Here is a 72,089-nt window from a genome sequence, read left to right as displayed (position 1 = left end):
TGATGCCACAAACAGCTTCACCATCCCGGTTCTCTATCTACCAATGAGTAGAGATTGGGGAGACACACACCAGATGCAGCACAGGCAGGGTAACACAATCAAAGGTCTGGGAAAGTTTTCCCTGACCCTCCCATCTCCCACTGCCTGATGTACGGGGTACTCTGACAAGGAGGGAAGCGTTTTAGAAGATGCTGAAGTACCTTGCTGACCGTACCAGCGTCCTCGATGATTCATTTGTCACTAGGATTTTGTCAGAGCAGATTTTTAGTGACGTCGGGGGTATTATAAGTGATAATCGCATTCTACTGTCAACTGAATATGCTGGCAGGCTGGCTCTCATCAAAATGAAAAAGAACTCGATTGGCCCAGACTTCTCAACACCACCAGATGATGAATAGAGGAACATAAACTCAAATCCATGCATGCATATTATCTATGATGCCCACTCCTTAATAATGGGAAAAAAGTTTTCTGAGGCTCTCCACTACATCTCATCAAAGGGATATTAGAGTGCCTCCTTCAAATTTTTGGTATTCCTTGCACCTAGTGCATATGCTTTGCCTGTGTAGGAGACCCACTCATTAGTAATAGATAAAAATTATTTTCTGAGGCTCCACCTTCTAGTTGAGGGAACATTTTTGGATAGCAAAAGTGATGGTAGATTCTATTAGTATATTATCAAGTGCCTTGTTGTGGAATGTCAGGACGTTCTCCTACTGCATACATGATTTTTCAGTTGGGACAGGGGACTTTGTACAGTAAGTGCAGAAGTTCCTGGTCTCCTCCATATTAGGCTGAGTAGATGCAAAACATTTCACTTTATGAAATAACAGTCCTTGATACTGCTATGTTAAACTTTTTCAGTGCTAATTAAAATAGATTCTATTCTCTGATAACTCCTCCCTTACCAGCAATTTGCGTAGGGTGTGCTGTTGCAGTAGAAATGGTGTATTACAGCAATCAAGTCAGGGATTATTGCCTTATAAATTATAATCCTTGCTGCAGCTTTTTTGCATACATTCATTGACAGGTTCATTTTTTTATGATCTTTATTCAGAAATTCGACAAATTCTTCAGAGTTTGCGGCTGCCACTTACAAGAAAATATCTTTTCAGAGCCAGTTCAAATCCCTTCTATATTGCACAATAATACTGCTCTTATCTACTATTCATCCATGGTGAAGTAAGTATAAAGTAAGGATAAAAAAATCTTTTCAGGGCTGTTTCAAATCACCTTGATATTTTACAATAATAAGCTTATATGCAATTTGACTAGAGTGAAGTGTGGCAGTATGGATAGCATATTAAAGGCATCTAGTAAGGGATTAATGCCTTATAAATTATAATCCCTGCTGCTGCTTTTTTCCATACAATCATTGACAGATTCATGTTTTTTACAGTAATCTGTAGTCAGAAATTCGTCAACGCTAGCAGTGTTGCTTGCGTTCCTCCAGAGTTTGAAGCTGCCATGTATAAGGCTGATTAAAATCCCCTCTATATTCTGTAATAATACCGCTCTTATCTGCAGTTCGTCTGGGGTGAGGTGTGGCAGTAGGGATAGCATATTACATCTAGTCAGGGATTACTGCCTTATAAATAATAATCTTTTTTCCATACACTCATTGACAGATTCATGTTTTTATGGTGATCTGTACTCAGAAATTCATCAAAGCTGGCAGTGTTGCATATATTCCATCAGAGTTTTTTGTTGCCACATACAATAAAACATGTTTTCATGGCCAGTTAAAATCCCTTCCATATTGTATACTATTAACGTTCTTTTTGCAATTCATGCAGGGTATGCTGTGGCAGTAGGGATAGCGTACTATAGGCATCTAGTCAGTGATTATTGCCAAATAAGCTATAATGCTTGCTGCTGCTTTTTTCCTTACACTCATTGACAGATTCATGTTTTTATGGTTATTTGTACTAAAAAATGTATCAAAGAATTCAAAATTAACTGATTTAATATGTCTATTCTCTGTAGCAGCTACATGTAATTGGTAATGGTGGGAGAATTTATGCTACTGTAGCTGAAATTACCATTAACCTCTTCAGTGCTTTTGTTTCCATCCATTTCTGGGGACTTCTTGAAATATGTTTGGGGTCATTGTCTTGCTTGAAGACCCATGACCTAGGATGCAAAACCAGCTTTCTGACACTGGACACTACATTACAACCCTAAATCCTATGGGATGTCAAAGCACCCAGTGCCAGAGGCAGCAAAACAACTCCAATATATCTTTGAACCTCTACCATATTTGACAGTAACTACTTTGTTCTTTGATTTATAGGCTTAATTCCATTTACAGTAAACAATAGAATGATGTGCTTTACCAAAAAGCTCTATTTTGGTCTCATCTGTCCACAAGATGCCACCTGACCTTCTAAAAATAGTGGGGGCCACCTTCTCTCCAACTATAAATTGTGAGGGCTGCCTGCTGGCCCTCCAAGTTTCAAACTTTACAGTATTAATACGAAAAAGAAAATGTTCCCACCTCAGATGTATAAATTATATTGCAGCAGCAATATACGGCTTTGCAAAGCATAGCCTGCTCCTGGCCCTCCAGAAATGCTTAGTGAGGGCTGGCTGCTGGCTCTCATATTTGAGTGAGTGCCGTCTGCTGGCATTATGATTTGCTCGAGTAATGAGTACCGGAGCATTTTAGTGCTTGCTCATCACTAGTGGTAACCCATGCAAACATGAACATGCAATGTCAATGAAGATTCATGAAAAATTATTAATTGAGCTTGCATAGTTTTGTTAGAAAAGATTTGGCATAATATCTAGTAATTTAAAGAGGATCGCCAGATTAGTAAATACTGATTAGCAAATCTGATTAGCAAATACTTATACTCACCCCTAAAATTTTAAGTCTGGATTATATTTTTTTAGACATTTGAATTATAGCATTCCTCGGTTATTTCTCTTGGAAATTACGGTAGATATAAATAAGTACCTGTCCAGGATGGACTTTATTATATATACTCTTTCAGTGATTTTGTTCATAGCTGACAGACTTTTCTTACTAGAATATTCCTAAATATTCCAAACATATTCTAAAAAGCTCATTTTAATCTCTTTTAAGACACGACAGAACTAAATTATCCATAATTAGCTCAACTTTTAATTGTGCACAACATTACTTAACAGTTTTCCATTTAGAAGCCGCCGTAAGCTAAAATGTAAATGTTTTGACATGCAGACTGCTATTATTCTATAATAAAGCTTTTGGAAAATAGAAGCAAAGTAAACACATAAGTGCAGAGAGTGTTAGAAAGAAATTCAGGATTCTGTATTATATATTATATAAGAGACAACCAGTCAATTTATAGGTAATATTGGTTTCTTTCCAATAGATTGATTTTTTTTGCTTGAATTTTGTTGCTGTTTTAAAATGATTGGAGCAGTGGATCAAGCATGTGACCTTTACATTGGTGTGATTTGCTCTGCTTTTCAACATTGAAATTGAAATGCTAAGAAGGAAAAATTGTGGAACTATGGAGATCGCAGGATGGATAGACATATTACTGATATGCAAATGATGAAAAAACTGAGCATCCAGCTAAAAAATCCCCACATTTACTTAGCTGCTATTATTGAGGTTGTTATTGATTGCATGCACCTGGTCGTTCAAATCATCAAGAACTGCTGCTGGCAGTTCCCTTTGCAATTGCTGACCAATGATTTCCCAGATGTGCTCAGTGGGAGACAAGGAATGCTGCAGGCCATTGTAACACATTTATGCTATGCAGGCTAGTCACAGTAGCACAACCAACATGTGTCCTGGTGCTGTCATGCTGAAAAACATGTGTAGAAAGGAGCAGCACAGAAAAACGGTGCACACCCAAGCAAAATGGAGGAATAAAAAATGGATTTATTGAAAATACAAGGCAAATTAAAACAATAAAAAAACATAGACACCATGACAATAAACAAGGGGTGATATAGCAGTCCCAGAAAATGAACATATAAGATACACAAATGTATACCCTACCACTTAGGTATACAATGATGATTCAATAATTCACATACAGTATATCACAAAAGGGAGTACATTACCTTTTGGGACAATAGTCATGCAAATTTGATGCAGTGTGCCAAAGTTCCCCGTAAGAAATTTTACAGCGAGGGAGCCGCAGCGCTCTGACTGGCAGTAATATTCTTACCACCGATCAGTGGCAGTGTTTTTGCCGCGCTGTCATGCACATGTCACGGGGGTACTGGGTAGACTACAGCTGATTACCCAGGCCCCTGCGATATCCCTCAGACTAGGGAAAACCCTGTCTGTCCCTCGCCCAGAATTTACACTGATGGTGTGCTTGTCTGGGCCGCCAGGCCTGACCCTGACTCCTGTTTCAGCCCTAAGACCACACACCAACCTCCACAGAAAGCACAGACAGGGAAAACTAAAAAACGCACCTCGCCGCAGACACACAGGAAAACACTATAATGTGCACAGGGCAAAACAAATATAGGAAGAAGAAATATGACAAAGGATAATACACCACCAGATACAATATTTCTTCTCCTAGACCACCACTCCAGACCGAGATCACCAGGCACAAGACACAAGCTATAATCGGCGACACCCAAAGTCCAGAATGACTATTTAAAGGCCACGGGCGTGACCCAGCCTCCAACCAGATTACCAGCTAGATTAACCCCGGACAACCTGGATAAAATCTAGCCGGCGCCACTGAGCGTATAGTGGACGAATGTGGAATTACCGCTGTCTGTCGGACGCCCTAGTGTGAATAGCGTCCGACATGACAGCACATAACAGAGTGGCAAACACTGGATGTTCAGGCCCCCAATGTACATGAATGAGGTCCAGGTTCGGGTTCAGATACTGTCCTGGTATCTGAACAGAATTTTTTAATTGTTTGGCCAGACCAGTGGTTCGCCCATCACTAGTACTCACTTTTGTTGACAGCAGTTAAGACTTTAATGGCTGTGTGTTGAGTTATTATTTAGAGGGCACACCATATTTAAACTGCTAAACAACCTGTACACTTACTACTTTACATTGTGTTACAAGCGCTGTCGCCCGTGATACTCACCTTACTCACTTGCTCACCTTCCTCCTCACTCTTTCCAGTGTGTAGCTGAGCGGGGCTCCCTTCGCATCTCTCCGGCACTTCCTGATGTGTAGCCTCTCCAGGGATTGCCAATACATGCAGCCAGGAGGTCCTGACCCTGAAGCATCCTCCCGGCTTGGCGGTATGTGCCGGGTATATCAGGCTGCTTCCCGCTAGAGGAGGTACCTGATTATTGCATTAGTGCCTGCTCTGTTGCCTGTCATGGTACTAGGTTAGGTGCTTCCTTGTAACTCTGGTCCCAGTGTGCTTCCCAGTGTGCACTCTGCTCAGTCCTGATCCCTGTGTGCCTCCAGTGCACTCTCTGCTTAGTCCTGATCCCAGTGTGCTTCCCATTGTGCTCTCTGCCCAGTCCTTACCCAGCTCCGCTTTTACTCTCTTTTTAGTGCCTGCCATCAACCTAGGCCCCTAGAGGTTCTTGGATCCGGTCCTGTCTCCTGGGTCACTGCTGTTCGGTACATGTTCCTTCATCCCAGCTTCCCGTCTCTGGTTCCTGCATTCCAGTTTGTTACTGGTTCTTTCCTTGCTCCTCAGTGTCCTCTGTACTTCATTTCTTCCTCCGTCTCCTATGAGCCGTCCTCTTGGTGCCAGCCATTGTGGAATTTTGACCCACCTGGGCCTGCCCCTGATGATCCCTGTATAGGGGTCGGTTTCACTAGGTCAGCTCACTCAGGGGAGGTTTTGTATCATGACCTAAAGGGTCCATTCTAGGAAGCATGACACATTGTATCAAAGTGCCATCTCTTTAGTGTTGTCCAATGAAAATATATATTAAAATATTTACATAAATTTGATGCGTGTACTCAATTTTTGGATGTACTATATGAGCAGTAAAACTAATAACATGTGGAGATCAGAGAAAAGTGGTTTGATAGCAATACATAAGTTATTATAACTCAACAAATTATTATTACCGGTATATAAGTTATTATTTACCTGAGTGGTGGAGTGAACATATGTATATATTTGTATGTATTTTAATTTCTCTATTTGGCTTGGGTGTGCACCATTATTCTGTGCAGCTGTTTCTACAAACTGAATGCTTGCTTTTTTGCACATCAGATGTAGCTACCTGAGCTCATGTTTAGTGTTCATGATTTGTTGTGCCCGCTAAATCCTCTTTGCGAAAAACAGCTCTGGGACACTGTGAATTAAGGGACGTCCGTACCGCTAGTTCTACTACCAAATTAATGTAAAATGGAATGAAGAAAAGAGAGGTTTGACTATCATACATTATATCAATCCACACTAAAATCCTGAGAGTAGAATGTTCACTCATGAAGTCCTCTTCATGGTGTTGCCCACATGATCTCTGGAACTGAAGTAATAGTACATACGTTCTGGTATATTGAGTGAACACAACCTCTAGGGTCTGATTAAAATTGGAGCATGCGCCTACAGGGGTATATGTATAGGGGAGTCTAATTTATATCAATGGGCCAAACACCAAGTGGGTGTATGAAATTGGTTAATAAGTCAATTTGGAGACATAGTTAAAGCAGACTATCATGAACTTGCAGCTATTATCCATAACATCGATACATCAAACCTCCTGATGAACCAAATGGATGGTGAAATGCGTTAAGGCAGTTTCTACAATCAATGATAACTAAGTCTTTAGTTTAATACTTCATTTGTTAGAAATATTTATATATTAGAATTGTTACCTGCTCTCTGTTTTAGCTCACGATATCACGTTATAAAAGTGAGAGCGAGGAACAGTTGCCAATGAACGGGGGCGCCAATCTGCCTATACTAGTTTGCCAACCTACAAGATTTGCAGTATCAGTTCAGGCAAAGAATAGGGAACCATAAAAAAATTGTGGTTTAGCAGTATTAATGAAGGTGAAGGACTCCTGCCAGTTTCTGAAATTATAAAAATACGGTGATCCTTCCACCATAATATCATTTTCATGTCATATCATGTGCACACTAGGCAGGTTTTGGTGTTTTTAATGAATGTTAATAAAATATACTGTTTTAGAGGGTTATATGTTCACACACTTTATCTGCAGACCGATCTATTCTATCCAGACAAAATTGTGACTCTTTATTGATGAGAATAAACCTTCATTCCAGTGTACATTAATGTCTGTCTCTGCATCATGATAGCCTATGAGAGTGGTGGTGTGAGGTCAATGGAACACCGGTAAGCTAGACGTCAGGCTCATAGCCCAAAGTTATGCATATGACCTCTGATGTATAGAAACTGATTAAATCCTTAGGCTTGGTATGTGACATCCAATTTTACCTGCAGTACAGAATGGATTAGTCGTGGAACCAGTGTTACAAAAAAAATGCAACACAGAGCTTTGACAAAGAACGGTGGGTAGCATTCGAAACGCGTTGTTTTGTTTCTTCCTGCAATGCTACTTTTAGCTTTGACAAAGAACGCTGGCTAGCATTTGAAGCGCGTTGATTTTTTTTTCTTCCTGCCATGCTACTTTCATAATGAATTTTGAAATGTTACAATAAAGTGGAATTTTATCCAAAAGCTAGAACATTCATTTTCTTTTTACATTTACTCCACGTTTGGTCAATTTGTGGTTCTGGGCATACTGAACTTAACATTCATAATTGGTGGGCTGGCATTTTGCTTCCTTTTTCTTTGTATATTTTTTGTTGTGCCTGAGGAAACCAGATACATGATAGGTTCCCTTTATTGTTGAACCTTTGCTAATCAACTCCATAAACAACATCACATAGTTATAGATTTTGCATCTTATAATTCTCTATTAGTCTTGGAATTAAGGGTTGTCTGCAGTAGATATGGCTTGTATGTGTTCCTAGATTTACAGCTTTTTACAGCATCTGGATTATGATATGAAGTTCTACATTAGCATTTTTAATGGAGTTTGTTTCTCCGAGATCATTTTACAGCAGATGCAAAAAAGAACATTGCTGAGCTTTTGTTATTATGGGATGTCTGGATATCAATAGAAGGCAACATTTTCTGCTTTTGTCTCATAACAACATAGGCTATAACACCTTAAATTAGAAAATATAAAATACTTCAAGCAAATGAAATTTACAATGTATAGTAATTTTGATGTGTGATCCCCACATCCTTCATAAGCTTCCATTTCTGACTTTCCTATCTAACAGCATCTGATCATCTTATGTTCTCATTTTATGTACATAATTCATTATTACCGTCATATTGCTAGAATTATTAAAATTGCAATGTGAATTTAAACCAGTTAGTCTAGGGTCAAACCACCGTATTGTCTCTCATATGAGAAAATCAGGTCGATTATGGTGATCACGCTCTGATCAGAGTTTGATCAGAGTGTGATTACAGTATGAACCAATTTTCTCGGATGTGGAGAAGATGTATGAAAAATGTCTTCATCTTCTCCATTCTCAGTCCTTGAAAATTGCACCACTCTCTGATGTCAACCATGTGCAGTCCAATGTTTTACACTGACCCGTTGACTTGAATGACCAACTGCAATCCAATAATCAGATGCAAATTGTGCTTGCTGCGACTTTTTCTTTGGACAGTCTTAGTCCAAGTAAAAAATCAGACACATGCACGGCCCCATAGAATAGCATTGGTACGAGAATGATCCGATGTTTTGTCAGATCACACTCGGACCAAAAATACAGTCATCTGCATGAGTTCTTAGATGTGAAAATCATTCAAGCATTGCCTATCCTTTAAGTCTTTCTGTTTCGATATGTAACCCCTTGGAGGCTTAGCAATTTATCAATTTTTAGTTTTTGTTTTTTTCTCCCTGCCTTCTAACGCCATAACTTTTTTAAATGTTTCCCTCAGCATACTGTAATTGTTATGGCTTTTTTTATCCACTTAAAGTACCAACCTGGTGTTTTGTTTTTTTTATTTCAGCACTGGAGAGGTGCCATTAATCTAAGTTCCCATGACTTAGACCAGGGTCAGACAAGCGTATGACATTTGATGCGAGATGCTAATAACCCTTGGTTTCTGCTCTGCTGCGAGCATGACCCGAGTGTCATGCGTCTGTGCTCCGAGCCTCTCGCGCAGAGAGGATTGGAGTACAGCTGCGGAGGAGGCAGAGAAATGAATTTCTCCATCTCCTCCATTGCCGGGGTCAGTGTATATCGCACAGCACTCGGATGATATCCGAGTGATGGGCGTTGTCTCACTTGCACCCATAGGCTTATATGGGTGCAAGTGAGCCGAGACTCGGCCGAGTGTCGGTGACAATCGCAGCATACTGTGATTTCACTAGCATGTTGAAAATGGCTGAGAAAAAAACTGCTGATGTGAGCTTTCCCATAGATGAATACTGGTCTGAGTGCTATGCAATGTTTTATCGCATGGCACTCGCCCGTATTCATCGCTAGTGTGACCCCGGTCTTAATCTTATACTCACCAGCCACAGCTCCTCCCAGCGTCGCTCTGGTCCCTCTCAGCCATCTTTTGACCACAACCTTTGACTGACTGGAAGTCAGAGTTCACAGTCACAAGCGTGAGACCTCCTTCACACGTCTGTATAAAACATGTATGTGCATAGTCAGTACCCGTGTCATTAGTGACGTCTGTATAAAACATGTACGTGCATAGTCAGTACCGGTGTCATTAGTGCTTTGGATCAGTGTGTCATCAGTGTGTAATCGATGTGTCCGTTTTTTCCATCTGCGTTTTTCCTGTATGAATAAAGAAAGAAATTACAAAGCTTCTCTATACTTTGCAAAGTAAAACATGGATAATACATGGACACCGCATGGATGGTACACGGATCTGTTGTAAAGGGTATGTGTGGCATCCTTGAACAAACAGATATCACTTGTGCTGGAAACAAGGATGTGTGCATGAGGTCTAACTCTATGAGAACCTCATTCTGGCTCTCATATACTTAGGCTTCCTTCACACATCTGTGTTTCCAGTACGTGTGTCATCCTTTGTTTTCACTGATACAACACTTACCCATTATGACATACGGCACTTGTCCATGTTTTTACATGGACCGTGTGTCTGTACAAAACACAGGTAGATGTGTCCGCTTTTTCTTTGGAAGCATGGATGACAAGTGCAATACAAGTCTATGGGTCCGTGATATACACGTACAGCACACAGTTGGCATCTGTGTGCCATCTGTGTGCCATCCGTGTATAACATTGCAAAGTACAGAAGAAGCTTTGTCATTTATTTATTTCTTTATCCATACCAGAAATACACAGATGACACACTGATTTTAGGGTGAGCACACAAAGGACAAGCTGGTGGAAAACACCGATGACACTAGTACCAGTTTTAAATGTATCTTTTTTATACAAACGTGTGAAGGAGGTCTCACATTGAGTTGTGACTTGACTTCCGGTTCATCCAACAAACACTGGATTGATCTGGCAGGTCACAACTTCTGGAGACTGACCGGAATGGCACCGAGGACAAATAAAGACAGCAGCTGGTAGGTATGATACTAGGGGCATGGAACTTAGATTAGTGATACAAGTTCAGTGGTAAAATTAAAAAAAAACATGGAGTGGTTCTTTAAGGATCTCAAACCAAGGATTGCCTGATTTATTTCTTGATACACTACAATACTGTAACATTGCAGTCTATTGTAAAAATGAAAATCTCATATGAGGCCTGGTATAAAGAAGGAAGACATGGAGGCCCATAACAACACCATGGGCACCTTGTGATCACGTCACTCTGATTGATGCATTATGGAAGTATCCAATGTATCCAAAAATCCAACCACCTACATGCCAATGCAATGAGTAACAGTGAGATCTAGAACCAATTCCATTCGTTAGGCTTTAGTGCCTGCTGCAAAACACAGCTGGCACCCATAGAGTATGGCATTGGCTCAGATCATGTGCTTACACTAAAGAGCCAGTGAACATATCTGCTGTACAACGAATGTCTCCAAGGGTTTAAAGGGATTTTATCCATGTTAAGCAGTAATGCCATATCCGCCGCAAAAGCTAATATGGCATTTGGGTAAATCACTGGATCAACCCTGGTGTTTCATTCATTTTCTCTCAAAAGAGCATCTCTGGCGATGTGCATAGATGTGGGAGTGATTCTTTTTGTTGGTACAAGCAAACTGGAAAAAAAATTCAGTGTACCAGAAACTTTTTTTCACCAACACTGGCCATACTGGGGGGGAATGAAAAGGACAGCAGGGGACACCATAATACGTGTGTAACAGCAATACCTAGTGTGAGGCAGTGAGGGGAATCATATGCGAGGGTCGATATGTATCCCCCAGGATGCGGATGGAGTCCTATTAGACCCACTGGAGTACCTTGTATTCACAGCAGGTTGCCTGTGAGTCACAAGGCAAAGTAAAAGTAAGTGTGGACCTGGTCAAGCTATTTGGCAAAGGCATTGTTCAGGAAAACTTGTTATGGGCTTTCATTTTTGAAAAGGACTACAGGAAGGTAGTGGTGTTGATCCGTTTCCTCCGGCTGGGTTGTCCATGTGGCCTACGGCCACAGGTTTATTGTTATAACAACCCTGTAGAATATAGTATGTAGTTATAACAACTCCTGTCAGTGTGGAGTTGGCAGCAAGCAGTGCAGTCGGCTCTGCAAAAGCTCAGCCTGCGTGAGGGAACACAGAGCTCAGCAGAGCGAACTCCTGGCACCCCGCAGTGTGATACGGCGGTGCAGGCTCCCTCGGCAACTGGACACATTTACGGACTATCTTGTTTCCCAGTTGCAATCCCAAGGATACCATTGTGTTTTGTTTGTAAGTTTGGACATTAAAACTACGTTTTACTTTGAACTTTCCTGGGTCACTGCCTCATCATCACTGCACAGCGTGGACACCGCTGCACCACACTAGACACATTAATTTTTTCAGTTAATCAATTACTGGAAAATTGCTATATTTTGTATGACCTAAATGAAAAATGAATGTTTAATTCGTAGAGAACCCTGTTCATTTAAAATGTAATAACATGAACCCTATATAAATGACAAATGCCTAAGTTTATTTTCCTACTACTTTCCCTTGGTTGGAGCTTGATCTTGTGAAGGGCAATAGTTCTTTATGTTTTGTATGTTTGTATTTACATGAATGAATGCGTCAATGGGGTTTACCTACAGGATTATTAGACAGAAATGTCTAACATTTACTGAGACAAATATTTTTGGCAACCAAAAGGCTGTTTAGGACTTAGCATAATAAGAACGTGTTGGTATGGTTAAATAGATAAAGCCACCAACTGCAATCGTAAGCTTCCAGTTTTGTTGTGAATACAGACTGTGCGGAATCTTGGCACAAAACAAGAGGAATGGAAATTCTAAGATAAGACACAAGGATTTTAGATTAAAGTAGTCATGGGACAGATGTGATGAAAAGTAGATATTTGTGAGAAGAGTGGAGTTAGAGTATGAGTACTTCTAGAGTAATAAAAAGCAGCACATATGTACAACACTAATACTGTACATGTAGTTCATTACAACTACACGGAAGCTGCAGTAAGTGAAAAGTGATAGTTAATAAAGACTAAGGGTTAATGTTTCGCCTTATGAACATGCTGGGGTAAGGAGGCTTATAGGCCGAGCAATGTTCTGTTGGGAAATTAAATATGAAAATTATCTCTTAAACCCCAGTCAGAAGGCTCTCATGTAGCCAAATCAGATCTCAAGCTTTACACTGAGGAGGAGCAGCACTTCAAAACACGTGTCTGCAAATTGAGATCATGGTTTGGCTTTTTATCTTAAGTCATGTGGCAAAGCTCACTACAGGGTTGATAGTGACTTGTAGGATTGCTATTTCCAGTAAGTGGCACTAGAGTTCTAGTTCACTTCCTCTCTGAAGAGACAACTTGTATGTTTTATTTCCCAGAGGAGCATTCCATGGTCTGTAAGCCTTCTTACCCTTGTATGTCAGGCATGTTACTCTTTATAAGGAGTAATGTTAGAGCTTAGACCTCAGTCAGAAGACTCTCATACGGCCAAATCAGATCTCATGCTTTGCACTAAGGAAAGGAAATATCCTGAAACACATTTCTTTAAAATTGAGATTCAGTTTTGGTCTTTATCCTAAGTCATGTGGCAATGCTCACTAAAGAGTTGTTATTGACTTTTTTAGGATTGTTACTTTCAGTAGGTGACACTAGATTTCTAGTCCTCTTCCTCTCTGAACAGAAAATTTTCATACTAATGAAGAATAATCCATAAAAAATCCATAAACTCTTCCAGTGAGAAATTTGATGGCAATGCTGAAGAGGTACTTAAAAAATCATGCAGAATGGTTTTGAAATCTTCACCTCCCGCAACAAGGTTTGGTTCAAATACCAGTCTAAAATGTCCAGGAACTGTCCTGATTCTCATGCTCAGTAACCTACAATCCACAGTTTTGGCATTGGCAGTCTCTTTTTATCAGCATTCTGCCACCCTATCAGTTCAGTAACCGCCTTTCACTCAATTGTCTGCCATTTTTCAATTTATTACTAGCTCAAAGTCCTACGGTCAGAATAGCTCATAATTAACATGGAAAAAAGTGGCCTCACATGAAGAATAAAATATGTGTACAATGTTAACTGACAGCTTGGTACTTATACACTGACACTGTGTTCCAAATTATTATGCAAATAATATTTCCTCATATTTTCTCTAAATTACCTATCTGAATTGCAGTCATTGTTATTTTCCAGCAATCTACTATTCTAGTATAATTGCAATGTTTTGGAACAAACTGCCTATGAAAACAGTATCTTTAAAAAAAAAAAAAATAAACACTCAAAATGCATGTTCCAAATTATTATGCACAGCAGAGTTTTCAACCTTTTTTTTTTATTTTGAACCAAAAAATGGTCAATTGTGAAGTTATAAACATTATCAGCTTATTACAAATTGAAATCAAACAGTTTTCAAGTGAAAACTTTATTCTAGGTGATGTTACATTTGCACATAGGACCCCTTGTTCGAAAGAAGCTTCTGAACTCTCTTGTCCATTGAATTTGTCAGTTTTTGGATGGTTTCTGCTTCAATTGTTTTGCATGTGGACAGAATACCCTCCCAGAGCTGTTGCTTAGATGTGAACTGCCTCCCACCATCATAGACACTCCTTTTGATGATGCTCCAGAGGTTCTCAATGGGGTTGAGGTCAGGGGAAGATGGTGGCCACACCATAAGTTTGTCCTCTTTTATGCCCATAACATCCAGAGATGCAGATGTGTTTTTTGCAGCATGAGACGGTGCATTATCATGCATGAAAATGATCTTGCTGCGGAAAGCACGGTTCTTCCTCTTGAACCATGGCAGGAAGTGTTGTTTTAGAAACTCCACATAGATTATGGAGTTCATCTTTACCACTTCAGGGATCATAAAGGGGCCGACAATTTCTCTCCCCATGATTCCAGCCCAAAACATTACTCCACCTCCTCCTTGTTGGCGCCTTAGCCATGTTTTCATGGGGTGTCCATCAACCAGCCATCCTCCTCTCCATCCATCTGGACTATCGAGCGTTGCATGGCACTCATCGGTGAACAAAACAGTTTGGAAGTCAGTCTTCATGTATCGTTTGGCCCACTGGAGCCATTTCTCCTTGTGTGCAGTGGATAGAGGTGGTCGACAGGATGGCTTACGCATAGATGCAAACCTCTGAAGGACCCTGCATCTTCTTGTTCTGGGGACGTTGGAGGCACCAGCAGCTTCAAACACTTGTCTGCTGCTGTGACAAGGCATTTTTACAGCTGCTCTTTTAACCTTACACAATTGCCTGTTGGAAAGAGTCCTCAATTTTTCCTTATCAGCACGCACACGTGTGTGCTGGGAATCAGCTACATACTTCTTGATTGTACGATGAAGTGTCTTGGCAATGTTGATTGTAGTCATGCCTTGACCTAAATACTCCACAATTTGTTGCTTCTCAGCAGCCGACACATCCTTTTTCTTTCCCATTTTGGCAAAAAATGTAGGCTGCTTAATAATGTGGAACAGCCTTCTTAAGTAGTCTTGCCTTTATTTGGACACACATGCCAAACTAATTTGCACAGGTATCTCCAATTGCTTTCAGTGATATAAAGAGCCCTGACACACATCACCATCAATGAGTTTAAATGACAAACAAAAAAAATCTAACCTTATCACTCAAAAACTCTTTGTGCATAATAATTTGGAACACAGTGTAAAAAAGAAAGCAAAAAATACCCTAAACTCTTCCAGAGAGAAATTTTATGGCAGAGCTGAAGAGGTATCCAGACAAACCCTGTAGAATGGTCTTGCTATCCTCACCAACCACAGAAAGTTTTGGTTCATATACCAGTTGAACCCCTCCAAGACACAGCCCTTTTTCGTTTTTGCATTTTAATTTTTCGCTCCCCTCCTTCCCATAGCCATAGTTTTTTTATTTTTCCGTCAATATGGCCATGTGAGGGCTTATTTTTTGCGGGCGAGTTGTACTTTTGAACAACTCCATTGGTTTTCCCATGTCTTGTACTAGAAAACGGGAAAAAAATTCCAAGTGTGGTGTGCCATTGTTATTCTCCACGTCATTACGAGTTCATAGACATGAAACATGATGTTGTTAGGTGTCGAGTTCCCGCTGCTGCACAAGGAGAATCTCGAGCCACCTCCACTGCGGTCTCCCATTCTTCTCCAGCCACAGTGGAGCCTGCTCAGCCGAGACATTGGTCCCAGCATCTAGCTCAGGCAGATACTGTGCGCTTGGTTTACTGCTGTTTTTCCAGGCTCAGCCATTGCAACCAGCACTGCTCTGCAGTGAGCAGATGCTCCTGGGACTAAGTCCTGCTTTTCCGCTACTGAGCATGCCCAGGGGACGACCTTTCATTGGAGGTCGGGGGTCACATGCTCAGGTCCTGAAGCGGTTCTTATTGGACCACTAGGAAGGTCCTGGAGAGCTCTCTCTATAAAAGGTTTGCCCGGCCGCACGGCCATGCGGTAGTATCAACCTATGTTTATGAGCTTAGCTACCTTGTGGTCTGTGTCTGCATGTGTTCAGGGTCGGCTGTATAGCCACTAGAATTCCGGCACCTCCAGAGAGGAGTTTGTGTATGTGAATTTAGGGCTGGCTTATAGCCACTAGAATTCCAGCACCTCCTGAGAGGAGTTGTTTGTGTGCTATGCTGACTGTATGACCACTGTATGCTACCTGCTCTGTTAGTTAGCTGTGATCCTCTGTGAGGTTAAGGCTGGGGTCACTCTCGGCGTAAGACAATACGGTCCGTATTTAACGGCCGTAATACGGCCATAATACGGAGAAATGTTCCCAAAATAGTGATCCGTAGTCAGGGTGTGTCAGCGTATTTTGCGCATGGCATCCTCCGTATGTAATCCGTATGGCATCCGTACTGCGAGATTTTCACGCAGGCTTGCAAAACCGACATCTAATGGATTTATGTGCTCAAATGTTCGGGAAAACATATATACAGTATATATATATATATATATATATATATATATATATGTCATTGAGACACATATATATATATTCTGTATTTAGATTTCATTCAGCGCGATATCTGTGAAAAGCCGGTAATTCAATTGCCGGCTTTTCATTTCTCCTGCACAAACCCGACAGGATATGAGACATGGTTTACATACAGTAAACCATCTCATATCCCCTTTTTTTTTGCATATTCCACACTACTAATGTTAGTAGTGTGTATGTGCAAAATTTCAGCGCTGTAGCTGCTAAAATAAAGGGTTAAATGGCGGAAAAAATTGGCGTGGGCTCCCGCGCAATTTTCTCCGCCAGAATGGTAAAGCCAGTGACTGAGGGCAGATATTAATAGCCTAGAGAGGGTCCATGGTTATTGGCCCCCCCGTGGCTAAAAACATCTGCCCCCAGCCACCCCAGAAAAGGCACATCTGGAAGATGCGCCTATTCTGGCACTTGGCCACTCTCTTCCCACTCCCTGTAGCGGTGGGATATGGGGTAATGAAGGGTTAATGCCACCTTGCTATTGTAAGGTGACATTAAGCCAGATTAATAATGGAGAGGCGTCAATTATGACACCTATCCATTATTAATCCAATTGTTTGAAAGGGTTAAAACACACACACACACATGATTTAAAAGTATTTTAATGAAATAAACACAGCGGTTGTTTTAATATTTTATTGCTCTCTCAATCCATTTGCAGGCCCTCGCTTGGCAAAATAATAAACGCACAATATACATACCTTCTGATGTCCAATCACGTCCCACGAGGTAATCCATCTGAAGGGGTTAAGTAATATTACAGGCACGAGCTGCGATAAACCACTCGCTCGTGTCTGTAATCCCTGGGTGCTGAAAGGAAAGCTGGATCTGTACTTACACTGAGTCGTGGTGATGCGCCCCTGCTGGATGTTCTCATGAACTGCAGCCTGGGAACTTTTTCCCATGCTCCAGGTCATATGAGGACATCCACCAGGGGGCGCATCACCGCGACTGAAGGAAATGTAGGTCAATGACCTACATTTCATTCATTCGCCGGGAAATTACAAGCACGAGCACACCGCTGCATTAGCAGGGCTTCTGCTTGTAAATTATTTTAACCCCTTCAGATGGATTACATCGTGGGACGTGACGGTTCATCTGAAGGTATGTATATTGTGCGTTTATTATTTTGCCAAGTGAGGGCCTGCAAATGGATTGAGAGAGCAATAAAATATTAAAACAACCGCTGTGTTTATTTCATTAAAATACTTTTAAATCATGTGTGTGTGTGTTTTTTAACCCTTTCAAACAATTGGATTAATAATGGATAGGTGTCATAATTGACGCCTCTCCATTATTAATCTGGCTTAATGTCACCTTACAATAGCAAGGTGGCATTAACCCTTCATTACCCCATATCCCACCTCTACAGGGAGTGGGAAGAGAGTGGCCAAGTGCCAGAATAGGCGCATCTTCCAGATGTGCCTTTTCTGGGGTGGCTGGGGGCAGATGTTTTTAGCCACGGGGGGCCAATAACCATGGACCCTCTCCTGGCTATTAATATCTGCCCTCAGTCACTGGCTTTACCATTCTGGCGGAGAAAATTGCGCGGGAGCCCACACCAATTTTTTCCGCCATTTAACCCTTTATTTTAGCAGCTACAGCGCTGAAATTTTGCACATACACACTACTAACATTAGTAGTGTGGAATATGCAAAAAAAAAAGGGGATATGAGATGGTTTACTATATGTAAACCATGTCTCATATCCTGTCGGGTTTGTGCAGGAGAAATGAAAAGCCGGCAATTGAATTACCGACTTTTCACTAACACCGCTGCGTATTTCTCGCAAGTCACACTGCTGGTCCGTGTGGAATCCGTATTTTTCTCACACCCATAGACTTTCATTGGCGAATTTTTTGCGCAATACGCTGACAAACGCAGCATGCTGCGATTTTGTACGGCCGTAGAAAGCCGTATAATACTGAACCGTAATATACGGCTGATAGGAGCAGCCCCATTGAGAATAATTGTGCCGTTTATTTTGCGAGTTTTACGGACGTAATTTCTGCGCTCTTACGTCCGTAAAACTCGCCAGTGTGAGGCCGGCCTAACAGGGTACAGCATTATCTTAATCCCGGCAACTCTGTGAAGCAACAGAGCTCGCTCCTATATAGACCGGGTGACTGAACCCATGTCTATTCAGGCATTGTACCGCCATATAGTGCCGCCATATACTAGCAGCAGGTTCCACTCCTGCTTGGTGGACCCCGGGCTACGAATGCACCTAAATAATCTCAATATTTACTCGGTGCGTTCCGCCAGCCCTAACATATGTCTAGGTTATTATTTATCTAAGTGGTGAAAAAAAATTCCAAACTTTGCGGAAGCAAAACCAATTGCACCATATTCCGATACCTGTAGCGTTTCCATTTTTTTGGATCTTGTGTCGGGTGAGGGCTTATTTTTTGAGTGCCGAGCTGACGCTTTTAATGATACCACTTTGGTGCAGATACGTTCTTTTGGTCACCCATTATTGCATTTTAATGCAATGTCACGGCGACCAAAAAAACGTAATTCTGGCTTTTTTTTTATTTGATAGATCAGGCGATTCTGAACACGGCGATACCAAATATGTGTATGTTTGATTTTTTTTATTGTTTTATTTTGAATGGGGCGGAAGGTGGGTGATTTAAACTTTTATATTTTTTTATGCTTTTCATATTTTTTTTTTATTTTTTTTTACTTTTGCCATGCTTCAATGACCTCCATGGGAGACTAGAAACTGGCATAGTCTGATCTGCTCTGCTACATAGCAGCGATCATCAGATCGCTCCTATCTAGCTGAATTACAGGCTTGCTATAAGCGCCGTCCACAGGGTGGCGCTCACAGCAAGCCGGCATCAACAACCATAGAGGCCTCCGGTTGTCATGCCGACGCATCGCTGACCCCCGATCATAGTACGGCGCATGTCATCAAGGGGTTTTAATATGTCCAGGAACTGTCCTGATTGTCATGCTCAGTAACCTATCATCTACAGTTGAGTTGAGTTGTCAGTCTTTTTTCAGAAGAATTCTGCCAGTACTATAGGTCCAGGAACTTCCTTTCACTCACTTTTCTGCCATTATACAATGTCTTGCCAATCTTAAACTGAAAGACCATCATTTTGGTATGCATTTATGTAGTCCAACAGTTAGAATAGCTCATAGCTATAATTGTAAAGAGTGGCCTCACATGAAAAATAAAATATCTGTGAAATGTTTACTGATATCTTGGTACTTAGAGAAGTTATCCACTACTTGGACAACCCCTTCACATACCCCACCCATTGCCCCTATACAATAAAAATGCTTATACTCACCTCCCGTGCTGTTGCCGTTACAGTGGTGTCGGCACTCGCATTTCCGGGGCTCTCGTGCAGTTGTTATGACACGTGAGCCTGGAGCCCAAACAGCGCTGGCTTCACTGGCCCCACAAATCGAACATAAAGATAAATCAGGGCTGTGACTGCTTGTCTTGATGTTCAGTTTGTCCGAAGGCGGGGCCAGTGATGCCAGCGCTGATTGGGTGCCAGGCTCACATGTCATAACAGCCGAAGATGTAAGTGCTGACACCACTGAATGGCACCGGCACGGGCGGTGAGTATAAGCTTTTATATTTTATCAGCACCAAACATTTAGATCAAAAAGTGGTTGTCCTAATAGTAGGACAACAGCTTTTTAATAAAATAAATAAATATCCAAAAACTCTTGCTAATCTCGACCATCATAACAAGTTTTGTCTCATATACTAATTTAATGTATCCAGGAACTGTCCTTAGCATTATGCTCAGTAAACTACCACCCACTATTTTTGAGTTGTCATTCTCTTCTCAAAAGCATTTTGCCAGCACTATTGGTCCAAGAACCTCCTTTCACTCACTTTTCTGCCATTGTCTAATGTCTTCCCAACCCTGAACTGAAAGCTCATCTTTTTGGTATGCATTTATGTAGTCCTACAGTTAGAATAGCTCATAACAAAAATTGTAAAACGTGGCCTCACATGAAGATGAATCTCACAGAAGTTTGGCAAAGGTCATAGTGTAAATTTTTTTCAAACTTACTGAACTTTGCTCAAGATGACCAAATATGAGGACCAGCAGTAAATAAAGTTGGTAGAAATTGCAAATACATTTAAGAAAGTTAGATTCTTTTATGCAACAGCAGAGTTCCTCCTTGGGGTGACCACATAATTGGTGCAACCTGTGCAAACGCACAGAGGCCCAAGAAGTAAGGGGACTCCCTCCAAAGCAGGTGGAATTATGCATTTTGATGAATTGGAATGCAAAGGGCCCATTTATTGTTTTTGCACAGGGACGCTTTTCTGTCTATGTCCACCAGTAGTTCCTCCATATTCTAACTTTATAATACAGCAGCTAATGGAGCATGACATCATTTTTTTTCTTTTTTAGTTACATATGAATTTGACCTCTGCTTCCGTATATATTTGAAGGTAGATGAAAGCATGGCATCATAGACTTGTAAAGGTGTTGAATTACAGCCCGGTATTACTCAGAGGTTATACAAAGCCATAATACGGTCATGTGAATGAAGGCTTACTGCCATTAACAATATAACATCAAGTATAATCAAATACGCGGGATTGAGGTCAAGAAGGGCAGATTGGACTGGGGTTTTTGTGCACATTCAAGTATGTAATGGTAGAATATGGAAGGCGATAGACATACATTTTTCTGTATTTGTGAATATGAAAATATTGTATTTTCACACCCATTTTGGACAAGTAACATTTTTAAATATTAACATTAAAATTACTATACAGTAAAACTAAAAAAAGTAACTCTGCATAAAGAATTACCATTACCTGCTTTCACAAATATGCATGTTAAGCTTACCATGCTCAACCTGAGATATCTTGAATTGCAATAACATTTTGTATGTAGCTCTGGGCAAACTGTTTTTCCACATCATCAGTCATTTACGGCTGGCAAGAGGTTGACTGCAGTATCTTCAGTGGCTTTATTGAAAAGGCTGCGTACAGGAAAATATCTAAAAACTTTTAAAATGTTTCTAATAATTTGCAAAATTATCAGAGGGCTAGTATTGAACTTAACATGTAACTTATTATTCAGGTAACCGAAAAAATATGTTTTTTAGTCACTTTAGTTCCATTTCTTTATTCATTCTAGGTCCAAACAATAAGGCATCTAAAAGGTATACATTACAAAAACATAACTATGCTTTAGTTTTTTTAGGTTATAGTCTGAAATCCTGCACTCAGCCAGCGGATGTGAATGGCCCAATATACTCATACATCACATACCCTCACACTGATACAACCCCTCTAAGGGGTGTACTAGCCACATTCATTCATCATCATCTATCCACTGAATAAGTTCTAAATGTTAGATTAGTGGACATCCAGCTATTAGGATTCCAGGAAAAAAAGAGGACACTATTCTTCTGTACGCTGTGATTAACGTGAGAAGGAGTTGGAGTGGAGAAGTGGTTGACATTGCACATTATTACTTCAATCAAATATTATGGAAATAATGGAGTTCTTCACGGTAGCATTTCTAGTTACCCAACCAACCTATATTTATAATTTTTACATCTACAGAATGTTAAAGAATTTTTCATAAAGAATAAGGGGCACTAATATATTTACCATATAATAATGAGAGGGTTGTGTAGGAATAGGAGGTGGTAAAACATTAGATGGAAGGTATGTGTCACCGAGGTTGCTGACCTCTGTGATGTAGGATGTAGGTTCTGGAATGAAGGCTTCAGTAATGGCAGGTTACTGAATGTTTTTTTCCATTGGGTCCGGGATTTAGGAGTGGCCAAAGAACCTAGGTGGGAATGGTTGCTCCCATACCTAAAATTCATTTTTTGTAGCTGATCATATAAAAGACTGCTAAATTGGTTCAGGTGTGTGTGATGTTGGAGTGGCAGTTTGGTTGTTAAAGAGGAGCAGGACCTGGGTCGCTGCAAGGATGAGAGACAATGTGCTTAATTTGCCTAACCAGAGAAGGGACTGTGATTGTTTACCTTTGTTACTGTTGTTTGATCACTATGACATTTAATAAACCTTGTCTTTGTGCCTGTGTATACCTGAAGCACTGCCAGAAAGCGATCTTGACAGATGATACATATTTACTGTAGAAATCAGAAATGTTGTAAATAAAACCCATAAGAAGACCTGTTAATGGGAAGCCTTGAAATCTGCAGTGCTGCAAATTTCAATATACTTTTCTAAACCGTAATTTTTTGGGATATTTTTAGGAATCTAGCCTCACAGAATCCAAGAACAGACAATATGATGGTGTAAAATTACCAGTTTTGAAAACAGAATTATTTAGGCCAAAATGGGCACTTTTTTGGAGGGCTATGCCAAGTGCCCAGTAAACAAAAATCACGCATATGTTTAATATCGTTAACAAAGGGTTAGAAAAATGTTTGAACTAGCATAAAGATTGTGAGGCCAGCAATCTCCTTCATTATCAGTGTCTCATCTCATAAACGGTCTTCAGGGTGAATGGGCTCACTCCAAAGTCTTGAAAAAAGCCTTTTAGAAGAGTAGAGGATATTATAGCTGCAAGGTACAGCTTCTATCACTCCGGTTGGATGACTGCCCTTTGTTTGCCTGCTGCAGCCAATCACTGTCCTCAGCAGTCACATGCCAAACATACACACTTAACTATAAGGTCAGTTATTTCCTGAAGAAGGTGACTGATGGTCATAATATTAATAATGAGTATTATAGAATGCTCTTCTATAGCAATCCATGCACTCTCAAAATTTCAAAATTTCAAAAAAAGTTGTTAAATACGTTAGGAAATGGAAACCACATGTCAGGGTTTCCAATTCTTAAACAATAGCTTTCACTAGGTCAAAGTAGCCATTTATTCCTTCCACTTCACAGAGCATTCTGTTTTTGTTGTTTTCTTGTTTTTTTTTCTTTTTTAAATCCAGAATATGCATCCAGAGATAGGAGTCATTTTTAGTGCCAATTTTAAGGCCTTTTCCAAGGGTGCGTACCTCACAATATTACCTGGGGGAGTGCCCTTAGGCTGCTCTGTATAATTACCATGTGAGCATCACCTGCTTGTAAAGGCATAAAATAAATCAAAATACTAAGGGGAGCAGTGAGAATAAAATAAGAGCATAAACATGCCACTTTTGATCTGGTGACAGGTCCTCTTTAAAATGAAATTGTTTGAGAAAAAACATTTTTTTTCTAATCCTAGACCACATAGGCTATGTGCTCTTTAGTATTTTTTTCCAGTAAAACATGAAATTTAACGCCTATGTAAACTCTATTTAACAATTTCTTTGCTTGAATTATATACTGAACTATACCTTTCACTCTCTAATTACTCGACGTAAGAGTCAAGACTTTTGTAAGTGCAGAGCACTGCTGGGTCATTAGTAAAGTCAGAACAACTCTGCCGGCCGAATCAGGAAAAGTTACTTCAAATTTAGGTAGGTCAAAGTCAATACCAGAGGGAATCAGGATCAAGCTGAATATATAATAACAAGAGGCAAGGGTTGAGCTCAGAAAGGCCGTGATGAAAGTACAAAACCTATAGAAGACATTGCTGCGGCGTTACAGACCAACAGGATGCACTGAATCAAAAATAGAGCACTTCACAAATTTAATAATAGAGTACACATCTAAAACTGAGCTCCCCAGAAACAGACAGCAATCAGATACAGTGAAGAAGCTACAAATTGTTTCTGACAAATAATTTTTAACTGATATTTTTGTTGTTGCTAAACTGAATTATTTCTCAATTTATTTATGCAAGCTACGAAAACCATCTGTAATAGGGATGGACAACCAATGTCACTGTGCACCTCTCACTGACGACTTCCAACCTTCAAGATGACACCTTAATGCAGGACAGCATGAAGACGTGTGTGGAGCCATTGTTGAAAGGTAAGTCTCTAGAAAAAGACCATTTTTTTATTAAATAGACAACTGTCTTACCGGCTTCTCTGAACCTAGGAGACCATATGTCATTACCAGATGAAGCCGTGCCTAAGCATACAACGTCTCCGGAATGCATAGATGTGGCAGTTCCAAAAAAAGTTTTAGAATATGTTCCTAAACAACAAATATTTATTCTGCAGATTTCTAACATAGATTTTCCAAAAATGAACAGCATATTACAGGATAAACAGTTAAATGCCGCTGTCAATCACTGACAGTGGAATTTAACACCCGTAGGCAGAAAGAGCGTCATTGATCCCAAATATCGGCATCCCCATCACATGATTGCGGGGCCCTGATGGGTTGCCACGACAGCTTGGGGTATGCTGAAGATCCCCGTGCCTGTCATCACAATCCTCTTATGAACTCCTGCCCGTGGCCGGGTCATGGGAGATCACAATTTTTGCTATACATAGCAGTGCTGAAGCACAGGCAATCGGAAGATCGTAGCTTCAAGTCTCCTAAGGGGACTATTACATTTAGTAAGAAGTAAAAAATAAAGTTTAAAAATTAAAAAAATCGCAAAAGTTCAAATCATCCCCCTTTTGTCCATTAAAAATAAAACAATTAAAGTAAAATTAATAATTCACATATTTGGTATCGCGGCATTTAAAAATATGCAATCTATCAAAATAAAAAATAAATTAATTTAATTGGTAAACAGCGTAACAACAATAAAAAATTCAAAACATCAGAAAAAAGTTTTTTTGGGGTCTCTGCAACACTGCAATAAAATGCAATAAAAGGCAATCCAAACATCTTATCTACCCCAAAATGATATCAGTAAAAACGTCAGCTCAGGGAACAAAAAATAAACCCTCACAGCGCCCCATAAGCCGAAAAATGAGAAAATTATGGGCTTCAGAAAATGGCGGCACTTAAATAAAAAGAAAACTAGACATAGTTGATATCTACGTACTTGTACTGACCTGGGGATTTTTTTGCAATTTTTCATTTCACTATGTGGCAGAATGAATGGTCATTCAAAAGTACAACTCGTCCTGCAAAAAAATGAGCTCTCATAAGACTATATGGCTGGAAAAAAAGTCATGGCTCTTGGAAGAAGAGGTTGATAAAACAAAAAGTGGCAAATCGGCGTTAGGCATTTTAAGTCCCCATTCATCATTTCTCAAAGAGCATCTATGGACTTGTTTTTTTCTATGGATAAAGCCCAGCTTTCAGGCTAGTTTCACACATCTGTACCTCAATGTCCGAGTAAGGACTTCAATGCATGGACAAGTGGCATATGTTTTTATCTGAACTCAAACGCCTTATAAGCATATACGAGACTGGCAAGTTTGGGACAAGACACCGGTGCTCAGGCCGTGCATCGCAGTCTGATCATAGGTAGGTGAAACCAGCCTTAGGGCTTATTCAGATGTCCAGTTTTTTTTCCACATACGTGAACAGTCCAAGTGGTTTTGTTCAGTTTCATCAGATGTTCAACAGTGTCACCTGAGTTTCATCCGAGTTTGGTTTGAGTTTCATCAGTTTCTCTTGGATAAGTAAGAAAAAAAAGGTCTCTCTACCTTCTCCCATCTAAATAGTACGTACCCACGTTCCAGAATAGCAGCATTTTGGATGTAGCTCATCTGCACTACATCCAAAACTCTTCGTTCTATGATACAAGCACAGTGGTTGGGTTTTATAGAAATTCCATGCCCACTGTGCTTCTATTTGATGCTACGTAAACTCACTCATGGTGCAGGATTACGAGCCACAGCATGTCGAATTCTTTTGCAGAGTCCGCTAGTCTCCACAACAGAAATTTCCACAATGGAATGTATTGGATGCGGTAAATCCGCATAGTTCAATGAACACTTGCGGATTTAACTGTGTGATTGAACGCAGTGTTTTGGATGCAGTCAAAATGCGCTGTGTCAAAAGTACTGCCATATCCTAATCGTGGTCACGTACCCTTGCAGTCCATGAAAAACTGACAGCACTCTGATTTTTCACAAACTCATAGACTTTCATTGTTGATTTTGATATGACACAAAGATCAATATGAATCATGACCCAACAAAAAAAATTGGACATGTGAACAGCCACGTAGACTATACTAGGTACAAATTTTATTTGTGAAACACTAGGACATTTGAATAAGTCCTTATTCTGGTACTTAGAAGTTTAATACCTGTTTTCATGGGGAGTGATAAAGAATTAAAAACTTGTAACTTCAAAAAATAAAACAATAAAACAACTAGAAAAATGTAATATGATTAAATAAAATCAATGCTCATTGGAAAAAAATATAATAGACTTCAAATGCAGTAGTGAAATTCAAACTATAATATATTTCTTTTAAAATAATTTCTATGTTGAATTTATTTATTTTTTTAGCATTTATATTTTTTTTTTAATTTTTAACCGGTTCATATATTCTAATAAAAGGATATGATGGAAATTTCCATGGCTTCTTATCTTCATTTACTTCACATATTCCTATCACTTGGTGATAAATGTATCTTGAACTCTCATCATCAAGATTAAAACTACAATATGAAAAAGTTCTTGAGCACTATCTGCCATCAGAGATTTGAATCTCAAGATTAGATTCAGCATGGGAATCTAGACTGTTAGCACAATGCTGCCAGGTCTCTTGAGTGCTATAACCTCAGGCATTCCTTAGGCCACAGTGTTTAATGGGTCCAATTATTTTCAATAGCAGCACTGCACTTAAAGCAACCACCCAAAATAGTCAGTCACGTGCATGATTATTATGATAATACTATACTTATAAATCTGAAATTTGTTCTAAGCACTTAGAAAGGATTTGGAAGAGCATTCGATGAGACATGAAAATCAGGCAAAGTTTACAAAAGGAGAGTTTTTAAGGTAAACTGCACCTCCCCCTCTTCGTGCTGAGTGACTGCATAAATCATACTATATCACTGGCAGTGAACTAAGCAGTATCAGTTGAACAGGAGCACTTTCAAACTTTTCGTACCCAAATATGATTAATGTGGACTACTCATATTGTTGCACACGGATACGCTTTTCCAACAAATAGCACAAAAAAGCCACAAAATTCTACATTGTACTAAATACGATACTGGCAGTTAGATCCATCATGTTGTGATTCTATGTGTCTCACCAGTAAACTTTAGAAGTTCCATTCAATGCATCAAGATGTTTTTGTTTTGTTTCTTCCGGTTTAACAAAAGGTACATTTTCTAATTTTTAATACCTTAAATAAAATTGGAATTGAGGCAAAAAAGAACACATCGTGATTTCAAACATTTATAGTTGTACAATTTTTAATAGTAATTCTATTTAATAACTGTCTAAAATACATAAAGGAAATGCTTCAACATCTTCAGTGTTTCTTGCATGGTTGCTAAAATATGTATTGAGTATTTAATCAGTTCAACTTAGTGGGTATGCTGCATGCACGCCACTCAGGATATGAGGGCGATGCAGAGGATACATGAGTTCTTGTTGAAATCCTGAGGAAATCTTACTCAGGGCAACCATTAATTATAATTATTCACAGTATAGGGGAGGTAATGGTTTACAGGCACACAGCTATAACATCATTTTGAGCTGAAGTTAATCACATGGGTTTTATTCAAGCTTCTTTTCATCACACGTAATCATTTCTCTTCATGCAATGCTTCATCAACATATATGAAAGTCTCTTTACAGATAACTTCTCTTCACAGATAATTTCTCTTCACAATGTCTTAACTTAAGCAGAACTGGGCCTTGCTCATGCAGTGAGATGGGCGGGGTATGAGTCTGGTGATGTAGCTCTCTCTTGAGGTAATAAAGATGCTCCTGGCTGTCCTCACTGCTTCAATGATTACAGCAATCACTTCTCAGGAAGAACTGGTCTGAACAGCTTGTCTGATTTTAGTCTGACAGAAGACTCTCTAGCACAGACCTTACTCTTGGATGTCCAGTACACAGTAACAACTTCCCCAGTATCCCCTGGTAATGAGCTAACCTCTCTCTGTCCACTATAACCATTTTAACCCCTATAGTTGCTGGATGATTCTAAATAAACAGTGCAGCTTCTATCTGTTCAGGTACAGATGTAGCATTTCTAAAAATGATAAATATATGCTGATGCCGTAAAGTGTAACTCAACTCCTGACTAGGAAGGAGTGGATTTGTGGAAGTTCAGGTTCTCATACTTCATTCAAAAGTTCGGTTCTGGTACCAGAACTTTACCCAAACTTGAACCAGAACCCGGACGACCCCTTTGAAAACAATGATAATCCAAACTTTTGAGCTGGAAAATATTCTCTCTCTATGTACCAGGGTCTCTCTCTGCATTGGACTTTCCCCAGAACGCCGAACATTGTAACAGACTTTTGGGAGAAGGCCATGTTTGGCGTTTATCACTGGAAACTGACTGCCCTGTACAAACCTGGAATCTTTAAGTTCGGGTTTGCTCAACTCTACACTTGACTATACAAATTCAATGAGTTATGCTATGTTAAGTGTTAACTTTCTGCTTTGTGATATCTTTCTTACATTTTAGGCCAAGTTCACATGATGTTCTACCCTTATATCAGTGGATCCCTTGGGGCTTACATTTTATTCCATGCCAAATGGGAATCAATCATATGTGTTGACAGGGCCATTGACTATCATGATGCAGAGTCACGGTATGATCAGTTAGACATCATTTTCCACCATCTCTACAAATATGAGATGGGCTTCAAGATGTGGGCTGCTGCGTTTTAGAGCCTGCCTCAAATAGGCAAATCTGGCATCAGTGCATACACCCAAATCCCTTTTCCAGGGCTTCAGACATAAGCCCCACGAGCCAATAACATGACATTAAAATGTAATATGAATATTGCCTTAGCTTAAAGGCAATCTGTCAGATTTTTCATGCTCTCCAAATTGTGGGCAGCACAAATTGTAGCCTGGCTGCACAATAGCACATTTATTATTCTCTTAAATGTTCCATTGTTTCAGAAAAGATATATTTTAAAGAAGTTTCCGGCTTTTCCCAGTGCTGCTGCATGTGATTGACAGGTCTTTCTCTCTTGTGCACATATGTAGAAACCTGTCAATCACCTCTAGTTGTGCTGGGAAGAGACTTCAAAATATATTTTTTCTGAAAGTCTGGAGGGCTTCAGCAGCATTATTCCCCTGACAGGTTCCCTTTAAAGCAGCACTTCAGTGTTATTTTTATATTTCAGAACTGGAGTGGTATCACTAATCCATGCTACTTACCCCTAGTTTTATATTTACCAGCCATCATCTTCTGCTTTTCCCGGCACCACCCCTGTCCTGCACCGCCATCTTGTGACCATAGCGTTTGACTGACAAGAAGTCAGACGTAACTATCACAAGTTCTCAAACTAAGTCTGAGAGCCTTGTTCTGGCCTCATTCTTGCTCTCATAGACATACATTGAGTTGTGGCTTCTGGATCGCTCAGGCAAACACTGGAGTGATCCAGCAGATCACAACCTGCAGAAGACGATTGATAAAAATTGAAGATGGCAGTTGGTAAGTATAAGAATAGGGGCAGTGAATTTACATTAGTGATTCTACTTCAGCAGTAAAATAAAATAGAAAAAAATGCCGGAGTTGAGCTCTAAGAAGTACTGCTGCTGTATATGTGTCACCTTCTGGAGACTTTTAAAGAAGCCACCAGGTTTGTACAATGTACAGAGCAATCAAGTTTGGGTGGAGTCAGAATTGGTGAAGGTCCCTGGGAAAACAATCCAATTACAAAGGATGGAGAGCCTCTCATATTATGAGAGGTTGGAAAAGTAGGGAGTAGGGCTTGTTTAGTTTATAAGAAAGACACCTCAGAGGAGATCTAATTTACCTGTATAAATATATGTGTGATTAGTACTAAGGACTTGCACATGACTTATTCCTTCCCAGGACCATACTAAGGACCAGGGGGCACTCATTACAGGTAGAAGAAAGGAGATTCCGACAGCTAAATAGGAAAGGGTTCTTTACAGTTAGAGCCATCAGATTATGGAATGCCTGACCACAAGAGGTAGTAATGGCAGACACTATAACAGCTTTTAAAAAAGGACTGGATGATTTCCTCATAACATTGTAGGTTTAGATAATTTAGTGACAAAATGTACAATTGAAAGAGAAAGGTTGAACGTGATGGACCTCGGTCTTTTTTCAACCTACGTAACTCTGAAAAGGATTTTATTGAGGACCATTAGGACTTAGTAATGATTTCACAGCAAAATGTAGACATAAATGCATTCACAGTATTCCACTCCATCTATTTCCCCATTGCTTATTTTTGCATTATGTTTTGTCCAATGTACCTAAAAACAAAAATCAATCTACTAGTCACATTGGACTGTTTTTCGGCAAAACTAGAGTTATTTCAGTTACCGTACATTAAAAAATACACAATTAAAGAAATCCTTTTGGGAGACAAATTATGTACAAAAGAATCTTTATCTCAAGCATAATAAATAAGGATATACAAATATTTTCTCATGTAATTAACATTTTAATACACATTGATTTCAGAAAACAGACAAAAAACACAACACAAGTTAGGTATACACGTATTGTAATAGCACCAAAAATGTGGGTTATTTATAGTAAAGCCTAAACAGTAAAAAGAAGTACTTTCTTTTTCTAGTTGTGCAACACAAAAAATATATATATATTATACTTTAATTTAAATGTATAAAACAATGTCTCCTGTATAGAACAAGGCCTTTTACAGCTACAACAGCAGAAAAAATAGAAAGGAAAAAAATGGCTAGTCATTAAGGCTGTTTCAGACTTGGTCATTGAAGGGTTGATTAGAACTTGTTCCCACATGAACATAGTAAGATCAGAAAGAGACAAATTAAGTAGCATGTGGTAATACAAGTATCATCACTATATCTGTCAGAGAAGCAACAGATGTAACTAAATTAGCACTGAAATTTTAAAAAAAGCTCTTCTATTAAAATGTGTATCCTCTTAATATATTGCAGACATCTTATTATATAGCACTGTTTACTTACATTTGCTCATTTTTCCTTTTTTACCTATTTAATTATTATCTTGCCCATTAGGTCTATGACATCATTTGATTAAAAACAGACTAACTGAATCCTTCTAAGCTCTATGCAGAAACAGAAAGTCTTTTTCCCCTGCATGAGTCATCATTAGAACTACAATTCAACCTCACTGCAAAGTCCCTGACAGGTGGAGGAGTGGAGCAGCTGGGTCAAGAGTTGAAGAGGGGGATGACTCATGCAGTGAACATAGACTTCCTGTTACCATGCAGAGCAGAAAAAATGGAAGAATTAACTGGCAGAAAGACAAAATGAGCAATTGAGTTCACAGTGCTATATAATATGATGGCTATAATATATTAAGAGAAAAAAAACCTTTCCTGCTTCTTTAATTGGTGAAATGATTTAAATTGGAAATTATATAAGTATTGTTTCAAATAAATACTATATATAGTACCATTACATGACCAAGAGATACTAAGCATTAGCAGCTGCAGATTCTAAGTGATGGAAACATTTGATTTCCTATAGCCTTCATTGGATCATTTGTTGCATATCTCACATAACAATTCAGAAGTTTATTGCATAAAAAAATATTCCAAGTAAAGAAATTACTGTACCCACAACATTGAAGAACTTATCGTTGCTTTGACCTTGAAAATAAAATAAGGTGGGAGGACATAGATGGTTTAGTAAATGATTGGTCATGGATTGCAAACATTTTGACTATTTAGAATTTTTATTGACATGCATGCAGTGTTAATCAATTCTCCTAGCTCCCATTCATTTGCAATGACTTTGTATTGCCAATTGCAGGCTGCCAGTCAACCTGCAACGCTCTTTACCTTAATCTATCATGGTCAATCTAGGTCTTCCAAAGTGTTGCATTGACCATCCAACATTTGCTTGAGGATATCATGGATGCTCAAGTGGTCTTTTGAGCATATCAGAGTTGCACAGTCTACTTACTTCCTAGTTTCTGGCACGGAAGGCACTGTATTACACTGACAAGCAAAAGTGTAACATTGTTTTAATCATTTTACTTTGAGGCTCCATATCTCACCATTCACTACTGATTTGAGCGTGCGACTACCATCATTTTATAGACAATAGTCTTGGCTATCTCATACATAAATTTGACTTGCAGCACATGATTAATTATTCAAATTCTTGTCATGTCACTGCATTGTTACCGTTTTACTTCTGGTGGTGGAAAAATCTTTTTCTTCTTGTATACTGCAAATTACAACCAGTGATGGGCGAACTCAAACATTAAAGTTCAAGGTCCATACAGTAAACCTAGCATCCATGCACGGACCCCTGAGCACGGACTTCTCCAGGAAGCCCGTGTTACTGTTGACTGTCGACACTCCGAACATCAGCTGTTTCCCATGCTCTCAACTCTGTGACAGCACGAGAAACAACGGTGACTCTGATCGGTGCTAAGATCGTTACCTCCAGTCAGAGAGCTCCTGTTCCCATGTTGTCAGATGACAGTATGTGAGACAGCAGGTGTGACTGGCTATCAAAAGGTTACTGCCAGTTAAAGGCGTCGATTTATGAAAGTACTGCTCTCCTCAGCGTACTGTTATGGTTCTCAATGGCAAGAGAACATAGCCCAGCAAACATACGTACTAGCTCTTGGAAGGATGGAAACTAAACTGACCATGAACTAAACCTGCCGCACAACTAACAGTAGCCGGGTAGCGTAGCCTGCGTTTTATCCCTAGACGCCCAGCGCCGGCCGGAGGACTAACTAATCCTGGCAGAGGAAAATATAGTCCTGGCTCACCTCTAGAGAAGTTTCCCCGATAGGCAGACAGAGGCCCCCACATATATTGGCGGTGATTTTAGATGAAATGACAAACGTAGTATGAAAATAGGTTTAGCAAAATTGAGGTCCGCTTACTAGATAGCAGGAAGACAGAAAGGGCACTTTCATGGTCAGCTGAAAACCCTATCAAAATACCATCCTGAAATTACTTTAAGACTCTAGTATTAACTCATAACATCAGAGTGGCAATTTCAGATCACAAGAGCTTTCCAGACACAGAAACGAAACTACAGCAGTGAACTGGAACAAAATGCAAAAACAAACGAGGACTAAAGTCCAACTTAGCTGGGAGTTGTCTAGCAGCAGGAACATGCACAGAAAGGCTTCTGATTACAATGTTGACCGGCATGGAAGTGACAGGGGAGCAAGGTTAAATAGCGACTCCCACATCCTGATGGAAACAGGTGAACAGAGGGGATGATGCACACCAGTTCAATTCCACCAGTGGCCACCGGGGGAGCCCAAAATCCAACTTCACAACAGTACCCCCCCCTCAAGGAGGGGGCACCGAACCCTCACCAGAACCACCAGGGTGATCAGGATGAGCCCTATGAAAGGCACGGACCAGATCGGAGGCATGAACATCAGAGGCAGTCACCCAAGAATTATCCTCCTGACCGTATCCCTTCCATTTGACCAGATACTGGAGTTTCCGTCTGGAAACACAGGAGTCCAAGATTTTTTCCACAACGTACTCCAACTCGCCCTCAACCAACACCGGAGCAGGAGGCTCAACGGAAGGCACAACCGGTACCTCATACCTGCGCAACAATGACCGATGAAAAACATTATGAATAGAAAAAGATGCAGGGAGGTCCAAACGGAAGGACACAGGGTTAAGAATCTCCAATATCTTGTACGGGCCGATGAACCGAGGCTTAAACTTAGGAGAAGAAACCCTCATAGGGACAAAACGAGAAGACAACCACACCAAGTCCCCAACACAAAGCCGAGGACCAACCCGACGCCGGCGGTTGGCAAAAAGCTGAGTCTTCTCCTGGGACAACTTCAAATTGTCCACTACCTGCCCCCAAATCTGATGCAACCTCTCCACCACAGCATCCACTCCAGGACAATCCGAAGATTCCACCTGAGCAGAAGAAAATCGAGGATGAAACCCCGAATTACAGAAAAAAGGAGACACCAAGGTGGCAGAGCTGGCCCGATTATTGAGGGCAAACTCCGCTAAAGGCAAAAAAGCAACCCAATCATCCTGATCTGCAGACACAAAACACCTCAAATATGTCTCCAAGGTCTGATTCGTCCGCTCGGTCTGGCCATTAGTCTGAGGATGGAAAGCAGACGAGAAAGACAAATCTATGCCCATCCTAGCACAGAATGCTCGCCAAAATCTAGACACGAATTGGGTTCCTCTGTCAGAAACGATATTCTCCGGAATACCATGCAAACGGACCACATTTTGAAAAAACAGAGGAACCAACTCGGAAGAAGAAGGCAACTTAGGCAGGGGAACCAAATGGACCATCTTAGAGAAACGGTCACACACCACCCAGATGACAGACATCTTCTGAGAAACAGGAAGATCCGAAATAAAATCCATCGAGATGTGCGTCCAGGGCCTCTTCGGGATAGGCAAGGGCAACAACAATCCACTAGCCCGAGAACAACAAGGCTTGGCCCGAGCACAAACGTCACAAGACTGCACAAAGCCTCGCACATCTCGAGACAGGGAAGGCCACCAGAAGGACCTTGCCACCAAATCCCTGGTACCAAAGATTCCAGGATGACCTGTCAACGCAGAAGAATGAACCTCAGAAATGACTTTACTGGTCCAATCATCAGGAACAAACAGTCTACCAGGTGGGCAACGATCAGGTCTATCCGCCTGAAACTCCTGCAAGGCCCGCCGCAGGTCTGGAGAAACGGCAGACAATATCACTCCATCCTTAAGGATACCTGTAGGTTCAGAGTTACCAGGGGAGTCAGGCTCAAAACTCCTAGAAGGGGCATCCGCCTTAACATTCTTAGAACCCGGCAGGTAGGACACCACAAAATTAAACCGAGAGAAAAACAACGACCAGCGCGCCTGTCTAGGATTCAGGCGTCTGGCGGACTCAAGATAAATTAGATTTTTGTGGTCAGTCAATACCACCACCTGATGTCTAGCCCCCTCAAGCCAATGACGCCACTCCTCAAAAGCCCACTTCATGGCCAAAAGCTCCCGATTCCCAACATCATAATTCCGCTCGGCGGGCGAAAATTTACGCGAGAAAAAGGCACAAGGTCTCATCACGGAACAATCGGAACTTCTCTGCGACAAAACTGCCCCAGCTCCGATTTCAGAAGCGTCGACCTCAACCTGAAAAGGAAGAGCAACATCAGGCTGACGCAACACAGGGGCGGAAGAAAAGCGGCGCTTAAGCTCCCGAAAGGCCTCCACAGCAGCAGGGGACCAATCAGCAACATCAGCACCCTTCTTAGTCAAATCAGTCAATGGTTTAACAACATCAGAAAAACCAGCAATAAATCGACGATAAAAGTTAGCAAAGCCCAAAAATTTCTGAAGACTCTTAAGAGAAGAGGGTTGCGTCCAATCACAAATAGCCTGAACCTTGACAGGATCCATCTCGATGGAAGAGGGGGAAAAAATATATCCCAAAAAGGAAATCTTTTGAACCCCAAAAACGCACTTAGAACCCTTCACACACAAGGAATTAGACCGCAAAACCTGAAAAACCCTCCTGACCTGCTGGACATGAGAGTCCCAGTCATCCGAAAAAATCAAAATATCATCCAGATACACAATCATAAATTTATCCAAATAATCACGGAAAATGTCATGCATAAAGGACTGAAAGACTGAAGGGGCATTTGAAAGACCAAAAGGCATCACCAAATACTCAAAGTGGCCCTCGGGCGTATTAAATGCGGTCTTCCACTCATCCCCCTGCTTCATTCGCACCAAATTATACGCCCCACGGAGATCTATCTTAGAGAACCACTTGGCCCCCTTTATGCGAGCAAACAAATCAGTCAGCAGTGGCAACGGATATTGATATTTAACCGTGATTTTATTCAAAAGCCGATAATCAATACACGGTCTCAAAGAGCCATCTTTCTTAGCCACAAAGAAAAAACCGGCTCCTAAGGGAGATGACGAAGGACGAATATGTCCCTTTTCCAAGGACTCCTTTATATATTCTCGCATAGCAGCATGTTCAGGCACAGACAGATTAAATAAACGACCCTTAGGGTATTTACTACCCGGAATCAAATCTATGGCACAATCGCACTCCCGGTGCGGAGGTAATGAACCAAGCTTAGGTTCTTCAAAAACGTCACGATATTCAGTCAAGAATTCAGGAATCTCAGAGGGAATAGATGATGAAATGGAAACCACAGGTACGTCCCCATGCTTCCCCTTACATCCCCAGCTTAACACAGACATAGCTTTCCAGTCAAGGACTGGGTTATGAGATTGCAGCCATGGCAATCCAAGCACCAACACATCATGTAGGTTATACAGCACAAGAAAGCGAATAATCTCCTGATGATCCGGATTAATCCGCATAGTTACTTGTGTCCAGTATTGTGGTTTATTACTAGCCAATGGGGTGGAGTCAATCCCCTTCAGGGGCATAGGAGTTTCAAGAGGCTCCAAATCATACCCACAGCGTTTGGCAAAGGACCAATCCATAAGACTCAAAGCGGCGCCAGAGTCGACATAGGCATCCGCGGTAATAGATGATAAAGAACAAATCAGGGTCACAGATAGAATAAACTTAGACTGTAAAGTGCCAATTGAAACAGACTTATCAAGCTTCTTAGTACGCTTAGAGCATGCTGATATAACATGAGTTGAATCACCGCAATAGAAGCACAACCCATTTTTTCGTCTTAAATTCTGCCGTTCACTTCTGGACAGAATTCTATCACATTGCATATTCTCTGGCGTCTTCTCAGTAGACACCGCCAAATGGTGCACAGGTTTGCGCTCCCGCAGACGCCTATCGATCTGGATAGCCATTGTCATGGACTCATTCAGACCCGCAGGCACAGGGAACCCCACCATAACATCCTTAATGGCATCAGAGAGACCCTCTCTGAAATTCGCCGCCAGGGCGCACTCATTCCACTGAGTAAGCACAGCCCATTTACGGAATTTCTGGCAGTATATTTCAGCTTCGTCTTGCCCCTGAGATAGGGACATCAAGGCCTTTTCCGCCTGAAGCTCTAACTGAGGTTCCTCATAAAGCAACCCCAAGGCCAGAAAAAACGCATCCACATTGAGCAACGCAGGATCCCCTGGAGCCAATGCAAAAGCCCAATCCTGAGGGTCGCCCCGGAGCAAGGAAATCACAATCCTAACCTGCTGAGCAGGATCTCCAGCAGAGCGAGATTTCAGGGACAAAAACAACTTGCAATTATTTTTGAAATTTTGAAAGCAAGATCTATTCCCCGAGAAAAATTCAGGCAAAGGAATTCTAGGTTCAGATATAGGAACATGAACAACAAAATCTTGTAAATTTTGAACTTTCGTGGTGAGATTATTCAAACCTGCAGCTAAACTCTGAATATCCATTTTAAACAGGTGAACACAGAGCCATTCCAGGATTAGAAGGAGAGAGAGAGAGAGAAAGGCTGCAATATAGGCAGACTTGCAAGAGATTCAATTACAAGCACACTCAGAACTGAAGGGAAGGGAAAAAAAAAAAAAAAAAAAAATCTTCAGCAGACTTCTCTTTTCTCTCCTTTCTCTGTCAATTAATTTAACCCTTTTTTGGGCCGGTCAAACTGTTATGGTTCTCAATGGCAAGAGAACATAGCCCAGCAAACATACGTACTAGCTCTTGGAAGGATGGAAACTAAACTGACCATGAACTAAACCTGCCGCACAACTAACAGTAGCCGGGTAGCGTAGCCTGCGTTTTATCCCTAGACGCCCAGCGCCGGCCGGAGGACTAACTAATCCTGGCAGAGGAAAATATAGTCCTGGCTCACCTCTAGAGAAGTTTCCCCGATAGGCAGACAGAGGCCCCCACATATATTGGCGGTGATTTTAGATGAAATGACAAACGTAGTATGAAAATAGGTTTAGCAAAATTGAGGTCCGCTTACTAGATAGCAGGAAGACAGAAAGGGCACTTTCATGGTCAGCTGAAAACCCTATCAAAATACCATCCTGAAATTACTTTAAGACTCTAGTATTAACTCATAACATCAGAGTGGCAATTTCAGATCACAAGAGCTTTCCAGACACAGAAACGAAACTACAGCAGTGAACTGGAACAAAATGCAAAAACAAACGAGGACTAAAGTCCAACTTAGCTGGGAGTTGTCTAGCAGCAGGAACATGCACAGAAAGGCTTCTGATTACAATGTTGACCGGCATGGAAGTGACAGAGGAGCAAGGTTAAATAGCGACTCCCACATCCTGATGGAAACAGGTGAACAGAGGGGATGATGCACACCAGTTCAATTCCACCAGTGGCCACCGGGGGAGCCCAAAATCCAACTTCACAACACGTACACCTGCTGTCGCTGAAAACAGCGAGAACAAGCAATGCTGATGAGAGCCTGTGCAATAAATAAATTAAAAAAAATAAATAAATGATGTGGAGTCTCTTCTCATTTTGATAACCAGTGCAGGCAAACTGAAATGCTATGGGGTGCAACCCTGAGTTGTCAGCTTTATCATGGCTGGTTATCAAGAATAGAGGGGTTCCACAGCATTTTTTTTATTATTTAAATAAGGAATAAAAAAAAGCATGTAGTCCTCTCATTTTTGATAACCAGTCAAGAAAAGCAGACAGCTGGGGGGTGGTTTTCTCAGACTGGGAAGGGGTCATGGATATTGGCACCACCAACCTAGCAATAGTAGCCCTCAGCTGCCCCAGAAAAGGCACATATTTTATTATATTATTTAAATAAGCGTGAGAAACTGTACACGCCGTAGCCTTCACAGTGAACTGAGTTCATAGGCTATGAACTTTGTTCACCTTATTCACATCACTGTTAGACATTGATGCTGCATTATGACACACAGCTCAATGTCTCTGCTAGCTGCCAGGCTGAATGCTAGCATCATGCCAACATTCAGCATTGAATCTAGATGCAGCAGAGATAGAATTGTTGCAGGACAACTGTATTATCTTCTTGTTGGACTAGTGCGGAATATTGTTGTTTATTATTTTTTGTCTTTTACGGGTGACATGGGCTTCAGTGGATTATCTTCTCGTTGGACAGGTGAGAAATATGGCGCTTTATTATATGGTGATCATAACTTTGCTGTTTTATATTTATTTAAAAAATGTGCCAGTGTTTTTATTTTAATTTAAGGACTTTATTCTGCCTGGGTTTTTTAAACATTCTAACTCTGGGGTTATTAATGGGGATGTCTTATAGATGCCTCTCCATTACTAACCCCTGGGCTTGATGTCAGCATCCAAAAAACAGGTTCCATGAACACCAAACCTTTTGCTCCACTTTCTACCACATCAGGGCAAATGGGAAAAGCCAGGCAAAGTGATAGAATTAACGCATCTAATAGATGAGCCTTTTCTGGGGTGGTTGCTGGCTGATATTTTTAGGCTGGGGAGTGCCAATGTTCACTCCCTTTTTTAATGTAAATTATTTTAAAAAATGGTGTTAGATCCCTTTATTCTTGATAACCAGCCATGACAAAGATAACAGTTTGGGGTTGCAGCCCGCAGCTGTCAGTTTTGCCTGCTCAGGTTATCAAAAATAGAAGAGACACCATGTCATTTTTTTAAATGTATTTATTTATTGCACAGGTGCATGCTGTTGAATACTCTCATCAGTTTCAGTTGATTTAACAACTACCAATGACAGCAGGCATACGCTGATGAGAGCAGAACTCTTATCAGCCGATGCATGTGACTGGCATTAACCTTTTTACTGATAGTCACAGCTGTTACCTGACAGCGTGGGAACCGCAGTTCTCTGACTGGCGGTAATAAACTTATCGCCTGTCAGAGCCTGTGTTTGTCATGCTTTTATGCAAATGACAGCGTGGAAAAAAGCCAATGTTTGGGCCTCCCATTTAGATGAATGGATCCAGGTTTGGGTTCGAGTTCAGGTACTGTTCTGGTACTCGAACCAACCTTTTTTTAAATGATCGGCTGAACATCCATGGTGTTAGATCTCAAGTTCCCGCCACTGCAAAGGGGGAATCGGAAACCACTTCCGCTGCAGTCTCCCATTCTTTTCCAGCTGCAGTGGAGCCTGCTCAGCGGAGACGTCAGTCCCAGCGTCTGGCTCAGACAGATACTGTGCGCTTGGTTACTGCTGCCCTTCCAGGCTCAGCCATTGTAGCCAGTACTGGTCAGCTGTGAGCAGATGCTTCTGGGACTAAGTCCTGCTTTTCTCCTTCTGAACATGCCCAAAGGAAGACCTCTCATTGGAGGTCAGGGGTTACATGCTCAGGTCCTGTTGCAGCTCCTATTGGACCACTAGGAAGGTCCTGAAGGAGCTACAACTATAAAAGGTTTGCATGGCCGCATGGCCATGTGCTAGTATCAATTGTGTTTGGCTGTTGCCACTGGATACTCTACCACTCAGTCATATGTGGAGAGTCTGTTTAGCTCTGGGGCTGTACACTCAGGCAGGCAACTAGCATCAGTGGGGGCAATTAGCCTTGGCTTAGCATCTGGTTCCTTCATGTGTGCGGTTAGCACAGAAGAGTTCCAGAGCAAGCACAACCCTAGTTAGGGTAATAGTTTTCTGTGTACAGCACAACTCTGTGAAGCAACAGTATGCCGGACAAAATTGTCAGTGACCGGGGTCCCCAGTTTGTGTCTCAGTTCTGGAGAGAGCTTTGTCATCTACTCAGCATCGAGTTGAATCTCTCTTCAGCATACCATCCCGAGAGGAATGGGTTGGTAGAGAGGGTCAACCAGACCTTGGTCACATATCTGTGACATTTTGTTTCAGCCAGGCAGGATGACTGGGCATCCTTGCTACTGTGGGCGGAGTTTGCGCTGAACAACGCCATAGCCGACTCCATCAGGCAGACCCCATTCCTCCTTAACTACGGTCAGCATCCATGGGTTCCTGTGCCTATGCCCGTATCTTCCGCCGACTCCAGGGTGCCAGACTGGGCTGTGGAGGCACGGGACATTTGGGACCACACTCAGGATGCCATCCGGGCCTCCAAGGAGAGAATGAGGTCCTCCGCCGATGCACATCGGCGCCCCGCTCTGACCTTTGCTCCTGGCGATTAAGTGTGGCTATCCGCCCATGACATCAGGCTGCGAGTTGAGTCCACCAAGTTTGCACCTCGCTACTTGGGTCCCTTCATGGTCTTGGAACAGGTTAACCCTGTGGTCTACCGTCTGGCCCTTCCTCCATGCCTAGGTATCACCGATACATTTCATGTGTCCCTCTTGAAGCCTGTACACATGTCCCGGTTTTCCGAGTCATCTGCCGGGACATCGGGTTCATCTACGGATGATTACGAGGTGAATGCTATCTTGGGGTGTAAGGTGGTACGTGGCAAAAAATTTTATTTGGTGGATTGGAAGGGTTATGGCCCAGAGGACAGGTCTTGGGAGCCTGCTGAGCACATTTGAGCTCCGCAGCTCATTGCTGCCTTTGAGCGTAGTGAGGTCCAAGGAGGGGGGCCATGTTAGGTCTCGAGTTCCCGCCACTGCACAGAGGGAATCTCGAACCACCTCCGCTGCAGTCTCCCATTCTTTTCCAGCTGCAGTGGAGCCTGCTCAGCAGAGACATCGGCCCCAGCGTCTGGCTCCGGCAGATACTGTGCGCTTGGTTACTGCTGCCCTTCCAGGCTCAGCCATTGTAGCCAGTACTGGTCAGCGGTGAGCAGACGCTTTTGGAACTAAGTCCTGGTTTTCTCCTTCTGAGCATGCCCAAAGGAAGACCTCTCATTGAAGGTCGGGGGTCACATGCTCAGGTCCTGTTGCAGCTCCTATTGGTCCACTAGGAAGGTCCTGAAGGAGCTACAACTATAAAAGGTTTGCATGGCCGCACGGCCATGCACTAGTATCAATTGTGTTTGGCTGTTGCCACTGGATACTCTACCACTCAGTCATATGTGCAGAGTCTGTTTAGCTCTGGGGCTGTACACTCAGGCAGGCAGCTAGTGTCAGTGGGAGCAATTAGCCTTGGCTTAGCATCTGGTTCCTTCATGTGTGCGGTTAGCACAGAAGAGTTCCAGAGCAAGCACAACCCTAGTTAGGGTAATAGTTTTCTATGTAGAGCGCGACTCTGTGAAGCAACAGAGGTCGCTTACATTTCACACTGGGTTAACCCACGTGTGAGCTCAGTGTCATCCGCCATTGCTTACTCAGTGTCATCCGCCATTAGCCGCAGGTATCTCTGCCTAGTGGACCCCGGGCTGCGAATGCACCTCGTATTTATCTCTTATTACTCAGTGCGTTCCGCTAGCCCTAACACACGGGTCATGGGTGGACACAGCGATGTCAGCTACCCTACAGGCTGCAATCTCTCTTCTTACGGTATCCAGTGCGACACTTGAGGCATTTTTGGCAGGCTATATAGCCACCTATATCCACGCTTTATCCCAGTTTATGTTACTGATGAAGGTCTCCTTTTGTGACCGAAACGTTTACTGTCTTGGGATGTAATAAACTATCCACTCCTTCTTACTACTAAGTTGAGTGCCGGGTTTTTGTATTATTTGTGATTGCAGATTGGGAACCTACCCATGCACCTTTCCAGGTTGTGCACACGTTGATTTGTTATAAACACCCCATTAGGCCTTGGAACCCATATACTGGATGTGCCCATGAAAATCCACTTCACAATATACATTTTGTACTCCTGTACTCCTTGCTTTTACACATTGGCAGGAAGGCCAGCCCTGCTGCATAGTCAGTCATATGCACCCCATTAGGCCTTGGAACCCATATACTGGATGTGCCAATGAAAATCCACTTCACAATATGCATTTTGCACTCCCATACTCCTTGGTTTTACACATTGGCAGGAAGGCCAGCCCTGCTGCATAGTCAGTCATATGCACTCCATTAGGCCTTGGAACCCACATAGTGGATGTGCCCATGAAAATCTCTACGTCTACCAGAGCGGTGGCCAGGATGGAGTGGGAAAGTGCATCAGCCTTGATCTTCTTGTCAGCTGGTAAAGAAGGCAGAACAAAATCAAAACGGGCAAAAAATAGTGACAAACTAGCCTGGAATGGATTCAGTCTTTGTGCGGACTGCAGATAGGCCAGGATTTTATAGTCTGTATAAATGATGATCTACCTCCAGAAATAATTGTTTGCTCACTTCCGGTCAATGTAATACTAGAGCATAGGAAAAGGCCTGATTCAGGGAGAAAAAGGTGTTTTCAACCTCTGGAATCCATACTTTTGGATCGGTCCCCTTACGGATCATAGTGGAGACTGGAGATGAGAGCGGTTCGTGACAAAAAAGGTAGAGAAGATTGTTCAAATACGCAATTTTCCAATTTCGCCTTCAGGCAATTCTCTATAAGTTGCTATAGGACTTAGCAAACTTTCCGCTTATAGAGGGCAGATCTGGAGAGAAGACCAATATATCGTCCAGGTAAATCACAACCCATGTATAGGAGACATCTCAGAAAATGTTGTTTCCAAATTCTTGGAAGACAGCTGGGGCATTGCTGTGCTCAAATGGCATAACTCGGTACTCATAATGACAGTCCTTGGTGTTGAAAGCCATCTTCCATTCATTTCATCTGCGTATACAGATTAGATTGTATGCTTCTCACAGATCCAGCTTGTTAAAAATCCTGGTGCCTCTGAGGCAGTCAAACAACTTCAGGATCAACAACAACAGATATTTGTTCTTAATCATGATCTAATTGAGGTTCCTACAATTAATGCAAGGCCGGAGAGTCCCGTCCTTTTTCCTGACAAAGAAGAAGCTGGCTCCTGCTGGAGAAGAGGACTTCTGAATGAATCCCTCTGCCAGATTTTTCTTCATATACTTGACATAGCTAGAATCTACACCTGGGACAGTGGATAGAAATTGACTTGTGGAGGTGAGGATGCAGTCTATTGGGCAATTGTATGACCTATGTCGAAGACATTAGCATACGACCAGTAGTCAGATGGTAATCCTGACAGGGAAGATGGTGCCACCGGCGGCCGGACAGGTCATACAGGTTATCGCTTCCTCCTCCCATACTACCTCTTCCTCTCGCCCCCTCTCTGTTGATGTCCCTCAAGGCTCTGTCCTATGACCCTTACTCTTCTCAATCTACTGTATACACTTGGTCTGGGACAACTCATACAGTCCTATGGCTTCCAGTACCATCTATATGCTGATGACACTCAGATCTACCTCTCTGGCCCAGATGTCACCTCTCTGCTCTCCAGAATCCCAGAGTGTCTATCAGCCATATCCTCTTTCTTCTCCTCTCGCTTCCTCAAGCTCAACATGGACAGATCTGAGCTAATTATCTTACCTCCACCTCGTATATCCAGTGGTGTATCTAGGGGGGGGCAGCCGGGGCATGTGCCCTGGGCGCAGCCGGCAGGGGGGCGCAGTCAGGCCACCTAAAGCGGCGGTCTGCAGTGTCTCCCCCGGCGGCTGCATTCTGCCGCTCCCCGCACTGGGAGTCAGCCGTTCTCTGTGCCGACTGTCAAGCTGACAGCTGGCACAGAGAAGCTGCAGCGTGCCGGCTCCCAGTGTTCAATTGTACTGCATCTGAGATGCGAGTACAATTGAAGCTCTGACTGCCGGGTCAGAGCGACGCCAGCAGCGTGATCAGGTCATGTGATCACGCTGCTGACGTCACTCGCCCGCGCAGCAGAGCAGGAGATGCAGATCGGTGGTAAGTGCTCCTGTGGAGCTGAAGACACCGAAGGTGCAGGGGGGATTTAATGTGAGTGGGGATGGGAGGGTTATATTGTGGGGGGATTTAATGTGAGTGGGGATGGGGGGATATATTATTGGATGGGGGATATTTAATATGAGTGGATATGGGGGGATTTATTGTGGGGGGGAGATTTAATGTGAGTGGGAATTTATTGTGGGGGGAGATTTAATGTGAGTGGAGATGGGTGGATTTATTGTGTGTGGGGAGAATTGGAGTGGAGATGGGGGATTGAATGTGTGTGGGGGGAGATTTGTCATGGGGATGGGGGGATTTAATGTGTAGGGGAGATCTGAGGACACAAAATGAAGAGCAAAGGGGGAGATGTGGGCATGTATGAGGAAACAGTATGGGGGATGGGTGCAGACAGTTTGGGGAGCAAACGGGGGAATGTATGCAGACACAGTATGAGTAGCCATGTGAAAAATGTATGTGGACAGAGTACAGGGAGTGAGGGTGTTGGGATGTATGCATGCGTAGCATGAGGGGGCAGTGTAAGGGCACAGCCAGGAGCGGACAGTATACCAAGGAGGGGGAGTGTGATGAGAGAGTACAGTATAAATACTGGGCCCTATAGAGGGGGACACAGTGTGAGAGAACAGTGTGAAGAGGGGGCCAGTATGGAAAGGAGAGGTCAGTGTGAAGAGCATGTACCATAAGAGGGACAGTGTGGGGGTCATATTTTGTGCAGACAATATAGTGAGGGGCAATTTTTGATTCAGGAGCATTATAATGACACTTGTATCTTTAAGGGCATCATGTGGAGATTTTCTGCAAAAGAGCGGAGAAGATGGAAGTCTGCAGAGACGAGCTGTGGATGAGAAAACTCATTATGGGGTCTGGACAAGATGAAGAAAAGAAAAATGACTCCAGAGACGACATCACCTATAAGGTACCTGGATGTAAATGTTATTTGTGATACTGACTAACTCTCATGTTTTTATTTATGTTAGGAGCATTAAAGGGGATGTCCAGGTTTGTGATGAGTCTGCAGTCATTCTTTGTGACTGCAGACTTCTGAGTTCTCACAGTGCGCACTGCACGCTGTCAGGATCCTCTCGTGCTGGTGATTTACATACATGCCGTCACATGCTGACTAGATATATGTGGCCTCACTCAATGAAAATGAACTGAGAGAGGCCGGGCACGTCTAGTCGGAATGTGGTCAGAAGTATACAAATCGCATGCTTGTGCTGACATGACCGTCCACCGGCAAGGGAGAATCCTAAAAGTGTGCAGTGCATTCGTTGTGAGAATTCAGAAGCCTGCAAAGGCAGGATTAAGCTCTGCAGGTTCCAGTAGTCATCACATGGACACTTCACTCACATGCGACTTTCATACTTGTGGTCCTGTGACAACGAGCTTCTCATCTGCTTCTCTCAGTTTTTCACTGAACATTGAGAGCTTAAGGGAAAGGAGCTCATCGGTACATGACTAAGTGTGAAAATCGCATGTGTCCTGGGGGTGGAATGAATTCTTGCCCTAGATACACCTCTGCGCATATCATCCCTGCCTGATCTATCTATCAAAATAAATGAAATCACAATTTCCCCTGTCCTCGAAATCCGCTGCCTTGGAGTAACCCTTGACTCTGCCCTGTCCTTCAAACCACACATCGAAGCTCTTGCCACCTCCTGTTGCCTCCAGCTTAAAAATATTTCCAGAATCCGTCCTTTCCTCAACCCTCACTCTACCAAAATGCTTGTGCATGCCCTAATCATCTCCCGCCTCGACTACTGCAACATCCTCCTCTGTGGCCTACCTTCTAACTTTCTCGCACCCCTGCAGTCCATCCTTAACTCTGCTGCCCGACTAATTAAACTTTCTCTTCGCTACACCCCTGCTTCCCCTCTTTGCAAATTTCTTCACTGGCTCCAAATTTCCCAGTGTATCCACTTTAAACTACTAACACTGACCTACAAAGCCATCCATAATCTTTCTCCTCTGTATATTTCCAAACTAATCTCTCAATATCTTCCCTCACATAAACTCTGGTCCTCCCAAGACCTCCTTCTCTCCTCCACACTTATTCACTAGTCCTCACCCAATCGCCTCCAAGACTTCTCCTGAATATCCCCCATCCTCTGAAATTCTGTGCCCCAACATATCCGGTTATCCACCACATTTGGATCCTTCAAAAGAAACCTGAATACCCACCTCTTCAAGAAATCTTACAACCTGTATTGACCACACAGCCACCTCAACACCATGGGAGCTACTGCAACCCCTGACCTACTGTCTCCTTCCCCATAATCCTGTAGAATGTAAGCCCGCAAGGGCAGGGTCCTCCTCCCTCTGTATCAGTCTGTCATTGTTAGTTTGTTTACTGTAAGTGATATTTGTATTTTGATGTAACCCCTTCTCATGTACAGCACCGTGGAATTAATGGTGCTATATAAATAAATAAATAATAATAATAATAGTATAAGTCACTTCTCGTGACAAGATTGTCATCAATGTATCACCTCTCCGGATCACCAGTCAAGGGCAGGTTCATGCATGCAGAGCCACAGAAGACCCAGGAGAAGTGGATGAGACAGACTATCAAGCACGTAGAAGGCAATCTTCTCCGTGTGCAACATTCCTATCCAGTGGTTTGGCTAGAGGCCTCTCATCAACATACAACCATCGACCAACAATGGATTCTGGAGTTGTCATATGGTGATCTAATCGCAATCTAAACTGCTTGCTGTATAAAGTTCCCTGCCACAGAGGAATCCAGATACGCTATCTAAACAAACTGGGAACCTTCACAACTCACAGAAACATTCAGGATAAATGGTGTAGAGGAATTGCAGAGGGTAGCCTCTCCTCCTGGCCATAGGCTTGAAGTTTCCCAGCCTCTTGGGACAACAGTGAATGATGCGTCTGATGTCTCCACAATAGAAGTACAAGCCCTTGGTTTGACAGATCTCCTGCCATTGCTCAGCCAGCTCCACATTATCGACTTGCATAAGTTCAAGAGATGCTGTGGCTGTGTAAGGCTGAGGAATGAGCGGTCTTGGTTAATGTGGATCCAGATGAAGCAGTTTTCTCTCACTCACCATCTCTCCGGAGCGCTCCTGGAACCAAAGATCAATTCAGGTGGCCAGGGAAACTAAATCATCCAGTGTAGTGGGAACACCTTGTGTGATGGTCTGATATGCTATGTGGGTATCATTTTGTGTATATTTCTATTTTAATTATTTTCATGGTGTTGAGTTGTTATTTGCCGTCTGATATTCTCCCCACAGTTCTGTATTGTTATCTCTCTCCACAGGGTCAGTGAATAATGTTGTTTGCTAATATGCTAATGACATGTTGACCTAGCTTGTTGAAACAATGAGCCCCTGCGACCCACCCCCCTAACCTATGAATGGGGAGGTGAGACACAGACCAGTCTTGTTTGGAACTATGAAGTGAACACAGCTTGTCAGAGAGAGAAAGAAGGGAATATGGACTGTTATCCTCTGTGCTGGATTGTTGGATTTTTATCCTGTAACTGAACTGCATTTGTGTTCTGGAATATTTTATCTTTTGTGTGGTGGATTATATGGACCTTTCGTACTTTTGCCTAAATAAAGTCCTTGGGATTGTTCACTATTCTCTTGCTCTGTTGATTGTGTGATACCGGAGAAGGAACCTGTGACACCTTGACCTGCTACCTCATCTATGATTTTTTATGGATAATTCCCCACAGAAGATGGATATCAGTGTCTCATTGTTCCAGACGACTTCAAATTCAAGAACAGCATATTGGCCTACAGAAAAACTAGCCTGGCTAAACGCCTCCAGGAAAGCCTATAGATCTGACATTACAGCATCTCCCCTTTCCCACAAGGGATTGAGCCACTCCAAGGCCTCATCTCCAAGATGGGACATTAGGAAGGCTACTTTCGCCCTATTAGAGAGAAATTTGTGGTCCAACAGTGAGCACTGGTTGATAAAACTTCAACATTGCTTCAGATCCCTGTCAAAACATTATGGTGCAGACAGATGGGTCCAGGACTTGGAGCATAACTTGCAGACTGAATAATCACTTCTGAGGTTGCTGTAGGTTGAACCAAAGTGGATGCAGTGGCTGATGTCAGAGCATCCAGGCAGATGTCAACAATCTGTATATAAGATAGGATTTTGTTTTGTTGATCTCTCTGATGGATCATCTCTTGGTAGTGGTACGAGATCTTAGGGGTATGAGAGTCAGTGGGATCCATAGCTTTAGAAAACTGTTATGCATGTGGAGCCACTGTGCTACAGTCCGGGGAGAGCTTGGTGGGGCATAAACTAAGCATCCACCTTCTTCTTCACTAGAGCCTCACTAGACTTGAACCCAGGTGGCCAGGAAAGACACCGGAGACACGGCAGCTGACTCTCAAAGGGGCAGCGAAGCAATACCAACCAGAAACTAGTTAACTGGTGGATATGTGTCTGGTAGACAGAACAGGTACTGGATTGGAAATGAACAAGATAGGTTCAGGAACACTGGATGGACTCAGGTACAGGATTACAGGTGCAGGTTCAGACTGGAGTGGTGAGGGTAGAGGTATAGGGGCGGACAAGATGGATCAAGTTCTGGACTTGGTAGAAGCAGGAAGCGCACAGGAACAGATTACAGTAGGATCAAGTTCTGACAGGGCAGGCAGGATCAGGTGCAGGTAGAAAGGACAGGATCAGCTTCAGGGAGCACAGGTAAAAGGACCTTACAACTCAGTAGCAGGAAACACAATGACTACTAAAGTTTCTAAGGCATCTTCAATAAGGGTGCCTTATACATCAGACATCTCCCAGCTATTGGCTGTGGATGTTTTCTGAATCATGCACTCTGCCCCTTTAAGAGTCAGGGAGCATGCGAGCCCTAAACACGCTCCCAGGAGACCTGCGTGCCATGCACATGTCCTGGGAAGAAACAGACCCTGAGGGAGAGTGAATGGATAAGTGATTACGTCAGCATCCCTGCTGGGAGGATGATGGGGACTCTTGCAGTGGCGCCAGAACTGTTCTAACTGCTGCTATTTCTTATTTACTACCCTTACTGATCTATACACTATCCACGGCTCTACCCTTGCTTAACTATAATTTGTTGTATTATGTTTCTGCCAATAGCTTATTTCTCTGGCTTTGACTTATGCTGCTCTTATGACCTCACATTATAAATTCTTGCTTACATGACCATGCAATTTTCACAGCTATCAATCAACACTGGAAATCATGACTATTCTGACAACACAAACCTGGGGATTTCCTGTGGTGAAGTCTATATCTATGAAATGGTAAAATCCACAAAAATTCCTTAGACCCTGTGCCATGTTTAGGCTATGATGGAACAGAGAATCCACTCTTGCTTCAAGTAGGAAAAAATGCATCAATATATTTCATACTGATGCATATAAAGCTGCTAGAAACCTCCTTTAACCCCTTCCTGACATGCTCCGTATATATACAGCACCGAAGGAGCCGTGTTCCAGCAAACCATCGCATAGGCACTGAGCTATGTGAGAGCTGACACCCTGCAGCAATGCCCACTATCAGTGCTAGCAATGACCTTGGACGTTTAACCCCTCTGATGCTGCTGTCAATAGTAACAGTGACATCGAGGATCATCGCAGAGGGAGTGAGCTCCCTCTCTGCTTCTAATGGCACAATGTAATGCAATCGCGTTGCGTCGATGTTCTCCATGGTGACAGTTTTATGCAGTTCTGAAAAGAAGGACGCCACTGATTAGGCGGCAGGTGGAGTCTAGAATAACTCTGCTGCCTCGCTATAGTTAACAGACCCTCAGGGTTTTCATCTGTCAAGTCACTCGGAGATTTAGATGGAAACCCCAAAGTAAGTGCTCAGCATAGAAAGCAAGATAAATGAGATCCTAAATGTTATGTTATATGTGCCCAATGAAAGCTTCAACTCAATCCAGAAAAAAGCAAGTCCCCACTCAGGTCGGTCATTTGTCAATGGAAATATAGGGGGCTTTCAAGTTACCCATAGTACAAAGGCACTGGAAAAGCTAAATGGCTCATGGCCCCTCAAAAGAAATTCAGCACATTCTGCACTCTCAAATCCAAATGCGCCCATCCCTTCTGAGGTTCAGTGTGTCTAAACCACATTTAGCATCCACATGTTTGGCATTTCTGTAATGATGAGAGCCTGCCTAATTTAAGGGGCGTGTCTCCAGAAGCATGAACTGGTCATAATGTACTGGTCAATACAATGTACTGGTCACTTCAACATAACGGTCACTACAATGGAAGTTTGCAATTTTCACTCAGCAATATCCACTGCTGTTTGTTTCTGGAAAACACCCATGGATTCAAAATCATCACTACACCTGTAGATAAATTCCCAAACGGGTATAATTTCCAAAATGGGGACACTAGAGGGGGGAGTCTGCTTTTCTAGCACTTAGGGGCTCTGAACATGGAGTCCACAAAGTATTCTAGGAAAATCAGAGCTCCTAGATGCAAAAGCGCTCAGTCCTGAGTTTCGCCGTGTGGCTAAGCAGTACTGTACAGCCATATATAAGGTATTTCTAGATTCAGCAGAAATTGTGGGATAAAATTTGGTGTCATTTTTACCCATTTCCCATTATGAAAATGTAAAATTTGGGGCTAACACACAATCTTGGTGGTAAAAATGTAAATTATTTTTTATTCACTGCCCAATGGTATAAAGTTCTGTGTCACTCCTGTGGTGTCAATATGATCATTGCACCCCTAGATTAATTCATTGAGAGGTGTATCTTGTAAAATGGGGTCACATATAGGGCATTCTGCTGTTGTGGTACCTCAGGGGCTCTACCAATGTGACATGGCACTCTCATACGAGTGCATCAAAATCTGCATTGTAATATGGTACTCCTTTTCTTCTGAGGGTATCGGTGTACTTTTATTTTAACGGCTCAACTTTATAAACTTCTTTGAAGCACATGGAGTTTCAAGGTGCACACCACACATCTAGATAAGTTCCCTGAGGGGTCTAGTTTCCAAAATGGTGTCACTTGTGAGGGGTTTTCACTGTTTAAGCACATCAGGTGCTCTCCAAACATGACATGGCATCCGCTAATTATTCCAGCAAATTTTGCATTCAAAAAGTTAAATGGTGCGCCTTTCCTTCCAAGTCCTGCCATGCGTCCATACAATAGTTTTTTGGGTTTTTTTTACACATTTTAGGTTTTGGCATACTCCTGTTACCCTTATGAAAATGCAAAATTTGGAGCTAAAAACATTTGTTGTGGGAAATATGTGATTTTTTATTCTTCCACTGTTTAGGCACATCATGGGCCCCCTAAACACAACATGGTGTCAGCTAATTATGCCAGCAAATTTTACATTCAAAAAGTCAAATGGCACCCCTTCCCTTAAGAGCATTGCTGTGTGCCCAACAGTGTTTTTCGCCAAAATATGAGGTATTACCATGCTCAGAAAAAATTGCACAACAAACTGTATTTTCCATTTTTTCCTGCTACCCTTGTGAAAGTAAAAAAAATTGGGACTAAAGAAAATTTGGGTGAAAGAAAGTTAAATATTTATTTTTTCCTCACACATTCCATTCTTTCTTGTGAAGCACCTGAAGAGTGGTTTTGATCACTTTGAGGGGTGCAGTTTTCAGAATGGTGTCACTTTTCGGTATTTTCTTTCATATACACCCATCAAATGTGATGTGGTCCCTAAAAAAATGGTTTTGTAAATTGTGCTTTAATAATGAGAAATCGCTGGTCAACTTTAAAGTTAACCCTTATCACTTCCTAACAAAAAAATATGTTTCAAAAACTGTCCTGATGTAAAGTAAACATGGGAGATATGAAATTTATTAACTATTTAACTATTTTGTGTGACATGACTCTCTGATTTAAGGGCATAAATATAAAAAATTTGAAAATTGCAAAATTTTCAAAATTTTTGCCAAATTTCTGATTTTTTTTTCAAATAAACGTAATATCAAAGAAATTTGACAGTTATCACAAAGTACAATATGTCATGAAAAAACAATGTCATAATCAGTGAGATCTATTGAAGCATTCCAGAGTTATGACCTCATAAAATAGCAGTGGTCAGAATCAAAAAAATTGGCCTGCTCAGGAAGGTGAAAACAGGCTTCAGGGTGAAGCTGTTAAAGTTCACTAATATAGCTTCCAATGTAAACAAAATACTTACCATCTATACTCGAGTATAAGCCGAGATTTTCAGCCCATTTTTTTAGGCTACAAGTGCTCTTCTCGGCTTATACTTGAGTTATTGTCAACGGGGGGTCGGCAGTGTAGGGGGAGCGGCGGCTGCCACATACTCACCTGCACCTGGTGCGGTACCTGCATGTCTGATGGTCTCCAGGCAGCTCTTCCTGTGTTCAGCGGTCATGTGGTACCACTCATTAAAGTAATGAATAAGGACGCATATTCATTACTTTAATGAGCGGTACGTGACCGCTGAACATAGGAAGCAGCTACCGGCTCCTGGAGACCATCTGACAGTGAGAAGCTGCCAGGGACCGAGCCGGGAACAGGTGAATTTAAAGGGGAGGGTGAGCATTGCACCATATTCTCCTGACCCCGTTCCACCGCCGGGCGCCACTCCGTCTTCAGCGTCCTCTGCCTGTGACTGCTCAGGTCACAAGGCGCGATGACGTGTTTAGTGTGCGCCCTCTGCCTTAACAGTCAGAGCTGTAAGACAGAGCGGCACGCAGCAGTGGAACGGGGAAGGTGAATATCGCAAGTGCCGGGGGCCTGAGCGACGAGAGGTGAGTATGTGATTTTTTTTATTTTAATCGCAGCATATGGGGCATAATCTATGGAGCATTTTATGGGGCATAATCTATGGAGCATCTTATGGGGCATAACCTATGGAGCATCTTATGGGGCATAATCTATGGAGCATCTTATGGGGCATAATCTATGGAGCATCTTATGGGGCCATCAACCTTTATACAGCATTGTATAAGTTATAATCTATGGAGCATTTTATGGGGCCATAATCAACATTTATACCTCATTGTATGGGGCAAATGTTTCTATGGAGCTTCTTATTGGGCCATTATTAACCTTTGTGCAGCATTATATGGGGCATATTTTAATATGGAGCCTGTTATGGGGCCCATCATGAACTGTATGGAGCATTATATGGGGCTCTTGATTCAATATGGATATTCAAAAACACTTAACCTACTGATGTCTCAATTAATTTTAGTTTTATTGGTATCTATTTTTATTTTTGAAATTTACCAGTAGCTGCTTGTCAGGACTCTGAACATTTTTTACCTTTTGTGCATTACTGCCCTTTTTCAAGATGGCGTCTTTGGTCTCATGTGCACTGTGTCTTCCTGCTATAAAACTCCACCCCAGCCTTCAGTCTGTGCTAGAGTATTCTGCCTTGCATCCAGCTCCTGACCTCTGATTACTCCCTGGCTATATACCTGCTCATGTGAACCTGTGTGGTGATCCTGCTACTCTGCTCTGAGTTTCTGCTGCATACATCGGTTTCCAGTAATCCTCCTTCATCTGCTGCTCGTGTTTACTTCCATCTGCATTTGTTGGACATGTAAGCTGTTTCTGCTCTGCAAAAACCTGAGACTATTAACCAGGCCTCCCTGGTTGAGCTAAGATATGATTTGAACTGCCTTATAAGCATATCTATCTGTGTTTCGACTAAGACAAGGATTTATTCGTGTCAAGTGTCCTCAAGAATAACTGTGCTTCATAGACTTTCTGCTTGATTGCATTTTCCTCTGAAGTTTCCTATATACTGCTAAGCTGCGTTTAATATTTACACCAAGTGTTGTGGACTTGAGTTTCTCTCTGCACCTGTTTGAATCACCGTGTGATAATATAAACTTTACCACTTATAAAACTGTGTCCTGTAGTTGTCTTGTTCCACGCAAAGAGTCTCCTGAGTTATCCCCTATAATTATTACACTGCTGCATTTCCCAACCTAGGTTTGTACTCGAGTCGTATATACGGTAGATAAGATTATTGTTAGCTGTTTGGACAACACAATGGAACCTCTGTAATTCTTCCCAGTGCTATCTCTGAGTCTCGTGCACATGATCATATTTTCAGTCCTAGTGCGATCCAACATGGGATCACACTCAGATCAATTTTAATTTTGGTGCTGTGCACATGTCCAATTTTTTCCCTGGATTGGCTTGCATCATGCATGTCCTGAATCCAATTATCGAATTGCACTCGGCCATGCATGTCAAAAAGTCTATAAACATATTGACAAAACGGTTTATTAAACCCAGTCACGAAGTGTATGATATTTAAAACCAAACCTTTATTCACATATAACAATACAAAAATATTAAAACAGTGCCTCAAAATCAAGTAAAGAGTTTTTACTTGATTTTGAGGCACTGTTTTAATATTTTTGTATTGTTATATGTGAATAAAGGTTTGGTTTTAAATATCATACACTTCGTGACTGGGTTTAATAAACCGTTTTGTCAATATGTTTATATCTAATTTGGAGTGTGACCCATTTGTAACTTGAGGAAATGGGTTGGTGCGTTGAGTTGAATGTCAAAAAGTCTGTGGAAAACATCGGATGACATCAGAGTGTGGTCCAATTTCCATGGACTAACAGAATAGAGAAGATGGAGACATTTCTTTCCAATCAACTCCTCATCCGAGAAAATCAGATCACACTACGATCACTCTCTGATCGAACTCTAGGATGTGATTAGCATAATCAACCCGATTCTCTCTGATGTGGGACTATACGCTGATGGAACTCTGGTCTAACAGAAAGTGCTCTAGTTCAGACAATCATGATAGTACTTGATATTAATAACTAACTTAAATATAACTGACAATCTTGCATTGACTGCAAAAATACTCTCTAATTTGTGTATCCATTACAGAATGCCCCTTGGAACTTATGCACCCTCCCATCTGTGTATGATCACCTACAATTTTAAGTTCAGTGAATGTTTTTCTATGCCATTATATCAGTGGAACATGGGTTTAACCGTAACTTCAGGTTTCATGAACGTTTTACCCTCCTTGTTATTCCCTTAAATATATCTTGTTTTATGACCCCAGAATTCCTATAAGATCTTCTGGTGTTATCAATACTTGATAGTAAAGCTGATACTTATTAAACCAAATGCCATCTCATGAATCTTTCATCTTGTTATATAACCAGCAGACTGTAACTTCATTTTTTTCTGCATTACATCCAAATGTCATTGAGGGGGGTTAATGTCATCAGTTTCAATGGGAAATGCAAACATTAAAGTTCACCCATATACCTTATGATATAATATGTAGCTGACAATTCATGATACCTCATCTAAGTTTATGTTCAGATTTAGTTTTTATATTAAACTATGAAATAAGACAAAGTAAGAGAAAAAACTTCAGAATGTGAGGGAAACTTTACAGATTTATATAATCATTTTCTCTATACAGATATTGATGTCATGAAGGTATAACCTGAAATTCGATTTGCTGACAAGTTATTTGCTGCCAACTTAATATTCCTTATTATGCTCTGGGGTCTCTGAAGACCCCAGGGCATAATAAACATAATATGTAATAAATAAGAAAATTATTATACACACATTATTGCTCACCTGATCACTTCTCACCATCACTGTCACCCATGCAGTCCTTATGGCAAGTCTTGACATCATGACGTGAGCCGTTTCCTTGCTCGCTCATGCTCAAAGCCCTTCTGAACCCTATGTAATTTGCATAGAAGTGAATGACAAAAAATCTGCATTTTATCAAATGCGAGTTTTGCAAAGTCTGAGTAGCATTCAATTCCACTTGTATAAATTTACTCATCTCTAGTAATCACCACAGAAGTGATGCACAGTGTACTGACCAGTGACTCCCAGGAGGAATAACATTGATTTTCTCCTAGTCAGGCAGCATTGTAACACTATAAACCTACAAAGTAGCCCTAAATCTGCAGGTTAAAGGGGTTGTCTGGTCCAAATCAATAGGTCTGAGTCACTGTGTGTGACTGCAGACTAATAAATCCACCCAGCATACGCACTGTGCATTGGGAGGATTCGCCAGTTTCTGATCCAAGACCGGAGGGTATGTATGAGTGATACATACACCCTGCCAGAGGACCCGTCTAGTGGGCATGGCCTCACGCCATACACTTGTGTGGTGTGAGGCCATGCCCTCTAGGCAACAACAACCACTGGCTTGCCACGTCACTAAATGAGGCACAAATGTATGGAGCGATGCCAAATCCAACATACAGACCCACTGGAATATGTATAATGCATACATAGCCTCTGACAATGGACAACGCCTTTAATAGTATTTGAGGCAAGGACAGGTTCCCAATAAATGTGCAAAGAGCCAGGGGAAGACACAGACTTTGTAAACTAATGATGTTTATGCATAATGTATAGGTATTTTGGACTCTACATGGCAGCATTATTAATGCATTTACACTATACCCATCTCACAATTCTAATTCAATCAATAGAAGGATATTATCTATGTGGTGCATTTACGTAATTGTGGAAATTAAAGAATCGAGAAGGTTTTCAATTTTCAAAAAAAATGATATGACAATAAACCAGCAAGGAAAAATCAAAAAGCGATGGGGCAACCAATATAATAAAATTATACAAATGTATTGGTACAAAATTAACAATAATAAAAAAAATATACAAAAATGAGTGTGGAGAACAACAACTAGAAACATGAATAGAGATTAAGATGGAACAGGATCCTATAATGGGGATCAAAAGCCCGTATAAAATTAGCCAAGAAAGGACCCCTATATCTATGTTTCCAATTGGCAATAATAATTATAATTGTATACTACAGATATCAAGGTTTTTAGATTAAATATAAAATTTATACAACAAATAAATAGACGAACAGGCACAGTATACACTGACAATGAAGTAATGCAGTTAGTACACATAAATAGGAAACACCATGACACCCGATAATCACTAGTCAGGAACCCAATGACTAACCGAGAGCTCATTCTCCACAAGCGCCACCTCAGGTGCCATTTTCCTGAAGACCGCTGGCGGTCCATGTGAGATTGCGTTGGAGCCGTTTTCATGAAAACCACCACCAGCTGAAGCTTCGACAGCTAGGACGGCCAGCCAAAAATCTAAATAACCAATATGATGAATGTAATAGAGGCAGCGGAAGACTGAGCCCTCTGAGCCAAAGACCCTACACAGAGTCCCACCCCGAAGCACGAAGTGCTGAGGAAACCAAAATTGATCATGATGATTTAATGAAAACCAGACTGCAGATTTTTACACTAAAGGTATGTATTAATCAGTATGATAGTGGCATTTTGCCCCTACCTTTATTTTTACATGGATATTCCTGCTGACAGGTTCTCTTTAAAGGCTGGTGCATTTCTAACAAATGGGCATATAGATACTTATAAAGTAAGGTAAATTATATACTTAAACTGCGTAAGCACAGTGCAGTGAAAATGTGAAAATTGTTTTACACAATATCTGTGATCTACCTTTCCATCGACTCTCTCCATTGGCTGGTCTTGCTTTTCTTCTGGTTTCCACAGCAACCTGACACGCTCCTGAGATGTCACCACTATACAATCCTCTGATGTCACTCCTCCTGTCTATTTAGCCAGGCTCTCCTACATTAACCGAGAACGTTATCTAATTATCAGTACGACGGTGACATGTCACATTTTACATTTTACATATTCTTTCACATCATTTCCCATTATTTATTGGTAATTTCTATATGCAGTAATTTTGTGTTGATACCAGGTCAACCATTCCATTGCAACCTTTTCATAGTATTCTGTTTGTTTTTTTCTCCAGAAAAAAAAATCTTAATGTGGGAAGCAGAGGAAATGAATTATGCTTGAAGAAAGTGTGGAATATTATAATGTCTGACACAGAGAATGTGAGAGAACTCCATTCTGAATATGTCTTCTTGGAACAAATTAAATCTATATTATCCAGCCTGCCAATTTCAGACACAAGAATACATTTACATTAACCTTGCTGCCAATTTAGGATGTTGCACAAAATTCTAGTGGCGGAATTGTTTCTGTAAAGGTTTGTAGTTGTCAAAGGCAATTAGATTTTTAATAGGTCAGCAGGCAAGAAGCTCAGGTAAACATGTCGTATGTCTGGCTTTTTGGTTATTTGGTCAGATCTGCAATTTAGGAATTAGTAATAAATGCATTATGTGACCCCATTTACTTTGATTTTCCCCTGCTTCACTGGCCAAATAGACCCTGTTGCTTTTATTTGTTTTACATCCTTTTTACCTAATGAGATAATACTGGTTACTGTGAACTCAATCAAATCACCTTGGAAGGGCCAGTTTTGCTCGTAAAAGCCTACTGGAGGTGGACAACTAGAAGTAGTCTGAACATCTTGGTGTCAACATCCAATAGATGCATGTAGTCAAAAATGATGCGCAACAAAGCACACGGTGACTCCATTTGCATTATTATAGTCAATGGCCGTGTCGGCACTTACGCCCGAATCCTGTTTTGCAGGGGGGGTTTGGACATAAGACCCAATGAGGCAACTGAATGCGTTGATGAACGCAGTGTGAAAGGGCTCTAAGCCACATTAAGGTCTACCTACCTTCAGTCGGAGGCTGCTTTTTTTTATTTCCGAAAAGAGTGGGCAGACTGTTGATTTCTCAAAATAATACTCAATAGCAAAGTGGACAGAAAGGCCCCTACACTGTGTTCCAAATTATTAAGCACAAAGAGTTTAGGAGTGATAAGGTTAGAATTTTTTTGTTTGTCATTTAAACTCATTGATGGTGATGTGTGTCAGGGCTCTTTATATCACTGAAAGCAATTGCAGATACCTGTGCAAATTAGTTTGGCAGGTGTGTCCAAATAAAGGCAAGACTACTTAAGAAGGCTGTTCCACATTATTAAGCAGCCTACATTTTTTGCCAAAATGGGAAAGAAAAAGCATGTGTCGGCTGCTGAGAAGCAACAAATTGTGGAGTATTTAGGTCAAGGCATGACTACAATCAACATTGCCAAGACACTTCATCGTGATCATCGCACAATCAAGAAGTATGTAGCTGATTCCCAGCACACACGTGTGCGTGCTGATAAGGAAAAATTGAGGACTCTTTCCAACAGGCAATTGCATAAGGTTAAAAGAGCAGCTGCAAAAATGCCTTGTCATAGCAACAGACAAGTTTTTGAAGCTGCAGATGCCTCCAATGTCCCCAGAACAACAAGATGCAGGGTCCTTCAGAGGTTTGCAGCTGTGCGTAAGCCATCCTGTCGACCACCTCTATCCACTGCACACAAGCAGAAACGGCTCCAGTGGGCCAAACGATACATAAAGACTGACTATCAAACTGTTTTGTTCACCGATGAGTGCCGTGCAATGCTCGATGGTCCAGATGGATAGAGTGGAGGATGGCTGGTTGATGGACACCCCATGAAAACACGGCTAAGGCCCCAACAAGGAGGAGGTGGAGTAATGTTTTGGGTTGGAATCATGGGGAGAGAGCTTGTCGGCCCCTTTATGATCCCTGAAGGGATCTATGTAGAATTTCTAAAACAACACTTCCAGCCATGGTTCAAGAGGAAGAACCGTGCTTTCCACAGCAAGATCATTTTCATGCATGATAATGCACCGTCTCATGCTGCAAAAAACACATCTGCATCTCTGGCTGCTATGGGCATAAAAGAGGACAAACTTATGGTGTGTGTTGTGAATTCCGTTCTCGGGCTCCCTCCTGTGGTCGTGAATGGTACTTTGGTGAGTTCTGTCCTTGGACACCCTCTGGTGGCTTTGAGTGGAACTGCTGATCTTTGAGGTTGGCTTTCTCAGCTGCCCTCGTTTATTGCTGCTGCTGGCTTCCCTATTTAACTCTGCCCAGGTCGTTAGTCCATGCCAGCTGTCAATGTTTCAGTACTGGTTCAGATCTCTCTTGGGATTCTCTGATGACCTGACTACTCCAGCAGAAGCTAAGTCCTTGCTAGTCATTTGCTGTTCATTGGATTTTTGAATATATTTTTCAGTACATGCTATGTTTCAGTCCAGCCTGCTATTATGATATTTCCTTGCTAGCTGGAAGCTCTGGGGGTGCAGAGCTGCACCTCCACACCGTGAGTCGGTGTGGAGGTCTTTTTGCACACTCTGCGTGGTTTTTGTAGTTTTTAATACTGACTGCATAGTTCCCTTTCCTATCCTCTGTCTTTCTAGAGAAGATTCGGCCTTCTTTGCTAAAATCTGTTTCATTCCTGTGTTTGTCACTTCCCTCTTAACTCACAGTTAATATTTGTGGGGGTCTACCTTTACTTTGGGGAATTTCTCTGAGGCAAGGTAGGCTGCTATTTCTATCCTTAGGGGTAGTTAGCTCTTAGGCTGTGAAGAGGCATCTAGGGAGAGTTAGGTACGCTCCACGGCTATTTCTAGTGTGTGTGATAGGATTAGGGATTGCGGTCAGTAGAGTTACCACTTCCTCAGAGCTGGTCCCAGGTTTTCTGTTTTAACCATCAGGTCACTTCGGGTGCTCCTAACCACCAGGTCATAACAGGTGTGGCCACCATCTTCCCCTGGCCTCAACCCCATTGAGAACCTCTGGAGCATCATCAAAAGGAGTGTCTATGATGGCGGGAGGCAGTTCACATCTAACCAACAGCTCTGGGAGGGTATTCTGTCCACATGCAAAACAATTGAAGCAGAAACCATCCAAAAACTGACAAATTCAATGGACGAGAGAGTTCAGAAGCTTCTTTCGAACAAGGGGTCTTATGTGCAAATGTAACATCACCTAGAATAAAGTTTTCACTTGAAAACTGTTTGATTTCATTTTGTAATAAGCTGATAATGCTTATAACTTCACAATTGACCATTTTTTTTGTTAAAAAAAAAGGTTGAAAACTCTGCTGTGCATAATAATTTGGAACATGCATTTTGAGTGTTTATTTTTTTTTTAAAAGAAACTGTTTTCATAGGCAGTTTGTTCCAAAACATAGCAATTATACTAGAATAGTAGATGACTGGAAAATAACAATGACTGCAATTCAGATAGGTAATGTAGAGAAAATATGAGGAAATATTATTTGCATAATAATTTGGAACACAGTGTAATACCCCCTGAAAGATTTAACATTCTAGCAAAAGCTGAGATGGAACTGTAGGATTGTGGGGTCCTGGCATCCAGGATATATACATGTCACAAAGCATCACAACTTTTTTTGCATTGGGGTTGCATGTTGAGGAAAATTGGCTTTACTAAGACTGTAATCGACAATTTTTAAAACATTTTTCCCTCTCCTCTTTTCAGCAGCCATAACTTTTTAATTTTTTCACTGGTGCAGCTATATGAAGCTTTGTTTGATGCAGGACAAATTGTATTATTTTCAGCACCGTTTTGGGATGCAATTAAATTATTATGTAATTTATGTAATGCTTGCACAATCTAAGATCTTTCATTGCAACTCCAGAAACCAATGAAACAGGTCTCTCTGCATTTGTTCATGCTGTAATACAGAGGTCACCAATGTTCCTGACCTTGAGAGCCACATCCAGCCTTGAGAGAGGGTCGCGAGCTACATTCAGCTCTCGCCCCCCTCACAATAGTGGCAACCAAAGCCCCCATTGCAGGCATAATGGTAACCAAAGCTTTTCCACAAAAATCAATCACCCCAAAGCAGTATACAAAGATCCAGGGGTTCCCACAATACCCCTATTCAATATTCTCCTATAAAACACTCCCAGGACACAGTCACATCCAGCTTCAAACGCCTTCTCTGACAGGTGGTGTCATCTTGTCTCCAGCATACCATACTTAAATCATCTCAAAACCCCTAAGACCAATACAAGTGCACCCAGATCTGCTCTTCTGTGCAGGGCTTCTTGCAAAATTCACCATTTTCAGATCTGCTCTTCATACCTGTTTGCTAGAACTGGAGCTAATTCACCAATCTGGCAGACAGCCGCGAGCCACAATTCATGGGACCGCGAGCCACATGTGGCTCCCAAGCTACAGGTTGGGGACCCCTGCTGTAATATATCTCAGTTATTTCCTTTGAAGGCCACATACTGATTGGCAAATATATCTGGGACCAACAGTGTACAAAAATAAAACTTTGGTTTACTGGAGGAACTTGTGAACAATATATACGTATATGCAATTGGTAGTAAGTACCGTACATCTCAGCCATGCCTGAACTTCAGTGTAAGACAGAAGCTGTACTTCTTTCTTACACTGAAGTTCAGGCATGGCTGAGAAGCAAGGTTATTGCTTTGTAGCTGAGCACAACTATTGTGAAAGGAGAATGAAGATTTACTGCGCATGCTCGGCCACCAAAAAAGCTATATACAAAGAATTGCAAACAAGAGTCAATATTACTTATTCTATAGCTCACCATCCTTATAATAAAGCATAAATAACTTTATGATTGTTTAATATTTTTAATAGGAGTAAATTAAAAAATGTCTACAGTACAATTTTCTTTATATATATATATATATATATATATATATTGTATATATATATTAAAAATCAGCAGATCAAACAAGATTCCAATTCACCTGTTCGTGTGGATTTTCTCTGGATATTTGATTCACAGAAAGGTTATTCTTCTCAAATCTAATGCTTCTTATTAGGCTCTGTTGTATCTCCAGACCCTGGAGTAAAATAAATGTAATATGTATGAAATAAAAATAAATAGTTATGCTCACCTCACTGCTCACCACTCCAGCTCCTCCTCTCATTATGGCTCAGTAGGCCTTGACTTATGTGGGGACATACACAGAAACCTCTGGGGCCTATCATATCCAAAAACCCTGGCCTAGTGTGAGAGGCCCATAGATTTCAGAGCAGCGGAAAGCAATCTAAAGATGAAGAGAGGAACAGACTGGCGGCATTGAGGAGCAGAGGGGCCAGAGAGAGGAGAGTTCAGATGAGTATAAAAATTTTTTTTATCTTTTAAAATTCTGCTGGTCTTTTAAGGTTTTAAGGTTTAGCAGCCATAATCCGATTGGCTCTGCTACGTACAGGCAGAATCAGATCACCTGTATGTAGCAGAATTACAGACTTGCTATGTGCGCCGAGCATAGAGACCTCTGGTTGTCATGCCAACCCATGGGTGACAGGGGTCACTGATGGACGGATTCCTGGCCCGGAGCCCACATCAAAGGGGGAGACACGACATGCGCCGTACATGTACGGTGCATTCGTGAAGGGGTTAATATTTGGGACTAGCCCAGAGTGGGAAATGATAAAGCGAACGGATAGAGACCGTTTCCTGTCAGGAAATCAGATAGGGCTCAATCTGTGGTGAAAGAAGACCTAAGGTCTGACTAGTCAGCAGACCAGCGTGACGTGGGTGTCCCTGGACACCGAGGCAGTGGATAGCAAGATCCTGAGTAGGGATTGGGAAAATGGACAAAAAGACAGACCAATGCACTGGAGAGAGGTCTTGGGACAGGACGCCTAGCAGTTTGGCCCCCAAACTTGTAATTCAGATAGATAATGGGCCAAGAGCGGAACAGGGAACATGAGATGAAGAGAGTGCCCCAGGCAGGACTCCAAGACATGAGTAGGCAGAGGAGCTAAGAAAAGACCATACTGACAACCTAGCTCCCCTAAAGGGAAAAGAAGGAAGTGGAATCACAGGTTGAATTACAGGACTACTCACTTACTGGACTGTAGTACTGTTATTGGGGACTAGAGAGATTCCCAAAGTACTGTGTTGGGTGGTGGTGAAGGTAGAGATGCTAGCTGAGGCAGAGGCAAGTGAGCCTAGTGAAGGAAAGCCAAAAAAATGTGCTTGAAGATGCTCCAGGTTCTAAAAAAAGTTTGTGAAGTTATGCACTCGCTATCTATTGTACATAGTTCCTGCCAAGTTACTGTCCAATAAAAAACTGTTTATTGTTTGTTGCTAAGCTCCATCATTACAATTTTCAATATCTGGTTCTGGCCAGCCAATGTTAAATGCATCATGTGACCTGCAAGGGCGTAGTACCCTCAAAGATAAAGCCCACACACCCAGCTAAGACCACCTTATTGATGTAGCAGACAGGGACAGGGAGAGGTAGATGAGTTCCTCACCCATGCCTATCGCCACGAGCCACGTTAACTTTGGAACAAGCTTTCTACCATGTTTCTTCAAAATGTTTGTGCAAATGTAACTAGGAGAATTGATGCTGCCTTGAAAGAAAAGGGTGAGGGAAGTCACAACCAATATTGGTTTGATCTAAATTTCTCTTTTGCTCATTCAATTTCCATTTTGTTAATTGATAAAAATACACTATTAACCCTTCTATCTTTCAAAGCATTGTTAGCAGCTTTTTTTGCAGATTGTCTAAAATGTCTTGCATAGTACTATATACGTATACAGTATCAGGGAAAAGAAAATAAGAAAAACAAGAGCAGAAGCAGCTTTGTGGGATTATGTAAGGTTCAAATCTAAACCTGTAGGGTATTTGAAAGTTCAATCTAAATTATCTGTGTGTCTCTTGAAAAGTCTGAGCCCTGGGCTCTTATTATATATCAGAATATTCACATCTGTGGAGTTTGGTTAAAAGAGCAGCTTGTCCTATAATTGTTGAAATGCTGAGATTTTATTTGCTTTCTTTCCCCCCATTTTCTTACCGTGCTCTGCTTACCACATGGTTCCTGATTCATCTTTATTAATCATTTATTTATTTCAGTACATCACATAATTCCAAAATAAGAAAAATGAAGAGTAATAATTATATAATTGCTACATAAATGTAATACTGTGATTGAACAGAGCACAGTCACACAAAGAGTTTTGTAGAATATTTTGCTGTGCTTTCAAAGGAGTTTTTTTTTACCTGCTTTACCATAGGCTTTTTTGTGGAACTTAACAACATCATAAACAAACATTTTGCAAATGTTAAAAAATGATAACAGCAATAATATCTTGAAATAAAATCCATAAGAGATCTTGAAATTGATGGTTTTAATAAGGCTAGGGCAAAAAAAAGTACTTTAAAAAAATTCTGTCATCTGGCCAAAAAGTCAATCAGACTTGGAACTCAGTAAACTTATTCAGACTTGGAATGTCTTTAGGCCACTACTGTAAATTATTCTGAGCATCTAGTATGTATCAATACAGAACATGTGCATGCCCTATTTTAAGATTTCAGCAAATCTTTCCAATTTCAAATTTTCCAGATTCACCCAATTTTCCCAGGAAATTTGATTTGATAAGAACTGATTAGCTTTGGATCAAAATTACTCTATAGTCTCCATTTGCTCTGAGAAATGTGTATAGCTCTATTCCCTTTTCCTCACACACTAACCTTCACTGCTATGCTGTCACACATTATGTGTACAGTTTGTTCACAACCTTATGGCTTTCTCTCACTATGGCTGAGTTCTCATAAGCGTATTTCATAGTGTGTATATGGACCACAATGCCTGGACTGATTCTGGGTCTCCCAACCTGAACCTAGAGCCTCACAAACAAAGCTGTAAGTTTGTTTCAGAAAATCAGCTGTCAGTTCTGGAATTCCAGTCCGAATATGAACTGCGAAATACACTCTTCTGAACCTGGCCTTTCTCTGTGACAAACCTGTAAGCTTTGACATCCTCTGACTATCTAAATCCACCATAAAATGGCTGCTGCCTTCCCTGACTCTGATTTTTCTACTGGCTATGATAGTTCATCCTGATTAGCTTTGCAATACCTTGTGATGTGATACCTGTAAGGCATTATTAACCCCTTTCTGACATTAGACATACTATCCCGTCGAGGTGGTCTGGGCCTGTATGACCACCGATGGTATAGTACATCATATGCGATCAGCCGCGCTCACGGGGGGAGTGCGGTCGATCGCGGCCGGGTGTCAGCTGATTATCACAGCTGACATCTGGCACTATGTACCGGGAGTGGTCATGGACCACTCCCGGCACCTTAACCCCTGGAACGCTGTGATCAGACATGATTGCAGCGTTCCGGAGGCATAGGGAAGCATCGCGCAAGTTGGGGGCTTCCTGCGCGCTTCCCTGGGACCCTCGGAACAACGCAATGTGATTGCGTTGTTTCAAGCATCTCCTCCTGTCTCCGCACTGCAGGCCCCAGATCCAAGATGGCCGCGGGGGTCCTTCAGGGTCCTGCAGGGAGGTGACTTGCAAGCACCTGCAGTGCCGGCAAGCCTCCTGCACTGCCTGTCAGATCGCTGATCTGACACAGTGCTTTGCAAAGTGTCAGATCAGCGATCTGACACTACATAGTGATGTCCCACCCTGGGACAACGTAAAAAAGAAAAAAAAATTAACATGTGTAAAAAATGTAAAAAAAATCTTAAATAAAGAAAAAAAATATATTGTTCCAATTCTGTTGGCCAAAATATGGAAAAAATATAGCTCTCAAAATGTGGCGATGCAAAAAATATTTTTTGCAATAAAAAGCATCTTTTAGTGTGTGACAGCTGCCAAACATAAAAACCCACTATAAACCCCCCCCTTTATCACCGGCTTAGTTAGGGAAAAATAATAAAATAAAAAAATGAAAAAAATGTATTTATTTCCATTTTCTCATTAGGGTTAGGGTTATTGTTGGGGCTAAAGTTAGGATTAGGGTTGGGCTAAAGTTAGGGTTGGGGCTAAAGTTAGGATTGAGGTTGGGGCTAATGGTAGGGTTGGGGCTAAAGTTAGGGTTGGGGCTAGAGTTGGGGTTAGGGTTTGGATTACGTTTACGGTTGGGTTAGGGGTGTGTCAGGGTTAGGGGTATGGTTAGGGTTATGGATAGGGTTGAGATTAGGGTTAGGGGTGTGTTGGGGTTAGGGGTGTGTTGGGATTAGGGTTAGGTGTGTGTTGGGGTTAGAGGTGTGGTTAGGGGGTTTCCCCTGTTTAGGCACATTAGAGGCTCTGCAAACGCTACATGACGTCCGATCTCAATTCCATCCAATTCTGCATTGAAAAGTAAAACGGTGCTCCTTCCCTTCCAAGCTCTGCTGTGCTCCCAAACAGTGGTTTACCCCCACATATGGGGTATCAGCGTACTCAGTACAAATTGGATAACAACTTTTGTGGTCCAATTTCTCCTGTTACCCTTGGGAAAATAAAAATTTGGGGCCTAAAAAAATCATTTTTGTGGATAAAATGATTTTTTACTTTCACAGCTCTGCATTATAATAATAATAATAATAATAATAATAATAATAATTTTATTTATATAACGCCAACATATTCCACAGCGCTTTACAAATTATAAACTTTAGTGAAACACTTGGGGGTTCAAAGTTCTCACAACACATCTAGATAAGTTCCTTGATAGTCTAGTTCCCAAAATGGGGTCTCTTGTGGGGGGTTTCTACTGTTTAGGTACATCAGGGGCTCTGCAAATGCATCATGACGCCCGCAGACCATTCCATCAAAGTCTGCATTCCAAAACGCCACTTCTTCCATTTCAAGCTCCGACATGTGCCCAAACAGTAGTTTGCTCCCACATATGGAGTATCAGCCTACTCAGGACAAATTGGACTACAACTTTTGGGGTCCAATTTCTCCTGTTACCCTTGGAAAAATAAAATATTGGGGGAGAAAAGATCATTTTTGTGAAAAAAAATATGATTTTTTATTTTTACGGCTCCACATTATAAACTTCTGTGAAGCACTTGTTGGGTCAAAGTGCTGACCACACATCTAGATAAGTTCCATAGGGGGTCTACTTTCCAAAATAGTGTCAAATGTGGGGGTTTCCACTGTTTAGGCACATTCGGGGCTCTCCAAACATGACATGGCGTCCTATCTCAATTCCAGACAATTTTGCATTGAAAAGTCAAATAGCGCTCCTTCCCTTCTGAGCTCTGCCATGCGCCCAAACAGTGGTTTTCCCCCACATATGCAGTATCAGCGTACTCAGGACAAATTGTACAACAATTTTTGGGGTCCAATTTCTCCTGTTACCCTTGGTAAAATAAACAAATTGGATCTGAAGTTCTGATCTGAAATTTATTTGTGAAAAAAAGTTAAATGTTCATTTTTTTTAAACATTCCAGAAATTCCTGTGAAGCACCTGAAGGGTTAATACACTTCTTAAATGTGGTTTTGAGCATCTTGAGGGGTGCAGTTTTTAGAATGGTGTAACTATTTGGTATTTTCTATCATATAGACCCCTCAAAGTGACTTCTAAAATGATGTCTTCCCTAAAACAAATGGTGTTGTAAAAATGAGAAAGCGCTGGTCAACTTTTAACCCTTATAACTCCCTAACCCCAAAAATTTTGGTTCCAAAATTGTGCTGATGTAAAGTAGACATGTGGGAAATATTACTTATTAAGTATTCTGTGTAACATATCTCTGTAACTAAAGGGCATGAAATTTCAAAGTTGGAAAATTGCAAAATTTTCTAATTTTTTTCCAATTTTCCATTTTTTCACAAATAAATGCAAGTAATATCAAATACATGTTACCACTGTCATGAAGTACAATATATATATATTGATAAAACATTGTCAGGATCATCGGGATCCGTTGAAGCGTTCCAGGGTTATAACCTCATAAAGGGACAGTGGTCAGAATTGTAAAAATTGGCCTGGTCAATAAAGTGCAAACCACCCTTGGGGGTAAAGGGGTTAAGAAGCCCATCCCATTGCTGTGACCCTTCTCATGCTGCATCATGCAATCTTATACAATGTGTAATATCATATCAGTCATCTGAGGTCATTTGCAGAAATCTAATTGCAAATTGTTCGAATTCAATGGGCTCAGTATTTTCCTAAAAATTCAACACAAATTTAATTCCCATTAAATCAAGAACAAAAATACTCTAGTGCTAAGTGATAGGTGCCATAGTCATCTCCAAATTGAGTTATCTTCTTCTGGACCTTTATTGGCCATCATTATGTAAGAGCCACCAAAGAGTCCTTTACTTCTCACATTTAGCAGACCACTTTTTAAGAAAACTCTGACATATTCATAACCATGGCTCTTGATTTTATGTTTATTTTCTGGAAATCAAATTCATAAGGCTATATATATAATATCATTTTGACCCTTGCACTGATAAAGTCATTTGATTTTACTACACACTTTGTATTCTGATAACACCATAACCATAAAAAAATATTCTAGGGAAATGAGGATCCATTGCAGAAAAATTATTAAAAACATACATTTTAATTCAAAATTTCTTAAAAGTATTAAAAATCCAAGCAAAGAGAACACAAACCAAGTGACACGATATTACTGATGGTATGCTGATTAAATCCTATTTAGGATCAACATCACAAGGCAAACATCTTGTATGTATAGATATAACAAAGTAACAAAACAGGGAGAAAAGGAAATAATGAATATGGCACATCCTACTTCAGAGTTCACATGTCAAAAGGGTCAGCAGTAGTGATGAGCGAATATACTCGTTACTCGAGATTTCCCGAGCATGCTCAGGGGTCCTCTGAGTATTTTTTAGTGCTCGGAGATTTAGTTTTTCTTGCCACAGCAGAATGATTTACATCTGTTAGCCAGCATAAGTACATGTGGGGGTTGCCTGGTTGCTACGGAATCCCCACATGTACTTATGCTGGCTAACAGATGTAAATCATTCAGCTGCGGCAAGAAAAACTAAATTTCCGAGCACTAAAAAATACTCAGAGGACACCCGAGCGTGCTCGAGAAATCTCAAGTAACGAGTATATTCGCTCATCACTAGTCAGCAGCTTTCCAATATAAAGTGCATGTGCATTTTCTAAAGCTATAGTCCTTATCACTATGTTGCTTGAAGCAGAGAAATACCTATTAGGTGCAACAGAAGCAGAGGTTTCTCAGAAAAAAATAGATGTACTTACAAAGTGCCAAAGTTCTTGTGAGATGATTGATAACGTGTCACCACTAGTGTTGAGCGATACCGTCCGATACTTGAAAGTATCGGTATCGGAAAGTATCGGCCGATACCGGCAAAGTATCGGATCCAATCCGATACCGATACCCGATACCAATACAAGTCAATGGGACTCAAGTATCGGACGGTATCCTGATGGTTCCCAGGGTCTGAAGGAGAGGAAACTCTCCTTCAGGCCCTGGGAACCATATTAATGTGTAAAAGAAAGAATTAAAATAAAAAATATCGCTATACTCACCTGTCCGACGCAGCCGGGACCTCAGCGAGGGAACCGGCAGCGTTGTTTGTTTAAAATTCGCGCTTTTACTTGGTTACGTGAGGTCCCGGCTTGTGATTGGTCAGGGCGGCCATGTTGCCGGGACGCGGACCAATCACAGCAAGCCGTGACGAAATTACGTCACGGCTTGCTGTGATTGGTCCGCGTCCCGGCAACATGGCCGCCATTAACCAATCACAAGCCGTGACGTCACGGGAGGCTGGACATGCGCGTATTTTGAAAAGCGCGCGTGTCCAGCCTCCAGTGACGTCCCGGCAACATGGCCGCCATTAACCAATCACAAGCCGTGACGTCACGGGAGGCTGGACACGCGCGTATTTTGAAAAGCGCGCGTGTCCAGCCTCCCGTGACGTCACGGCTTGTGATTGGTTAATGGTGGCCATGTTGCCGGGACGCGGACCAATCACAGCAAGCCGTGACGTAATTTCGTCACGGCTTGCTGTGATTGGTCCGCGTCCCGGCAACATGGCCGCCCTGACCAATCACAAGCCGGGACCTCACGTAACCAAGTAAAAGTGCGAATTTTAAACAAACAACGCTGCCGGTTCCCTCGCTGAGGTCCCGGCTGCGTCGGACAGGTGAGTATAGCGATATTTTTTATTTTAATTCTCTTTTTTACACATTAATACATTAATGTTGTTGCGATACCCGATACCCGATACCACAAAAGTATCGGATCTCGGTATCGGAAATTCCGATACAGCAAGTATCGGCCGATACCCGATACTTGCAGTATCGGAATGCTCAACACTAGTCACCACCCCTGGACAACGCCGTTTCGCTGAATGCTTTTTCAACAGGAGTGTTTCCCTAGAATTTTTTTTAGCGTTGTGGTGTTATCATATGGCTATTTAGAGGAAATTATTGCATATATATATATGTATATATATACAGAGAGAGAGAGAGAGAGAGAGAGAAAAAACAACCAGCACTCCTAATGTGAACATGTGCAAGCTGCAAACTGCATCATATAGATAAAAAAGAACAGCAGCACATGTACATGAATCTAGGC

This window comes from Ranitomeya variabilis, chromosome 1 (genome assembly GCF_051348905.1).
Source record: "Ranitomeya variabilis isolate aRanVar5 chromosome 1, aRanVar5.hap1, whole genome shotgun sequence".
Classification (NCBI taxonomy): domain Eukaryota; kingdom Metazoa; phylum Chordata; class Amphibia; order Anura; family Dendrobatidae; genus Ranitomeya; species Ranitomeya variabilis.
This window is presented reverse-complemented; position numbering follows the sequence as displayed.